This window comes from Glycine soja, chromosome 11 (assembly GCF_004193775.1).
Source record: "Glycine soja cultivar W05 chromosome 11, ASM419377v2, whole genome shotgun sequence".
Classification (NCBI taxonomy): domain Eukaryota; kingdom Viridiplantae; phylum Streptophyta; class Magnoliopsida; order Fabales; family Fabaceae; genus Glycine; species Glycine soja.
In genome coordinates this window covers 39,033,292-39,096,155 of record NC_041012.1, presented here as the reverse complement: position 1 = coordinate 39,096,155, position 62,864 = coordinate 39,033,292, and the positions used below count along the sequence as shown (strand labels likewise).

The window sequence follows — 62,864 nt, the reverse complement described above, 5'->3', positions numbered from 1 at the left end:
TAATAATGTAAAAATTTTGTAAAGATAATATTTAATATTTGACCATTTGTAAGGAAGCTTGATTTGGTGAAAGGTAAACCATTCTAAAACCAATACTATAACTAGCTGAAATTTTGAAAGTGGAAGCGATATATAGAAACGAAAGAGAGGAAAAGTTAATTTACTTGAGGACTATTTGGGATATAATATAGGTTTTCACCATCGATTGAGGATCATGAATATTGGTAAAGATTGTTGCATGATGCAAAGTACAAGGGAACCGTATGCAATATTATTGTGATTCAAAAGTTTAGATATTGTATTTTAGATACTAGTTGTATTTTTAAATAATTTAAATCACATAAATTACATAATTTTTGAGGTTTTATTTGAAGATTATTTATTAATTATGTTAAAAATACAAATTGAGTCAAACAATAGTTTTTAAGAGAGAAATGTATGAATATAAACAAATCTAGATTATGAATTTGTATGTAATTGTTTTTCCTAATTCCAATTATAATTAAGAATCTTTTGTTATCGATTAATCGCCGATTATCTCTTAATTTAATTGGAAGTCTATGATTAAGATCTGAAAATGTTCTTCTTCTTAAATTAATTCTCAATTGATAATTTATGATTTAACTTAGAGTTAAAGATAAACTATAGAGTGTAAAAAGAGAGATTCACGTCACCCAGTTTGACACACTTAAATAAATAACACCATATAACTCAATTAAAATAGAAAATTATAATACATAATATAAACTCTAAGAATTTAATCAATCATGATCACAATATAACCAAATAACATATACAAAATTACATTGAGAATAAAAGAGATAAAAAAATCCTTACATTAAGACCTTAATTGTCCTAAGTGCAGCTCTCTAGCTCAAAAGCCCTTATTGTGTGAAAATAAAATCAAAAGCCAACCTAAAATTGCCTCCAATTATCTATTTATACTAATGAAATTAAAACTGCGACATGGACTATACTGAAACAACATGTCTTATAGGTACACCAAGGGTCATGCTCTTTGAAAATGTTCAAAATTCTCCTTTTCTCCTCTCTTTTGACTCTTATCACTTTATCAACGTTTCTGCTCAACTGTTCAGGCTCAATATATATCCATAAGCTCTACTAACAAAATGAAATAAAAAACAATACAAAGTGGGATAAAAATTGGGATTCCAATACAATCAAATAATGATTTATACATAACAAGAATTGGAGATGTGAAAATATAAATGAAAAATCATTTTAAAGCAAAAATATATAAATACAAAATTAAACACGTGGGATAACATGTGAGATATAGTTGAAATTCTCGATGAGATCATTATTGAAATAAAAAATTCGTAGAGATTTTACTGAGGTGGTACGTGGGACTCAAAAAAGTGGTTAAGACCCCGGGAGAGAAATCCACTGTGGATGCCCTAAATGTGTGATCGGTTCATTTCTTGGGTCACAGCTGGGTGACATATTGACACGATCCCTTATTTGGCTAGGGCTGCATTATTGAGAGAAGCAGCAATGTTCCTTGTGTAAGATGTTATTGTCTCCATAATTAAAATAAAAAACTAATAATCAATAATTTCTTAAAATATTTTCTATTTTCATTTTTTATATCATATTCAGTTTCCTAATATTTATACAAAAAATGTAAAAATAGAAAATAAAATAAAATAATTAAAAACAATTATTCATTATTACCTGTACAAATTCTTTAAAATGGAAAATAAATTTAATAAAAAAGAGAAATATTTTCTCAAATCCTAGTACCCTTAAAATTTGAATGAGAAGAATAGGCTTTCTTTCTCATCTTCTACCTTTTCATACAACACTAGCATTCAGAGGAGTCCAAAGTCCAAAGAGATAAAACGAACCTAAAAGTCCATGCCTATGAGTCCATCTTCCAAGTTTATGGGCTACAAATTAATCAGAAATAAAAAAGACTTCTGCTATATCCACTCCAATTTTTTTACTATAGAATTTATTTTTTCTATTTTTTTTATTACCACAAATATCCTTTGTATCCATAGCATTGATACAAAATCTATTCTGAAAATATTTTTTCAGAAACAATTTTATTTTTACATTCTAAAAAGTATTTTCTAGAATACTATTTTGTGTTATGTAAAGTACTTTCTAGAACAATTTTGTTTTTCTTATTATTTTGGAAAAAAGTCTCTAGAATAATGTTTTGTATTCTAGAAAGTACTTTCTGAAATGTTAAGAAAGATATCCGAAAAATTCAAGCAAAACATTAGAACCATTAAAAATCTCATAAAAAATTGTACAATAGTGAAACCAATTGAACTCGAGACTGCATATAATTGATAATGAATTTTCAATTTGGTTGATTCTAAGAGGTGTTCCGTTACAACAATGATAGAGTAAGAGATTATAAAAGAGAGGAACAAAATGAGACCAGGGCCACAGATTGAAGATGATGGAGGGAGTAAAAGAGAGGATGGAGTGTGATGAAAGAGAAGAAAATGTGTTGTTACTATGAAAAAAGAGTGTTGTTGCTCTAAATAGGGGAGTAGTGTGACTAAGAGAATAAGTTTTGAGGGGAGAATTTATTTAAGTAATTTGATTTTAGAAAAGGGAAGGAGAGTGTACTAAGCAAAAAACGGAGGGGATATATCAATAGCCTTCAAAAAATAAGAAGATCCCTTTTGTTGGCCCAAATCAAACATATTTTTATGAGTATACTAATAATAAAATAACAAAGACAAATATTTTTTTTATTCTTAAAAAAATGATCAAAATTTATTTTTTGTGCTCACAGAAAAATAAGATATTTTCTTGGTTCTTCATTCTTTTTAATTTAAATTTTAAAATACAATATGTGAAGACTAATTAACTCCCACAAATTGCAAAAGAGAAATATATGGAAATATCACTGCTGACACCACCGTCTCCACACCATCATCAAATTCAAATCAACCAAGCCCAGATCTAAACCATACGGATCCTCTACCATAAGAAAAAAAATTGGAGAGTTTCCAATTCAAGAAAAAATTACAGCACATCCGTCGGCGACTTGGCAGAACAGTATCTCCGCTTCACTCCGATGCCCATCCTTTCCTCATCATGTGCCCCTGCGATGCAACCTTTACACCAATTCCAGCAAACTAATTCGTCAATTTAAGCATTGCAGCACTCAATCTGTCACAATTTGCTTCAAATTTTCATTTGAAACTTCACTTATCAAGTAAGCTTTCTAAGATGGTGCTGAAATTAAAAGTTGTTCCCATTATATATTTTTTGACCCATCCTTAAAAGATTTAACTTTTCACAAGGTAGGCTTATAGTCAATGATCGACCGTCCTTGTATCCTGTTTTTGATCGTTTTATAACAACATTTTTATAGTAGTGATTTCATTAACCCGCTCAAATTTAACTGCTAAACTTCTTCTGCAGATGGAATTTTGTTGGGTGCCCAAAATATCTCTTCACCAAAAGATCATTAAGCTTTAGTTTGATACTTGCGGAGAAATCAAAAAAGCATTTTTAGTCGAAGCATTGCTTTTAAAAAACCCAAAAAAATAAATTAGTGGGATATTGTTATGATGGTTGAAGTTTCGAGGAATACGATGAATTAGGGAAGATGGTTTTAAAATTTGAGACGACTTTTGTTGCAGTATGTTAGGGTTTTTAGCCCTAAAAAATAGTAAGGAGAGTAATAAAAAATTATACCAATGAGTGAATGATATATAAGAAATAGGTATGAGAATCAATTGGTTTAAACTAAAAATAATACATTATAATTTACGAGAACAAAAAATAAATAATTTTTTTACAATAACTAAATTTGAACTTTGATAATTTTACATGAATGAAAAAATATGTTTTAAATGTTTGTATCTCTCATTTTTAGCCGTGTGCATGCTTTAAATAACACATCAATAAGATTGAAGGTCTTTAGCTTATAAAAAATAATCATTAGACTTTTATTGTTATTGGGGAGGAGAGTACGTTAATGCAATTTGTGGGCTATCAAATCTGTATTGAGATATTCTGAATTGGTGTCTCGCTTAAAGGTTATTTTTATTTTTGAAAGTAGCGTCTTTGAAATTAAATAGCCTAACCTACTTAATTTATTTATTTTTTAAATGAAGAGAAATACCATTCGAGTTTGAGAAAGAGAGAAAGTAGGAAAGACATTGAATCTCGTCAATTCTATGCCTATGATGACTATGAGGGCAACTTGTTGTCCATTAATACTTACTTCTCGCTGTGGACTATGGAGGCTCTCATCATTGGTACGCATCGCATCTCAGAAGCTACTGTTGTAGTGAGTAGTTGATTATGATGTCATCTCATTCCTAAGTGTAAGTGTCACACTCAATGCTTATTATTATATATGATTTCTTTGTTCATGTTAGATTATTAGATACGCAAGTGGAGAAGGAGTTGGATCATGCATGTCTCTAAGCTTATGTAGAGTGTAGGGGTTACTTTGCATTTTGTAAACTCCTAAACCTTTACGCAATGAGTAACCTTTGGTTTTTTCTATTTCAATGGATCTAAGTTTTATTTGCTTGAAAATGGTGGGAAAAGGAGGCTAGGTTTAATGAGAAGATGAGATGTATGCAACTCATGACTTTTAAATGGACCAACCTGTCTTTTAACCCTAATAATATTATAAACGAGTAAATAATTGACTAGAAATTCATTTTTTTTTTTATGGCCAAAGCACTATTTTGGTAGTTTGAACCATGTTAGCCCAAACGTTATAACTCATAACCCAGACTTTACCCATCTACTTGTATATTTTATTTACTATAAAAATCATCAATCTTAATAATTATATCTAACTTGTTTAGGCTTCATTTAGGACTGTTATGCTAGTTGTTTTAGTATAGGCCCACTTTTTTTTAAAAAATAAAATAAAATTAGTATTTGTGCAGTTTGTTTAAAGACCATTTAATTCATAGGCTGATTATTTGCATGATAAGTCATACTAAAGCTTATATCAAATTACACTCACATGGTTTTGTGAGATAGCACATGATATCGATGATCTTATCTTTTTAACTCTTATATTAACCCCTATAAATTGTTTAAGTACAATAAAGAGTAACCATAAATGTAAAAGTATAAGATTGTCATGTGTGCAGATAATGAAGTTATAATTAAGGTTGCTTGATGGTTAAAGAAAAAAGGAAAGAGAGGGAGGGAATAAGGATTCAATTTTTTTCATTAATAAAAACTAACAAACTAATTATTAGTGTGAACTTGAGTATATTTATTTTAAAATTTAATGTGAAGCTTGAATATATGAACTTTAAATACACTTTGTACTCAATAATATATATATATATATATATATATTAACCAATGACTTTGAATTAAAAACGAACATTTTCCACCATTAAAAATGTTATCAATGCACTTTCATTCAGGATTTCTAAACTAATTTCTTATAAAAAAATTATTTATTTATTTTTTAACTAATAATTTTTTTTATATTTAGGATTTAGGAAATAAACTAGTAAGTTAAAAAAAAAAGGAAAAAAGAGTTAACATGTCATTGATTTAAGTAGAACTAGATTTAAATTTGTTAAGTAAAATTTTGAGTTTGTTTCTCTTGAATGAAAAAATATAATTGACAATAATGATTCTATTAAAAATAATCGATAAATTTTTCAACCTAAATTAATTATTAAAAAAATTGATATATATTTTACACCAATATAAATATAATGTATATGAAATGAAAGTAAAAAAAAAAAACGGAAACACATAAAAGGGTTGACTCATATCATATCATTCCTTATCCTATATGATGGGCTAGGTCTAATCTGCTGTACGGCCATTCTGTTTGGTAACCTTAGTATTCCAAACTATATATGTACAATATAAAATGGTTTGCTGTATATCCTTTTAAATCTTAATTATCTTCACTATGTCTTCCTTGAATTTGAAAAATTATTCTCCGAAAGCACAAGCAAAAGCACTCGATCGAAGACAACATATATACGTTATCTCATTAATTAATTACTTTATTCATAGTATTACACTGATGATCAGGATCATATCTACATAACACAATACCAAGTATATATGTATATGGACTCATACAACAAAACTTGAACTAGCAGTAATTTGTAAAACACACGTACATCTTCTAATATCTATATAATTATGCTACTAACTTATTAGGGTTCCAAACATGGCCCGTATTTCTTTTTCTATATTTGACATACTATATTACAAGATTAAGATAAACAGCCGATTATTTATGGTACTTTATGCCAATACCAACTTCCCAGATTCACATATTGAACGTTACGTTAATTGGGTATGAGCTTGAAAGGAGGCTTTGAAAGAGATGGGGATGGATCATATCGTCCATAATCTTTTGTGTTAGCCCTAAGAAGCCTCTCATGGATGGTTCTTACTTCTTCCTTATTCAGTGGTTTCCTTGGTGTTCCCTAGCAAATTGACAAAACATGAATATATATAGCAGCTGAGTGTAAACTTCTAATAAATTGAGATGCTAAAGAGATGGAAAATTAAAATTAGAAATTTATACCTTCTTCCAATTTTGATTATGAGAATGTGAGAAATAAAAGTAGTTCATTTTAATTATCTATGTGAGTTTAATTTTTATACATCGTTAATAATTAATTAGTGTAAAAAAAATTATACTATAAACAAATTAAAAATTATATATAACTTTTAAGATAATTATTGTAAAAATAAATAAATTTTATCATATATTACAGTTTATAATCATATGATAGTGTAATTTTTTTTATACTATATATTTACTCTATCTATATATGTTTATTTGTACAGTGAAGATCGGTTACTCTCATTTTTTTCATGTTTTCGAAATCTAATATGCTCCATACACACAAGAAAAATAACAAAAGGACACTAAATATATAAGAAGAAAAAGAAGAGGGAAATTAACACAGGGCATGCGCTGTTTTATGAGCTCTTTTTCAAATAGGAAGGTAGTAGATGGGTAGTACATGAGTTCTGCACCATTTTGTTAGGTACAACTACAATGGTGAGAGAGAGAGAGAGAGAGAGAGAGAGAGAGTACAGTGTAGTTAGATACATAAAGAGCATAACATGATGTTCAAGTTGCAAGCCGTATATTCACGATTATTTAATAAGTTAAATTAACATATACTTTTGAAGAGGGGTGATGATCAAAAGGGGTAACTTTGTTCTTTCAAACTGGTTCATATATGTGAACCAAACTAATTGAGGAAATGCTTAAATGAAAGTATATATGAAGCCAAATAAATATATCACGATTACTTGGTCATGCATGCATACCTCTTCGATTGCATTCACATCTTTAGCGAAGTTCTTGATAGAGTTGGATCGTACTCTACCTGCATATGCATTGAGCACAGATCAAGGTAAAGTTATGTTAATGTCATTCAAAAATTTAAAAGCTTATAGTTTTCATATTATATGTGTGTGAATACAGTATAATGATATAATAATAATGACAAATTAAATTTCAAAGAATAAAGTTGTGTCCAGAGTTAATCACATGCCTTGCACTTAGTCTTAGAGGCTTGAAGTAAAATAAGATACAGAATCATAACCCCAAACCTCTGAGAATCTTCGATAGATATACACATTAATTAATTTAATTTCCACACATCAAAGTTAACATGAGCCAAACAATATCATTGTTATTGATGATATTAAACTTAGTATAATATGAAACACTGGGAAACTATTTATATATCGATTTATGTTCATATTTGCACTCAAATCATTTTATTTTTAGCCATGCTATCTCTGACAACATGTGATGAGTGACCAAAGGCTGCAACTAGAAGACCTAAAAAGACACACCTGCAAAGGAAGTTGATAAAAGTGATCCAGAAATGAGGAGAAAGAGGAGGGTGAACTTCTTGAGAAGCATGAGAGTACCCATAATGATTTGTGCAACAACTTGATAATATTTTCTACGTTTAAGTTACACAAAAACTATGGTGGTGTTTCCTATCTATATTGCAAGGAACAATAAATTCCCCCACAGAGGAAGCTTTTGAAGAAAAAATTGAAGTTGACAGTTTTATTTTGTAAGAAAGAGCGTTTGCATCCCTTTATTATATAAATATTCAAACACAAAAGGTGTATGCAGACCACTTTGCTTTTGTTGGGGCACTAAGTCTAAGAAGTTAGTGGAGTGTGACATATATTAATTAGGATAATAGTTGAAATTAGACCTTAGTGGAAATTATTATATACCCCTACAAACAATCAAATTTTCTAGCGTACCAAACTTTTATTTGTCACCATATTTTGGACCCTCCTTTTGAACTTAAAATAGTTTAAAAGCAACTTGGAAATACAATTTTAATATGATTGAAATAGATTTTTTAAAATTATACCCATAAGCTTTACAACAAATCAAATTTTCTAGCATACCGAACTTTTTATTTGGGATCTATATTCCCCCCCTCTTCTAAGAATTAATAGTGTATGCATTGATAACATAATTTTTCTACATACTATTATCTATTTACGAATCTTCTAAATCTATTAACATTTACAACAATAATAGATGACTTTTTTTTTATTAATTCACAGCGTAAAATATTTTGCAGTACATAAAATTAAATTCTTTTTCTAAACTTAAAAATACAATAAAAGCAAATTGAAAATTCAAATTTTACTTGATTGAAAAAACTATTTGGCTTTATAAGAAGTACTTCTTCCTAACAGGCGAAGGGAAAAAACTATTTGGCTTTATCCCACAAAGTTTTATTTATGGAATTATAAGAAGTACTTCATCTCATAAAAAGTAGTAATCAGATTATCTATTTGTATATCAATAGAATGAGATTGTTGGATATTATAGAAGAGACTAGTCTTTTACAATAACCTGATAAATATTGTTGGATATTAGTGTTTGACAGTTAAAGTTGTAAGAAAATTGTCCATCCTAACAGGCGACTGAAATGCAATCCAGAAAGTTATTTGACATATTTAGATGATTAGTGTTTTTTTATATGTAAAAAAATATATAAATCAATGCAAAAAAGAAGAAGGTCATTTTGTTGAGACAACAAATTAGTGGCCTATATGAAATCGGCCTTGTCCACTTTTTACAATTTGGCTTGTACCGGCCCATTTTGATAATTTTATTAATCATATTTTAAATAAAATTGTCTCTAAAAGAAGATATAGAGAAAATGAATGTAAGCGAAAAAAAAACAAAGAAAAATATTAATTTACACACTCCTATTTGAGAACAATACACATGAATTACTGATTTTAACAGAAAATCGTGACCAAAAAACCTAACATAGCTAATAATTAACTTTATCTACTTACTGAATCTCATTAGTCCTGTCTTAAAATTTTCTCATGACGCCTGTCTGAAAAATAATAATATTAGTAATCAATAAGCCGATTGATGATTGACATGATCAATATTAATCATAATCTTTAACATAATGTATTTGGCATTATGAATTTGATCTCATCCAGTAGGCAATGTTTTATAAGCTCAAATTTTAAAGAGGCTGAAATGGAAAGTTAGAAAGCATGCGCGCGTAGGGACTAAAAGGACATCAATCCAAAGTTTGTGAGCACAAAAAGTGATATTAGGTTAGCATAAAATAGTATTCTAAATTGTAGTGCTTCCAGTTATCCTTAATGACAAGGACAATGCACCAAATAACAATGAAAGGACATTGGTGGAGAATAAAGATGAGCACTGTAGTATTTTAAATACTCTTATCTTTTCTACCTCTTTTCTTAAAGTGGTTTTAGGACGTTCATGAGCTCCCCTAATTAAGTCAAGCATTATCTTCTCAGAAGATTCTTCTCCACCTCTCTTAGAGATTAATAATTGGTCAACTCAGAAGGACTACTTGGAAGAACACATCACCTAAACTTGGACAAGAGAGAGCTGTGTGATGGAACAACCCAAGATGGGATGGAAAATAAATTAGTTATATAAAATTAATTAGGATGAAATTAAATCTTTAATTATTTAAAATTTTAATACACAAAAATGGATTTTTATTCTGCCTATCGAAGTGAAAATATTATTAATTATATAGGAAGTTTCTAAATAGAAACATCGCTTCAATTAATATAGTGTGTTAAAATAAAATAAAAGTTAAATTAAGATTATAACAATATTCAAATATAGTTTATCTTTCTTATAATCTAAATGATTTTGTTGATGTAAAAATCTAATCTTAAGCACAATTGGTGCCAAAGATTAAATATACAAATCGTCAATCAAAAACAAAGTTTTTGCCATTTGTCAAGACCTAACACCTGGACCCATAAGAAAAATATCCTTACAAATCCCAGCCACTTGAATAGCCAACTATGGCTCGACCAGGGTTTTCAGAAGAATTATGGCTTATTTAAAATGTATGTTTTTTAGCACATCTATTTTTTTTTTATTGGAAATAATTTAGTTCATGGGTAAGATTATTATAAGTGAGAAAATTTTATTTTTAAGTAATTAATGCAACTGTATATTCAAGAAAAGAATATGAAATTTCTGATTAAGTTAAAATAATTTCATATCAATTAATTTATTCATGTGCTTGGTGATATGTCTTTAATTTAATATAGTGTATCTTGATTCAAAATTTAAAATAACTAAATTTGAATTATCTAAACTTAAATGATAATTTTTAAAGTAAAATTAAATGCCTAGCTAACGTGTAAAATAAGACGCGTAAAATGAGGAAAAAACAATGCTCTTATTTAAAAGCGAGAATTTAATTTAATAATAAATGAATGAATTATACAAAAGATAGGTATAACTTAGTTGGTTGAATATAATGTGTAAATTGTTATGAACCTTAATACTTATCTTTGTAAAGACAAATATAAAAAAATAGTTAGAGTTATGATTTTAAAAATTTTCTTAACCTTTTTTCAAAAACCAAAGCTATCAACAAAATCTTAGGAATAATATTTCTAAGACATTATCTACAAAAAAAATCTCGAATACAAAGTATAAAATAAATTCTTAAATACTTTATTAAAATTTAACATTTATTTATCTTTGTCAAATCCATGAGACACAAATATAATGTGTTACTTTGATTACATATAAGTTATAATTTTTAATCTTTGTATTTATTTGTATCTAAATAAGATTATTGAAGATCATAATTGATTTTATGACTCAACAATCTTTGATTCTTACATATAAAAAAAGAAAATTAGATATTTAGGGTCCACATTTGTTGGTAGGAGGAATAAAGTAAATTACTTGTTTTGAGTATAAATCACAAGTACCTAGATCAAAGGTAATAATATTTAAGCAAGGTAGGATTATTATAGACGACTAGTTAAGGATACTTTTGTGAAAAAATAATTAATCCATGCACTCTATGTATAAATTATTTAGATTAAGGGTATTTTGTTGAAAAATAATTAATATAAGAGATATTTTAAAATGAACCTTATAATACAAGTATTAAAGTTACACTTTTAATTTGGACTTTATAATAAAGACAAGAAAGCGTTTTTTTTTTTAAAGTGAAAGAATGTATAAATACTGGTAAAAAAGATATTTAAAATATTTTATAATTTAAAAAGGAATAATGCAGTAATAAATATACTGAAAATAATAATGAAAAATTATTATGTAATTTGAGAGTAATATTATATATATTGATATTATCTTATTCACTCTAAATATATAACATGATAATATATGGGAAAAAGATAAATGGACACCCGCAATGGACACCCGCAGTACTATTAAACAGCTAATGAGAGAATAAAAAGAGAGAAAAAATATATATTAATTATAAGATTTATATATAATGCCATAGAAAGATAAATAAAGAAAAATAAGATATGATTATAGGGAGTTTAAAATAACATAATGTACAAATAATATTTCTCTAATATATAAACTGTGTAATAGATTTTTCAGTACCATGGATAGTCTAACAACTTATTATATTTTTTTTTTATCGTATTCTATTCTTATCCAATTCTTATGTTGTATCATATGTCATTAAATAAGTTTTTTTTATTTGTAAAAACATCATGCAAACTTAATTAAATAAGTCTTCAAAACACTTTTTTTCTTATAAGAGTGATGACTAAGATTTAAAATATAAGATTGGATTTAATGTAATTCCCCTATCAGTAATGTGAAGTTAACCAAGATTAATGGCTAATTCAGTATTTAGGAAAATAAATTTAATATTTATGTGCTATTGGTATAATTTTTTTTCTACATTAATATAAAATAGTTATTTTTAGAAAAAAAAAATAATTAATATAAAAGTTAACAAATTAACTTACCATGAATCTATAATTGGATTATAATGTAATTTTTTTCACCCTTTTAGTGCACTCTAATTAAAGTTTTAGAAATTTCGTTTTCGTTTCTCCTTTAATTGAAAACAAAATTTCCTTGTTTCTTTTCTCCCAGATACTTTATTAGCTGGCTTAATTATCTTTTTTGCATGCATCTTTGTATGATTGATATAGGTTTATTTAGGATGTAAATATGCGGATAATGCTTTGCCATTTCGGTACTCATCATTATAAACCATCCATTTATAATAGTAAAAGTATGGTCTTATAAATCTAGTCCTCTTCATTTTTTTATCTGTAAATCAAATCCGCTGATCAAGTGCATATTCCACATCATCTACATAAGAGCAAATTAAATTTCGACATTGATCTTATACTGATTAAATAGTTTAGATATTGTTAGGATTACTGCACTTTGGCATCACTATATGCAGCACTCAGAACCTTTAAATCTTTTCGAGTTTTGATTTTCCTTTTTATTGGTCTCAGTCATTTTATCCAATGGATCAGTTACCTAGCTAGTGGAGTGCTTCCATTACCATCCATCCAACTTGTTTAGTTGTTTTCTTTAAATGGGATTTTTTTTTTTTTTATATATCTCGGTGTGGTGTTGTTAATCATTTTTAACAGTGAACGTTTTATTGCCCCAAAAATAGACGGTAGTAGGAGAAATTCAATGGTGACACGTAAAAAGTTAGTTGCACTTTGGATCAATAGAATATGTATACGATTGATTGGTTTAGCATTTTTAAATGGGATGTTTTAGTTATTTTAATTTATTTTGTAGTCTGGTCGATCAAAACCCACTTTGCAACCTGTGTTAGAGCACCTCCATCGAGATCCTTGGTGTTTATCCAAAATATAGATGGTTGGAATTCATGGAGCATTTGTTAAATATTATGTTTTTTTATCCATAAAAATTAAACCATACAAGAAATTTACAATATTTATACATATAATTTAATCAATTGAGTTAAATCTCTTTAATATATTAGGTGCTTATTTAAACATTGATGCTAATACACTATAAGAAAATTATATATATATATATATATATATATATATATATATATATATATATTTGTGAATAAATATATACAAATTGTGAAAAATAATTCTATATTATTATTGAATCACAATTCACAAATTAAATTTGATTGACTTGTATAATATAAATAATGTTTGCATATATTAACATAGGCAAAATAATAGTACAAGAAAGCAATAAAAATATAAATTTTGGTTGGTTTTGTGAAACTTTGAAACAAAACAAGTGCTGGACGTACAAAATTTAAATAATGTTTTTGTGAGTTTATAACATAAACACAACTGTGAAAGAGATCAAAAACAGAATCTAAAAATGTTACAAGGTTAGATTCACTAAATATTTACTCGGTCTCTTCTTGCATAAACATGTCATATATATTCCATTTGCTTTCTGACGTTAAAAACCAAAAAAAAGTATTGTTAATCCTAATTCCTTAATTACGTAAAAAGAGTCTTATAACCTTCTCTATGTCTTGATTCCTCAACAACTTAATGAATGTGTTAGCTTTAAGCTTTAAAGATTATCAACAAATTCAACTCCATTTCCCACTGATGGAGCTTATTATTAGGTATATTACTTCAAATCTAGACTATAAAAGTGTTTTTCAATATTATTCATGTAAAAAATCATGCCATGTGTGACCAATTCACATAAGTTTAAGTGTAGAAGAAAGATATATACTAACAGAACACAAATACGCAGAATACATATATTAAACCATATAAAAGATACATGAAACAGAAATAATTACATCTAATTCTTTACAACTGAAGAACTGATGACCATGATCAGCTCCAAGTTACACATGGAAGGGCAAAGAACAAAAGAGAAAGGTTTTCTCGTAATAGAAAAGTACAGAGATTAAAAAATTATCCAGAACGGAATGAGGGAGAGTGCTTTTACAAAAGAGGATCAGGCCGATAAATACAAAAGCAAAATTTTTATTTTAATTCAGTCACATTCTGATTTAGTTGACTGATAGATTCTACTATTTCATGACATTTTTGCCTCAGCTGACCCTTTTTGAAGCTTCAGTACTTCTGATCCAGCTCCAAATTGTGTTCTTCATCTCCAATCTCTTTTTTTCTAAAAAAAATGGGATAAATTATTACAATATAACTAAGAAACTAAACAACTAGACTGAACTTTAATTAGTTATGAAATTAAAACAAATTGAGTTAAAACAACCCTCTAAATAAGGAAAAGAGAAAAAATATTTATTCAAAAATCACTTAAATTAAAATAAGTAATTACAGAAACTTAATAAACTTGCTAACAAGTTTACAGGTGCTTAAAATTACAGGCTAGTTTCCTGTACTTAAACGAATCTAACGAGTGGAAGAAGGATCAAGAATAGTCAAGCCGCGAAAAACGATGGCACTAACAAAGAAAAATTAATGTGCCGAAGAATAACGCTTGCCTTGTAGTCACAGTGCAAAGATTCTGTAATTGGTGAATTTATAACTTTGGCAAGTGAACATCCCCAACCATGCTAATCAGAGAAGACCCAACATAGCTAGTTTAGCTCCCCGTTATTTTTTTCAATAACACAACGCATGCCCTCCATTCCTCATTGCCTATCATATAGATATTCATAATTCCTATTTTCAACTAAATTTCAAGTCTCCACCCTCAACTCTCTTTATTATTTATAATTTTTTTTCAATCACTGTAATTAGATCACGAGATATCCCCCAAGTTAAGTTTTGGTCTCGTGAGCTGGTTATTATGAGATTAATTCTTAGTCTAGAATCATAGTTATATTTAATGTTTTTCGTTTCTCCCCAAGAATATATATTCTGTGAGAATCAAATTAATTTCTTTCCCACAAATTCAATGTCAACTGAGCTATATAAAAGCGGAACTGTTTTTAGCAGTGAAAAAAACATGGGGTTTTCAGTAGTTGCAAATATTGAAGCATCAGGTGGCAATTTGGATGTAACGGTAGAAGGGCCTTAACAACACCCTGCTAGTGCATTATTATACATGTTTGATCATGTTCATAATTAAAACCGGGATTTGGAAACCTACCAAGTGCCCTCATTGTGTTCTTCAACCACCACATCGTGGAAGCCAGCAAAATGCAAGAGGGATCGCCAATGATGGATGGTTCCTAGGAAATCATAACGGTAAATAATTACATTGAAAATTTAAACAATACTAGTAATAATTATGCTATGGTTTTAAGGAGATCATCAATGCATTGGCAGTCTCACAGTGAAAACAGCGATGGCTTCATACCACCGCCTCGTCACAGCCTGCAAAATGCAAGAATTAACTACCGTTTTTAAAAAGTGATTAATTAACTTGCTAGCAACATATATATCACAGAAGTCAGCTAGCTATCAAATTGGAGGAAGAAAATAGTGTAGCTGCATGTAGTCCTTTTTTTTAGTACACAATAATCTATAGCTGGCTGTATTATGCAAAGAGTATTTTTATATACTGAGTACAAAAATATTTTGCAAAAACTCACTAGTGAAAAAATTCTAATATTGAGCAAATGTTCAAAAACCAAAACCAAAAAACAAAATTTTAATATAGTTTTATATGACTAATTCCTTTAATTTTACGGAAAAATAAAACAAAACAGTTACAAATAAATGCAGTCTAAATTGTTGGAATAATGCCTCGCGCTTCATTCAAGGAAACATTTTTTTTTTTATCTCTAGAGACTCGGTGTGGCATGCCAATCCAAAGTTTCTAAGCATGTGACATGCCAATCTGAAGTTTCTATGCAGAATCCAATGCTAAGAATTGCTGATTTCTACTTGAAGAGGTATATGTTCGAGACGCTAGAAAGGAATCCACCTTGGATTCTATGCTAGGTCACAAATTTTTTTACTAGGTATTTAATGTTTGAAATGATATATTACGTTGACATCTAATTTTGAGGTCCTCCCATATACTTTTAGTCCAACGTCTAAGGATGTTGGACCAATGTTGGATCTTGACATTGTATTTATTGTAGATTTCTTTCTAACATTTCTAACACAGATCTTCTAGTGAAAATCAACAATTTCTGACATTGGATTCTACATAGGAACTCAAGATCAAAGTACCACACTTAGTCTCCAATTAAAAGATGCTACTTCCTTCCGTAAAGCCTGGGGCACCATTCTAGTACTTTAGACGCTATATTCATTTGTAAGTGTTTTCTTTATTTACTCATAAAATTTAAGGAATTCCTCAAAAAAAGTCATACTAATTTTTTTTTTCAAAATTTGGTTAATATTAAAAAATTGACTAGTGTGTCAAGAAATAATAATAATAATAATAATAATAATAATAATAATAATAATAATAATAATAATAGTAAAATGCATTTTTGTTCCTTAAACATTTGGTCAAAATTAATTTCTCTTTTATTTTTTAAAAAAATATTGGTTTTGGTCCCCTAATGCCATGTGACACACACGTCACATGTGGCAGCTATTAGGCACATGAGCAAAAATGTTAACAGAATTGGGATGAGAGATCATTAATTTCACCTATGCTTGTATAATTGATATATGTTTAATTGGGATATAAATGTGGATTGCTTTGCCATTTCCGCACTCATCATTATAAACCATCCAATCTATAATAGTAAATTGTGGTCTTTTAAATCAAAACCTCTTCAAGTGCATATTCCACATCATCTACATAAGAGCAAATTAAATTTCGACATTGATCTTATACTGATTAAATAGTTTAGATATTGTTAGGAGTACTAAACTTTGGCATCACTATATGCAGCACTCAGAACCTTCAAATCTTTTCGAGTTTTGATTTTCCTTTTTATTGGTGTCAGTCATTTCATCCAATGGATCAGTTACCTAGCTCTAGTGGAGTGCTTCCATTACCATTCATCAAGCATGACTCAACTTGTTTAGTTGTTTGCTTTAAATGGGAATTTTTATATATCTTGGTGTGGTGTTGTTAATCATTTTTAACGATGAACGTTTTATAATTGCCCCAAAAAATAGTCGGTAGTCGGAGAAATTCAACGGTGACAGGAAAAAGTATTTTGCACTTTGGATCAATAGAATTTGTATAATGATTGATTGATTTAGCATTTTCAAATGGGTTGTTTTAGTTTTTTAATTTACTTCGTAGTCTGGTCGATCCAAATCCATTTTGCCACCTTGTCCATGTTACAGTAAACTGTATCACTTTGGCACATTGAAATTTGTTTTAAATACTAAGTATATTAAATATGCTTAAATTACTAAATAGAATTTTTTATAATATATATAATATTAAAATGAGTGGAAATAATTATTATTAAGCTATATTTTTAATTTGAATAAAAACAGCGATTAATAAAATAAAAATTAATAATAAAGAAATAACCTAATTAATACAATTAATTATTTTTCACCTGTTTCAATTTATCAAAATAAAAAATCATTTTTTATTTCTTAATTATACTATCAGTGTATTTAAATTAAGTCAATTCAAATAATGAAATATTAAGCTTTATATTAGCCGTTTCTTACTGATATTTAATTATTTTTAATAATTTTTATAACTCTAGCTATTTGTCTAAATAATACTTTCAAATCTATTTTTGTTTTTCTTATTCTCTTCTTTTATTCATGTAGTTTTTTAATACGGCTCTTTAACACTTTTTAAATGAAAAAAAATAAATAATAGAGAAAAAAAATAAAAAAAATAACAAGTAAAAATAGAGATAAAAAGTATCATTTATACCAATAATATTATAAAAATTCAAAAAAATATCTTATATATATAAATTGAAAAAAGGTGAAAAATAATTAATTGTATTGATTAAGTTTTTTTTTCATTCTTTACTTATTTAATTAAAAGACATCTATATAAAGATGAGAACTACCTATACGTGGACAAAGTTAAAAATCCTATGAAACTTCATTAGTTTTTGGGATTGGTTTTAGACATTTTTTAGCAGGAAGGAAAAGATGGCCTCCTTCAAGGAGAGGGAAGGGGGCATACTACCACTCCAGAAGCTAGAATGTTCTAACCCTGTGACAAAACCTATAGGTCGAGAGACAATCTTAGGTAGAAGTTTCTATGAGGTGTAGGTCTCGCCAAAGATAATAGAGACATGCAAAAGGTTTCCTTGAGCCAAATGGAGATTGACTCTTGAGTGCAAAAGTAAAAGAGAGCTTGATTGCAAGATCCACCCATTGAGTAGGGACGAAAGTCGGTCTTATTGATCCAATAGTGTCAAGTGGAAGGATCATTGTTCAATGGATAAAAGTTAATCTATAGATAATAGGTTGATCTTCCCTAATAGCTCACATCAATGGGAAGGTTTGACACTTTGATGTTCCACTATTTGTCACTTGGGACTATAGTATGTTCCAAGGATTTGGTTATTGGCCCATTAAAGTGATAAGTGAATTGGGTTCATAACATCATAAAAATAGTTTGGTCCATATTTGGTGTAGGCGTTAGAGCATTAAAAGGACATTTATCTAATATGAGAGGCCAAGGAAGGACACACCTCTAGTGTGTCAGATATCATGCTCCTAGTAGGGATATTTAAGTGATAGTTTTTGTAGAAACCAAATGGTCCTATTGGTCGAATACCTAGTGACAAACTCCTATGTTCCTTTCATTATAATATTTTTGTACAAGTTCTTGGATAACAAGCCTAAGGGTACGTATGTTTTTTTCCTTTAAAATCAGTGAAGAGTTCTTATAAAATGGTACCAGTGGTACCTTAAAAAAATTACAGAAACATGTCCGCAATGGTTAATAAGTATTAGAATCCAATAATTAGATAATAATACCTTTTAACCATTGTCAAGAAAGTGAAGCATTGCCACATAAACTCCTACCCAGTAGCCAATAAAAGTGGTAAGCCCGCCCAAGTGCGTATGTAAATAGTCAACTATGAGTATTACAAAAATTAGACTAAAGAAATTACAAAACAGCTGCATACACTTCTATTTTTACAGAACGCAAGTCCAGCCTTTGCGCACATCATCACCCGCCGTTGTTGTCTTTGTTTTAATTTCTGATACAATTTCTAGGACAAACATACCATTGATCATATGAATAATCAAATGATATATGTCCAGATTTTTTAACCAAGTCTAAATGTGAAAGAGAGCTTCATGGATGTTACTTTGTTTATCAAACAGAGATCCCCTAAAGACTCTTCTAATTGACATAGGAATGAAAGAATTTTGAATTATCCAAAAACCACTTTACTCTAGACTTTTATTTGATGAGAGATTTGTTACAAGATAACATCCTCCAAAACTCTCCTTGTAGTTCCCTCTTCCTCACTACTTCATCCTCTTCCAAGCCACCTTCATCTTCTTTCAACTCAATCAAGTTCAATTGGTTTGAAATATGTGATTCTCTTTTTTCCAAGTTTCCAAAATGCTCCAAGTTCCACACTCTTAGATATTTTTTCAACTCTTTTAGCTTTTCTTTTAGTACAAGCTCCCCATCCTTCACATCTAATAGCCTTCCAAGACTCCACGTATTTTGAGAACTTTTTATCCGAGAACCAATAATCAAGGACCTTGAAAGATTTTGGTCCCCAATCAACACAATTATTCTTGACAAAAATTGGACAATGATCCGGTATATTCCTATCAAGAATGTATTGTGTACTTCCCGGCCACATTGTGAACCAATCTCTTGTTGTCATCATTCTATCAAGCTTGCTCCTTGCCCTTCCATTTGGGCGGTACCAAGTGAATTTCCTCCCTACACAAGGTGCATCTTCTAGTTCCATGTCTCTAATGAAAGCATTGAACTGATCCCTCTCAGCAACATTTTCATCTTCCCCCGCTACCCCTACTCTCTCATAAGCCCTCTTCACACAATTAAAATCTCCTATCAAACACCAACAAGTAATTGTGCTACTTGTTTTTTTCTCTCTTAACTCTTCCCACATTCTTCTCCTACCCTCAATGTCATTAGGAGCGTAAATATTGATTATAACAACATCCCTCTCCTTATCTTTCCACAACCCTTCTAGTCCTACATATCCTCTCCCTCCAAACTCATTTTTAAGTAGAAAATAATTTGAATCACACATACAAAGCAACCCTCCCGCATGGCCAATAGATGGTGAGGCTACCCACCCTACATCATTATCTCCCCATAAATAGTAACGTAAGGGTTTGCCATTTACCTCTTTTTTTTTTTTTCTTTTCTTCTCTTGGATGCATATGAATTGAACTTCTTCTTTTTGTATGATTTTTCGGATAAACTTTCCTCTTGCCGTCCCCCCTAGGCCTCTAACATTGAAAGAGACTAGCTTCATTGGTGCATCTTGCTTGACCCCTCCTTGTGCTTCTCCTGAGCTTGGATTGCTCCTTCTTGATCACTGTCTTTCCATATTATATATTGATTTTTCCTATCATTGTTTTTTCATTCCCTCCATATGACACTACCACTTTCTTCTCAACCTCCCAAACTTTCCCACCAACCTTGTTGTCATTCTTGACCCATACCAAAGGGTTGCAGTTTTTGATGCCATATGTTGATATTTCGCTGCTAAAATGTTCCTGTTGAATCTCCTTCGAGCCACTAAATTTTTCCTTTCAAGAATCATCTTCATCCAGCAATGGTTGTCCTCTGATAGGGCCTCTTGTAGCCTCTCTCCTAAGTAACCAAAACCTGTTTCCATTGCCAATACTTGCATCATCTTGAGGTGCAGGAGCAACAATAATAGAATTCTCCCTAGACCACCATCTGAGTTGTCTTTCTTGTTTTTCTAAACTTCTTTTCATCAGCCACTTCTTTCCCTCTATAGGCTTAGGTCGTTGAATCATTTGGGCATATGTTGGTACCCCCATCACCCTCTTTAGTTTCCCTCTCATCTCTCTCTTGGGGTTAAGGTCAGCCACCCCTGTAGTATTAACACAATTTTCACCCCAAGAATTTTAAGTTAATGTTCAAGTTGATTGCAAAGATAACACAGGACAGGTTAAAAGAAATGAGGAATTCAAACCTTGCATGACACCTTGGACAGCATCTAGTACTATGGAAATGACAAGCAAGGGTATCACTGAAGCAAACTCCTCTTTAATTTTAGCACTATCACTGAAAAGCTGAATCCAAGTGCCAAAGCAAAACAGAAACTAAGGAAGAAAGAGAGCTGCTCCCAATTCATTGGACACCCTTGTACTTTAAATTTAATTTTTAACTTTTCAGTACATGTACTAGAATGTTGTTTCAGAAGATATACAACAATGCAATGCAAGCAAAGGAGAAGAATGTGTTCAACCAACTAACCTTCCAGCCGCACCGAGACCAACAGGGACCATGCATGCAATCAAGGCTACGTATGTATTTGAGAGTGTAAAGAGTTTTTATATTTTGTTAATTTTTATAATAATATTAATTATTTTAAAATTTATGTTAATAATTATTTTATTTGATAGTGTAATTTTTTATACTACTAATACATAAAAATTAAATTCATTTTTTGTGTATTTTTTAGAAAGATAAATTATAATCAATGTACATTGTACAACATGAAACTGAGACATATTTACAGATGTTCTTCCATTCCATATGAACAAAATTTACATACAATTCTATAGGATGTGTTGTTGTCCAATTATAATTAAAGTTTTACTCCGGTAATGTGTAATTTTTTTTTTCCGCCTATTACCTAATAAAACTCTGATTTTCGTTGAAAAACTACACATACAACACTTTGATTATAGTTTGATTAGAAAATAGAAAATGCGTAACATAAAATTGTGTCACACATTGTAGGTGATTTTATAGAAGATTGCGATCATAAAATAAGTCACTAAATTGGTAATTTTTAAAACTTCCGATAGCATGAGTGACATACACGCACACATGCGAACGAAGCAAATCTATTGCAATCTAAATTTAAAAGAAGCTACAAACATGATAGCACGCATGCCCATTTAACTTTTTGGGTTGAAAACATCTTATAATTAAAATTTTACTGCAAAAATATTTTCCATTAACATATTTTTCTACAAAAATTAGTTAGAAACAAATCCATTCTAAGATATTTACTCGTTGGAGTGTTCTTCAAACAAAATCGGCAATATAATTTACAAAAATAGCTTTGGGAAAACTATGTCACTATATTTAATGCAACTTGAAGAATTTTATTATTTTTTATCAAATTACTATAGTTTATACTTCAACTATAAAATTATTTTTATAAGTATAAATTTTATGTCATTACTAAAAAAAATCTACATGGTAATATAAAAATGACACATTACTGTACATCCAATAATGCCATTCACATCCAGGTGTGAATTTGACTCTTTCAAAGTAAATAAGGATAAAATAAATTATCTCTATTATTGATGGAAAATTAACAATTAGTATTTCAACTCATTTGTAATTTATATATATGTACACATAATATCAACAATCAAGATTACTTATTTTGCCCTCTAAAATAAGTTCACTTCATACGAACTAGATCTCATATGTGTAGATATGGTAAAAAAAATGAAACGAAATCAATTATCAATAGATGATAATAATTAAATACAAGTGTGTGTAATTATGGCAGCTTAATCCAATCCATAAGTCCAAGTGAAATTACATACCATGCCTATTAACAGCACTGTAAGAAACAATGTTCAAAATCCACTGAGTCAGAAGGCCATAAGAATACCGCTCATGACAAACTGAACAAGATGACTATGATGAGGAAGCAGCATCTGATGTTTTGTCACTTTCCTTGCGTAGGCTGTTTTCTCTGTTATAAGCAGACTTAGCACCCTGAGAACCAAAATGAAATATTCTTAATTACAAGTAAACAAAATGTCACAGTTGATTAGTACAATCATATATATTAGTGATGCACCAACATCAGAAATCAAACACTTATTAGAAACATAGTGTTTGATGCACTAATATCAGAAATCAAACACTTACTTGAAAGATAGTTCCTAACTTTTTCAATGCTTTGGCTCGAGACTTCAGAACATCTTTGGAGGCACTTGGATCTTTAAGAACCTGAGAAAAATAACAAAGACATTTTCTTAAAACTTGTGATGTGATTAATTGATATTTCATAAATGTCATACTTTTCACCGTTTTACAATTAAGTGCTTCCATCACTTTTCCTTTACATAAAACTCTCAAAATTCTTATTTTATACTCAAATTGTTACATGTTTAAGATGAATTTGAAATAGAAAATAATCTATATAAGGTTTAGAAGTTAATAATTTGATGAAATGCCGAAGAATTTACAGGATGTGAGGTTACGCTTTCGAAGAGGAAAAAAATGAGACTTTTTTTATTTTAATTTTAGATGAAATAGAATGTTTTGATTGGTGGGTTTTAATTGAATGTGGGTTTAAAATAGTTTAAGGGGTTTAGTTTACGGATAGTTTCAGAAAAAAAATGAGAATTCAAGAGTTTTAGATAGGAAAAAAAAGTAACAATAGGGCTTGATTGTAGCAATTAAAAAAAAAGTAAATTACACTAACTACCCCTGGAGTTTTGTAAAATTACAAAAATATCCCCTGATTTTTCTACTTCTACACTATCCCCTTTAATTGATTGAAAAATATACACTGACATTCCCATATACATTAAACTAACCCCCTTAATTGTTTGAAAAACATTATACCGTGGTCCCCTGTAAGGGAGGTTACTGTAAATGTTAAAAAAACAGGAAGTGTTTGTGTAGTTTCACAAAATCTTAGGGGTAGTTAGTGTAATTAACTAAAATATTAAAGGACTTGATTGTCAAAATTAAAAAATTAGGGGATAAAATTCAAGCAAAAAAATGATAGGGGATGAAAATTGCAAATAGGCCATAATAGAGATAGAGGGGCAAAAAACTCCAATGAAGCCTAAAAGATACTAGCACAGTGATCCAAGTTGTTTCTAGAATTGAGGGTTAAAAAGATGAATTCTTCCAAGTAGGCCAAAAATTGCAAATTAACAAATGTCATGCACAGCAGGTAAGTAGGGGGAAAAACTTATATTTCTGAGTTATCAGCCAAGACTGTTATTTTTAAATGATAGAAAGTAAATACTGCAACTTACAGCTTGGCAAACACGTGACAGAGTTGATTCAATATCAATAACATTGATCTGCCATAGAGAATTAATCATGGCATCCTTCTTATCTTCAATAGCTTTGACTATGCTTTCTTCTTTGTTTTCTCCTTGGTTTAGCTTCTTGAGTTCTTCTTGTATTTGAATGAGGGACACAGCTCCTACAGAAATGGATAAGTTCCATTAGAACATCCCAAATTTGGGAAATGTCCATATCCTTTCAACTGATAGACAACACAAATATAACAATAAATAGTCTACAACCTGAGGCTGCTGTTACTTGTGATTTTATACGGTGTCCTTTGTCTCGCACCCACTCTGCCAAAAAGGGAACATTCATATACCGCATATCCTTTCCAAGTTCTCTTGCAGATTTTCGCGTGTAGATGTAACCAATTGTATGTAGCATGGCTTCTCCAAAAGCTGAAAATAATGCCAGAAATGAGTTAACAAAATTCCAGGGGAAGAAAAGAACTAGGAGTGAACAAACATAGTGTTCCTACATGAAATTAACAATAGCCCTGTCATCCTTTTAATGTGCAGCATGTTAATTGCTGTTAGAGATTAAAACTATAAGATGAAGATGAAGTGATAAACATATGATGAAATTCTGTTTGAAGTACATGGCGGAGGTTCTATAATGTAGAGAAATGGATCCTCTCATGTTGAATTTTCAAGTGTCATGTGAAAAATGTTTTGGCACAGTTGTTAGTTACAACTTAAATTTCTATTCTCTCTTATTCATGTTTTACTCAAGGTAGTATAGTCGTATGAGGCGAAACAATTTATTGGAGAGATAAAAATTCAGTTATCTACAATTTCAATAAGGGTACTTGTCATTTCATGAAAATAACGATGGTACATCGGGAAAAAAATTAAATCCCATTCCATGGAGCATATGGAATCATAACCCCCCATCTTTGGAATGAGAAATTCTAAGAGTAATACTCCAATGCTCGAAATTCAATCTAAGTTTGATAATGATTTCAAAATTGGGAGAGACTTGAACCTCCTGAAAGTCCAGGAGTGTTCATTTCATTGTCCTTGCCTTGTTCTTGATTCATAAACAACATTGAGGCCAGGATTGGGAATTAGGGTTCTTAATGAAAATTTATTCCTTGGGAGCTTAATCTGAACCAATTTCTATCAAGGGCGAGAACAAAACCATTTAAGTACTTCACTAAGCATCCCATACAAGTTGATGTGGGAGTGGAACTTGAACACCCCATACACTCAAGTCCCTATCAATTGAGTTTAGTACTCTAAGAGTACATAAGAATCTAGCCTCAATGGGATTTCACGCTCAATTTAAGATACTGTAGAATGAGGCCTAGATTAATGTCTTTTCCTACTAACAAGCATAGGATCACTCAATCGACAGTATAAGCATGGAATAGAATCACCATTCAAGCATAAATGTGGAACAGCTACTACGAGCTCAACACAACCTAATAACATTCCTAACAAAGTAAGAATCATAATAATCCAACTACAGAAAGCCAGGACTATTACAGACTAAGAATTTGGTAGCTTGATATGCTTACAAATTAGACAGTATTCGGACATTGTCCTTCAGTGGGAAATAATGTAATAACATATTAAAGCATTCTGCAAGATTCTAAATTTCACCAGAATGAATATGCGTTTTACTTTCATTGAATAATGCCATTTATATTTCAAAACTGAATAAACATAATTTGCACCTCTACAAAAATTTTGTTATACAAAACTACAAGTATATATTACTTCAATAAACCAGGTTAATTTATTGCAAGCCCTTTCTATACTAAAACCTCAAATAGTACTAAAAAATGGTCTCAGTTGATGGCTAGCTCTAGAATGCATGCTGACATACCTAGAGAATAAAATGACATTCTTGATAAAGAAAAGTTTCAGTAATTGAAACTTCTAAGTTCTGGAGTCACTATCACTAAATAATAAATAATTAAAATTACATGATAAACAGAGGGAATTTACCAGCTTTAGAAAGACTACGTGCTTCTGATTGTGCCCATGCTGTAAATTCATCTTCTCGATCATCAACAAATGGTTGCAGGCGATCTTTCAGAATTGTTGAAAGCTTCTGCTCCCTTTCCTTCTGCCATGCCTACGGTTAAATAACAAGAAAACAGCTTCAGCTACCAAAATATCAGGGGAGCCATAAAAAGGATTTGGGAAAACTGTCATAAAGAACTAGAAGAAACTGAATACTTTCATCTTTTCTTGAATTCTCTGCCTCAGAACTTCAGGATCCTGTGAGTCTTCCTCGATTTCTATAGATGATAAAGAAGCAAGTGCAAGTTTTCCAATATATTCTTCAAAATATTCACTTCCAAAAATCATTCCAAATACAGTTGTAGGGTCCATCATGGAATCTCTGAATAATAATAAAAAAGAATCAGTGTATTCTGCAGGTTTTCTCAATCCATGAAAACATTCTGCTACATTAGATTCATCTTGAAACATCTAAATAAAATAATGATATTAGCGAAATTCTCTTAAACAAAAAGCTTTAATTGGGTTGATTGGTTGATACTAATTTTGGGATTTATTATGTTATATATTAATTTTAGGGCTTTAATTTTACTTTTAGTTTTCTTGTAAATTAGCTAGGATTGTTTGTCTTTCCTTATTAAGATAATACATAGAATCAATCTGGATATTATGGTACCAGACTTGAAATCATGGGATGAAGACACTGTCCTCTTGTCTTTTTTCTGTCTTTCTAGTTCAATACAAAACAGCTTTATCAATGGCAGATAGAAGAAGGCCGAAATTCTGCCATATAAACACACCATCGTGCCTCATGGCGGGCCTCCCTTCACAAATTTTCTATGGCGGTTGGCAGAAAACCTGCCATGCCATTCCGCCATGGTGGGCGCCATAGCTGCTATTTAACAACACTGATACAAACAGAGTAGTTCATTCTCTCATCCATCAAATAAAATGATTTTTTAGCAGCAGCTAGTAAGATTCTATTTGTATTAGGTCTCCACTGTAATTTTGATACCTCAACATCGTGGAAAATACTCACAGGACTGGCAAACTTAGGTCAAATTATAGATTTTTATAAGCAACATCTCTGCAGCTCTAATTCTTGCTTGAATTGATTAATTTTGAGAGGAATTTCTTTTTTTTTTCTTCAAAAGCTTAGCAAAATTATGATTAAGGTATATTTTGTCAAAATAAGCTAACCCGAATACATACTAAATACCTCAAGGAGTTTCATTAAGATAGTTCCATTAGACCTGCTTTCTAACTTGCAACATGAAGAAACATAACCTATGAGGTTGGCAAGTACTACTAGCAATATAACAAAGACCATGCTAGGAACCTTCCTATGCTTGATCATGCGGGGAATGAGATATCAGATGGACGAAAAGGGTAAGTCTGAATTTTGGAGAGTGAAATTCGGATAGGTTGAGTATAAGAGAGAAGGAGGGGAGATAAAGGGGGCACAAAAAGGTTGAGTGTAGTTTTGGCCTTTTGGGCAGTGAGGAAGCAAGCCCTCTAAGTGTCTATAGTGTCTCTATCCTTTTCTTCTTGTTATTTCTTTTACTTCTTTTTACAGTAGCTTTTAACCCATTTTCTGGACTTGAATCACACCAATATTTGATCAGATTCAGAAAAATACAGAGTATATTCAGTGAATAATACATATTTTTAATTCCATTTTCAATCAGTAATAACTGAATATAGTGACAAGAAAAGGAAAAGTCAATGAAAGAGATTAAACAATTAGATCTGAAATTGCTTTCTGACAACAACCTACACAAGTTATCTTTGAATAGCAAAGGCAGCACTGCACCATTTGATGGAGCATGAATTTCTTGCACGCAATTATTAGCTAATTACTTTCAGTCGTGTAAGATCGTATAAACTTACTGTGGTACTCCCTCCTTTCCATGCTCATCATATGCTGCACGCTTCCCAGGATCACTTAAAACCTGGTAAGCCTCACCAAGTTTCTGGTAAAGATACCAGGCAACCAGACTTAGAAAAATATTTTGAGAAAAATAAAGCAAACTGAATAGAGGGAGGGATCCAAATGAATAAATTCTCCTATGATTTATACTGCCAAACATCTAACAGTAAGGACTAAGAAGGATGTAAATAACTTTGTTAATGAAATCTAGTAATAAATTAATAATGTAAAATTGCATGGTCTTATGAAGCCAACAAAATTCTTAATGATTACCTGAAAATTTTCTGCGGCCTTAGGATCCCCAGGATTTTTATCGGGGTGAACAATTCTAGCCTGCAAAGGGAAGAGAGAGAGATTAATAGTCATTAAAGTGACACAAAGGAGGAACTGTCAAGTTTAAGATTCAGTCAGGAAAAATAGAAAAGGTAAAAAACCAGCATTAATGTGGTCTTCTAAATATCCAATCTAAAAATATGTAGAAGAGAACCATTATTTCCTTTACTCTCTCCCACAAGCCACCCTATAATTTTTCTGTGTCACCAATTTGGTTAGCACATTCGTAGGCAGAACAAGATCATTAAACAACTTCAGGAGTTGACTCTTTGGGGCATATTGAACTCCAAATTTCACAAACAATTCAAAATAGAAAACATAAAAATAACCAAATCAGCTGAGATATCTGAATTGTGTAGCACCAATCTCAGAAAGGATACAAATTCAAACAACAAAGAAGCTGAAACCATATTTATGTAACTACCTAATTGTTTCCAAAACATAAATACATTGTATAACAAAATTCAACATTCCCTCAGATCAGATAATAATACAATAACATCCTCAAATCTGAGTTTCTGGTTGCACAAATCAGAAAAGTGAAGGGCATTCATTTCATTATTTATTACCTTGACATAATAAGCCTTCTTGATCTCTGCAGCAGATGCATCAAAATTGACACCTAATATGTCATAATATGCAGTGTCCTTCACCATTGCTTGTGACTTTCAAATAACAATTCACACCTCTAAAATTAAGCAAATTGAATAAATCCCAAAAGGGGGCAAAAAAAAAAACTAGTTAGATGCATGGTGTCAATAGAAATCACTTAACAACAAGAGAGTGAAAAACTCGTGAAAGAGTTTGCTGACACAGATTATGGAACCGACCCAGAAAGCGAAAATCGAAAAAGTTTCCAACTTGAAATTGAGAGAGTTAACAATTCGAAGGAATCTCAAATTTCAGGTGGATCCGTGCCACAGAGGAAATGGTGTCGTTTTCAAGAGACCACGTACTTGATGATCATGCTTTCTGATTTCTTTTTTCTTTTTCTTTCTAAGGATGAGACATGTGGATTCTAAATTCTAATAATAAAATGCCACGTTGGTGGAAGGAAATTAGGTACTCTTGCATTTCAATCTCAACAATTTCAATTCACTAGACATTCCTGAGTTTCAATATATAACATATTACCTAATTCATTAACATTAAAAAAATTATTAATTTAATTTATAATAATAAATTTATCTTTACTTTTTTTAAAATTATCTGTCATTAATATTTTTTATTTATAAATATATTTTATTTCCTTTTTTAATGAGAAATACTTCTAATCTAAAAATAATTAATACAAGAAATATTATAAATTATTTCTTATAAAAGAGAACAACTAATATCTTAAATTTTATAAAAAATAAGTACAATGTAAAAAATTAATAACATTGCAAATAAATTTATATCCGGTGTCTTAATTTTTAAAATAACAAATAATATTAATGTAAAGAAACTAATTAAGAACAATTTAATTTATTTAACTATGTAAATAAGTTCATAGTATGTAACCGAATAATAATTAAGAAATATTGACATAATATATATACCAGTTTTCTATTTTTTAATTTTTAAGTTTTGTAAAATTGTAGAATTATGCTCAATTTACCCATCTTTAAAATATAGTATATAAAATACTATAATATACATGTAAAATATTCAACATTACAACAAATGGATAGCAATTTTTTTTACAGGAAATAGACAATAAAGTAAATATACTTATATATCAATCAAAATCACAATCAAAATAATTTTAAAATTATTAGATACATGATAAAAAATATTTTAGAAAAAATATAAAAAGTGAAGCAAATTGAAGATTTTAAACAATTATAACAAAAGGTTACTCATTTTTTAGTTTTAGAATAATATTCAATTACTTATCATACAAATTTGGTGATGCATTCATGTCAAATATCTAGCATAATTATAAATGGAAGCATGATGAATTAATTGAGAAACTATGAGGAGTCTACAAGTTGTTAAATGGGGAGAAATAAGTAATTAAGTAGGAATAATAAGTAAAATTGAATTTGATTAATTATTATTAATAATTAAATAGAGTAACTAAGGTACTCATATTTAAATAATAGCTCAAAAGTTTTCAATTTTATATATATATATATATATATATATATATATATTTTCTTTAGATTTAAGAAGAAGAAAGAGTATGAAAGGATGACAGCAGAGGAAATTTTTTTATACAAATTGTTAAAGGTAAGTTGTATTTTAAAAAAATTTAATTTATATATATATTGACCCTTTCTATTGTTTTGAAGCAACATGCTTCTACTGATTCTTTTGTTTTGCCTCTTCGCCACCATGTGTTTGCTATATCTAGATATATAGTATTATTTTATATGAGAGGAGAAATCATTAACCAACTTTGTATGTTATAATCTGCAGGTTGATAATATTGGAACAAATGAAGCAAGACAAAATGAAGAAAATCTAGCCTCGCAGTGCAAGCATGACACTATTTTAATGAGGAAATTCGAATATACTGCAGATAGTGTGGTTGGATTGCCACTGAAATCAAATATATCACACCATGATTTGAAAGCACAGTATGAATTTGATGAAGATTTCTTTACTACATGGATGTCTTGGCCATTTGTAATGGCCTTACTAGCTAAGACAGCTTTAATGGGTTTGTGCCTCTGTGGTTCTAGTTGAGAAATGAAATTCTGTTCATTTTAATCATAATTACATGCTTTTAACTTGAAAGTTTTATATTCTTTGCAATATGAATTCAGCTAAATTTGTTTGGCTGCATTGTTCCCCTTGGATTATTAAAACAATTTCCTTGACAGATTTGGCTATCCATATGCAAGGAATATTTTAATTTTTATATTCAGTTACTATTTTGAATTATGAATAATGTTAACTTGGTATCGAAATGTTATTTGCTTGTATATACAAAAACATATAGGGTAGGTATAGTTCAACCATTTGATAGATATTAGTACTCATGTCTCCAATAAGATGTTATTGGGGCTTCTTTAGAGTTTAGGACATAATATACTGAAGTTATACTTAACCATTTTAACTTTTTACCTCAATGATGGAAAGCTTATCCTGTTTTCCATTTGTTAATAACAATATATTATTATTATTAATTTATTATTATCCTTGGTATATTTTTTCTCTCATTTTGTTACTCAACTTGTAATAATCTATTCTCTAGCTACGTGGCAGAGCAGGAAGACAGGGGGATCCGACCTCAATACGATTTATTGTCAGGTAGTAATAGTAGACTACTCACTACTGCTACTGTTATTACTGCTACATAGTTTTTAAACATGCGTGTGTATGTTTCTTTCTTAATTCTGATTGGTGAAATGAACCTGATTGAATGCCATCTTCACAGTAATTCTGTCTGTTACTTATTGTATTTTAATTTTCACAGGACATCTTCACTTTGTAAGCTTGTTAATAAAATATAGTACTTATGTTGTTAGAGTGGATTAGCTTCATGGCCCGCAAGATTGACTAGTCCTCCTCCTAGATGAACTGTCACACTCTGATAAAAAAAATGAAAATAACATGTCACACATGTCTTAGAAAATTATAGAATAATTAACTGTTGTCTTTCTAATTTTTTAGCACCCCAATCTGGTTCATCACAATGCTTTTTCTCCTGATTTACACTGATGGTAAGTGACTACATCTTATAATAATTCACCAAGCCAAATTATTTTAAGGATTATTAATTAAATGTATTACTATGATTACATTTTCGTGCATTATTTGTATATGGAGAGACTATGATACTCTTATTATTGGCAGGGGGATTTAATGACTTGTTTATGATCTCTGATGTTTATCATAATTGTAGAGATACAATGTATTTGTTCTAGAGACTTCAGTTATATTACTCTCTGGATTTTGATTTTTTTTTAAACGTTTAATTGGCTAGATCTTCAGCACATGCCGTCTAATTAATTTGATAAGTCATTGGTTACTTAAATACTATTTTATAAGGCAGAAGCAAGTGATTCTATATTGAGAAGCAATCTTTCATGACTAGTTTTTATATACATATTTTGTTCATCTTGTGCTTTTTCAGTCATGGATAGGGATTTTGAACACAAACACGATCAGAGTCTGGTGCACTCAGTGGAGGACAACGGAGTAGATTATCTTCTAGAAAGGGAGGGAAGCAACTGGGATGCGAATTTAAAATGAAAAGACATTCTTTCTCTAAGAGAACAACAAAGATTGGGGATGGTATGTAAATATAATCTCTTGAAATTTTAGACAGAATTTTTTAAATTTCTTAAGCATTTTTGTTTCATAGAGGTGCCCCTTAGAAAGTCTTCAACTCCTTTTCAGAGAAATTGTTGCTTTTTTTTCATTGTTAATCTTGTTTCATATCCTAACAAAAAATAGTGTTGGCAGTGCAATAGTGTTGATGTTGAAGAACACCTATACGGGCTTGCAAAAGATATATATGGGAATCACAGTTGTTACTTCCTCACAAGTAAGTTGATTATATATGTATATTGAAAAAAAAAAATACTGTCATGGTAAATTTAGTGAATCAAGAGTACTTCACTAATTAGTTGTTTTGATCTTGCCTCATTTCGTGTACACTTATTTAATTTCTTTAGTTCTATATATATAATATGCATGATATAATATTTTAGTAATAAATTTTGTCAAACTTTTTTAAATTTATATTTTCCTAACACATTTTTATTAATAGTTAAAATTTATCGAAAATTTCATCCAATTTTTTTATATTAAGAACTATAAAATTACATAAGTCTCACTTCTTGTATAATAATATTTATTTGCTATTTTATAAATTTTAATAAATTATAATTAAATTTCTAAAAATATAATTAACAATAAATAGTATATTAAAAAAAGTTATAAAAACAGTTTTATTGTATGCTTTCTCCCTTGCATATACTATTTTATTAAAAAAAGTTATACTATTTTAATAAATTATAAACATTTTTTCTTATTTTTCACCACATACGTGAAGACAAGAGCTGAATAGTTAAGCTTAGAAAATGACTGATGAATTTTCAGCCTCTCGAAGGTCTTCTATTATTTCAGCTTTGATATAACCTGAATTTTCAGTTTATTTTCAACTTGATGCTAAATTTTGATGTGTGTAGATTCGAGTAATTTCCCCGTGTTAAGAGAAATCAAGGAAGAAACCTCTGTTAATTTGGCATGCAAGGTAATTAGTCATGTGTTCAAAGCGAGTTGATACAAATTTACTTTTACATGTTTGGGTAAAATTGTGATGATGTCTGTTACTGGAAATTTGTCATAACTAAACAGTGACCCTTTTCAAGTACTCTATGTATATGATATGATATCTTTTTTTGTACTGGATTGTGGGCAATGGAGTTTTGGCAAGTGATTTAGTGGTAATGACATGCCAAGAACTGTAAAGTTATTGATTGGATAATTTTTTTTATTGATATTATCAAAAGCATCACTTGGGTAGCATCAGCAGTATATCAATTAAATTGAACCAAAATAGGTCAAACATAATATTCTATTATATAGACCACATCATACATTGATCAATGACGCAAAATTTCAATTTAATCATAGATCTCGAGTTTGGATTTTAGAGATGTAATTTCATCGAAAACTCAAAGGAAAAGTTGGCTGCCTATGTCTTGCAAGGCTCGACAAAATTGTTTTCCATGTCAGATATTTGTGGTTTAGACTAAAAAAAGTTAAAAATGAATGTTGAAAGAATAAGTTTACGATACAGAAAGTTTTCGATATTGAAAAATATAATAAATATAAAATCCAAGAATTAATTTATTTAGACACACATATTAAATTATTATATAATGTAAAAATTAATTTACTTCAATATTTATCCTCTCTGACAAAAATAAATATTAAGTAAGATTGAATTTTAATTTTATATTTTTTTATAATTTTCAATAATACATGCAGGATGTAATAAATTAAATTTTCCAATCCTATTCATTTATTTATTCTTTATAATAATCTAATATTTAAAATTTCCTAGAAATTGCATAACCTTCGAGGTTTTAATTATTCATTTATTAATTGTAATTAATAAAATTCATGTTTTTTGCGTGCAAAACATATAAATACTGTGAATGAAAAATATTAGATTAAGTTAATAGTAAAAATATAAAATAAAATTAGAAAATATTAATTAAGGATAGAAATTAGGTCAGAGGAGGGTGAGTCAGGCTCTAAGACCAAGTAGATGGATATAGTTGATGGGCAACAAGTGAATATTCTTGGAGGAATTCATAAATTCGTTTGACTTTGACTAGATTCTAAGCTAATTTGACCAAAACATGGAATTGCAATTTTTTTTGTTTTAGTATGTTTATATATTAAGTTGCATTTAATTTTTATTTTTTTTATTTCAAACTTTAAACTAAATTGATTTCTCTTTCCTTAAAAAAAATAATAGGATAAGTCAATTTGGTTTAATATCTCAATTAAATCACACCAAAATAGATAAAATCAAATAATAATTTCTATTCTATTTTATTCATATTTCCAAATTAAAGGTGAATGCTGAACAAATAGTTATGAATATTGAAATTCATGTTTGTTTCTTTAAATTCAGTTGATATGAACCTAAAATTTGATGGCTGCTCTAAATGTTAAAAATTAAAAAAATGGAAGAACAAAATCCAAAGATTTATTTCTTTACACATACCTATGATTGCATGATACAAAAAATATTTTCTTCATATTCTTATGGAATTACATAATTAAATTCTAGTTTTAAAATTGTATTCTTATGGAACAACAAAATCCAAAGTTTTATTTTTTTACACATACCCATGATATTACGTGATACAAGAATTATTTTCTTCATATTCTTATGGAATCAAATAATTAAATACTAATTTTAAAATTGTATTCTTATGGAAGAAAAAAATCCAAAGTTTTATTGTTTTACACATGCCTATGATATTACATAATCCAAAAATTATTCTCTATATATTGTTATGGAATTACATAATTAAATACTAATTTAAAAATCGCAAGATTTTAATTATATGTGTGTGGTAAGGGCATAATGAACTAGTACTGCATTTCAGGCCATACTCATTCATAAATGCCACAATCTCTAGAATCTTATAAAAAGGCATGCAGTAAGAATTCACAAGCAGTTACAATTCTAAATAATCTGAGAGGTTGTGTATTTAGTTTTGTGCATCTTAGTGATGGCAATGATTACACGTTATTGCTCTCTTGCTCTGGTTTTATTGTGGTGTTTATACAACATCTCATTCTTGAAGGCCAATGATGGTGGCTTTAGTGTGGAAATGATCCACCGCGACTCGTCAAGATCACCATTGTATCGTCCAACAGAAACTCCGTTCCAACGAGTTGCGAATGCTGTGCGTCGTTCGATCAACCGTGGGAATCATTTCAAGAAAGCTTTTGTGAGCACAGATTCAGCCGAATCGACTGTAGTAGCAAGTCAAGGTGAATACCTAATGAGATATTCAGTTGGAAGCCCACCATTCCAAGTATTGGGTATTGTTGACACAGGTAGTGACATTCTTTGGCTGCAATGTGAACCCTGTGAAGACTGTTACAAGCAAACCACTCCAATATTCGATCCTTCAAAATCGAAAACCTACAAAACCCTACCTTGCTCTTCTAATACGTGTGAATCTTTGCGTAATACCGCTTGCTCTTCGGACAATGTGTGTGAATATAGTATTGACTATGGTGATGGTTCACACTCAGATGGAGATCTTAGCGTGGAAACCCTAACTTTAGGGTCCACTGACGGTTCTTCTGTCCATTTTCCTAAAACCGTGATAGGATGCGGGCACAACAATGGGGGGACCTTTCAAGAGGAAGGCTCTGGCATAGTTGGCCTTGGAGGAGGACCCGTGTCTCTTATATCTCAATTGAGTTCTTCAATTGGTGGAAAATTTTCCTATTGTTTGGCACCAATATTTTCAGAATCTAACTCATCTAGCAAACTCAATTTTGGAGATGCTGCTGTGGTTTCTGGGCGTGGAACTGTCTCAACCCCTCTAGACCCATTAAATGGACAAGTATTTTATTTCCTAACCTTGGAAGCATTCAGTGTGGGAGACAATAGAATAGAGTTTTCAGGCTCCTCCTCTTCTGGATCTGGTAGTGGAGATGGAAACATTATAATTGACTCTGGTACAACACTCACGCTTTTGCCACAGGAAGATTACTTGAATTTGGAATCAGCAGTATCAGATGTAATTAAATTAGAGCGTGCTAGGGATCCAAGTAAACTCTTGAGCCTATGCTACAAAACTACATCAGATGAACTGGATTTACCAGTCATCACAGCACATTTTAAAGGTGCAGATGTTGAGTTGAATCCTATCAGCACCTTTGTTCCGGTGGAAAAGGGAGTAGTATGTTTTGCTTTCATTTCAAGTAAAATTGGTGCCATCTTTGGGAACTTGGCACAACAAAACCTCTTGGTTGGCTATGACCTCGTAAAGAAAACTGTCTCCTTTAAGCCCACAGATTGTACCAAGGGGTGATTGCCTATGGCCTCTTGTTTGGGTCCAATAAAATCAGACAACCCCCATTATCATTATTCATTCTATTCTCCCAATATTTAATAATTAACAATTAAATGTTTTTATTCTCTCAATTATTTAATAGTTTTTGTTTTAATTCCTATTCTAACCTTAATCCTACCTAAATTAATATGCTAACTAATAAAGATTTTAATCAACCTGAACTTAAAATCTGCACTAAAAAAATTCTACCTAAAGTCTTCATTTGCTATACATGTCACGAATCACGATAATACCCAGATATGCTTAAAAGCACTACCCTAAACTGTTTGTCATTTGGCATAATTTACCGCAAGAATTTGTCACCACACTAATCATTGTTTATTTTATTTTCAAATCAATAGCATTTTGATTGTGAACAATTACTCAATAATGTATCATTTATGTAGGCTTCAATAAAAAAATATTTCAATTAGCATTTTAAATGAAATTAAAGGAAATAATGTTTAATAATAAGAAAAGTTATCAAATTGAAGCGAATATATGATAAAATTAAAGTTTATGGTGTTTATTTGTAAAAGAGATAAAGTTTAGGGAGGCTTAGTGTTGGATAATATACAAAATTTTAAATTAGTATTTAATTATGTAATTGCATAGAAATATAAAGAAATTAATTTTTGGATTATGCAATATCACAGGCATGTGTAAAAAAAATAAAACTTTGGATTTTATTCTTCCGTAAGAATACAATTTTAAAATTAGTATTTGATTATTTAATTCTATAAAAATATGAAGAAAATATTTTTTGTATTACGTATCATGGGCATGTGTAAAAAAAATAAAACTTTGAATTTTGTTATTCCATAATAATACAATTTTAAAATTAGAATTGAACTATGTAATTCCATAAGAATATGAAGAAAATAGTTTTTGTCTTATGTAATCATAGGTATGTGTAAAGAAATAAATCTTTGGATTTTGTTCTTCCGTTTTTTTTAGTTTTGAACATTTAGAGCAGTCATCAAATTTTAGGTCCATATCAATTGAATTTAAAGAAAACAACATGAATTTTAAACTTTCAATATTGATAACGATTTGTTCAGCATTCACCTTTAATTTGGAAATATGAATAAAATAGAATATAAATTATTATTTAATTTTATCTATTTTAGTAGTGAGATAGTCAACCGAATATTTTTTTAAGGAAAGAGAAATCAATTTAGTTTAAAGTTTGAAATTAAAAAAATGTAACTTAATACATAAACATACTAATAATTTATCTCCTAATTTCTATTCTTTATTAAAATCATGAATAAAATACTATTGATTATTTAAAATTTAAATATACTTTTAAAAAAATCCTTGTTTTAAATTCTTAAGTTTCATGAAAGTCCTTTTAAATTTACAAAATAAAATTGATATTAGTATAATTCTAATATTATTTATAATTTTATTTTACGTTTACTATTAATTTAATCTAATCTTTTTTATTCATTGTATTTATATTTAATGGGAAAAACATGAATTTTATTTACTATATATAAATTGTTATATAAAATGAAAAAAAACAATTATATTGGAAATTTTAATTTATTACATCCTTCAAGTATTATTGAAAAGTATATTAAATATAAAATTCAATTGCAATCTTACTTAATCTTTATTTTGGTTTGAGAGGATAAATATTGAAGTAAAAAAAATTACAAAAGCTAATGACACTAATTTTTGGATCTTGTAATTCCATGTTTTGGTCAAATTAGCTTAGAATCTAGTCAAAGTCAAATGAATCTATGAGGTCTTCCAGGAATATTCACTTGTTGTCCATCAATTACATCCATCAACTTGATCTTAGATCGTGACTCACCCTCTTATGTCTTAATTTCTATCCTTAATTAATATTTTTTAATTTTATTTTATATGTTTACAATTAATTTAATCTAATATTTTTCATTCATTGTATTTATATTTTATGCACACAAAAAAACATGAATTTTATTAATTGCAATTAATTAAATGAATAATTAAAACCACAAAGGTTATGCAATTTCTAGGAAATTTTAAATATTAGATTATTATAAAGAATGAATAAATTAGTGAGATTGGAAATTTTAATTTATTACATCTTGCATGTATCATTGAAAAATATAGTAAATATAAAATTCAAATTCAATTTTTACTTAATATTTTTTTATGATAGGATAAATATTGAAGTAAATTAATTTTTGCATTATATAATAATTGAATATGTGTGTCTAAATAAATTAATTTTTGGATTTTATATTTTTTATATTTTTGAATATTGAAAACTTTCGGTATCCTAAACTTATTCTTTCAACATTCACCTTTAAGTTTTTTAGTCTAGATCACAAGTATCATGCATGAAAAACAATTCTATTGAGCCTTTCAAGACTATTACATATGATAAAATTTTTCCTCTAAATATTTAATGAAATTATATCTCTAAAACTTAAACCTAAGATCTCTAGTTAAACTTAAACTTTACATCATTGATCTACATGCTATGTCGTCTATATCAAGGGATATGTGTAAAGAATGGAAAATAAATATATTTAAAAATATGAATGAAATATAATAGAATACAATGTAATAACATATTATTTTTTTTTATCTATTTTGTGCAATTTAATTGATATACTCAATTAAATTTGACTCAACTCTTTTTAATTTAATTTATTTCATAAGAAAAGAAATACTAATTTATTTAAAAATTTAAAAAATATAAAAAATTAAGAATCAAAGGAATGGGGAGAATATATTCACTAGTGCAGAAAGACCATTCTACGATGGTCGAAATAAATTTTTTATAACGATTTTGAGTCATCTTGAAATGTAACATTGTGAAAAATCAAGATTTTTCACAATCGTTTAGAAAAAATCTTAAAAATGTGTTTTTCTATAATAGTTCTAAACTAAAAATCGTCTTAAAATTTTTTAAAAGAAAATAAGAAATATTGATAATTTTAAGATAATTCTTTCCAAAATAATCTTAAAAAATATACTTTTTAAAATAATTTTTTTAATAACCATCTTAGAATTTATTTTAAAAAAAAATTAATGAAAAAAGTTCTAATCGATTCGTTTAATTTACAAATTTAGCTTCAGTTAAGGAAATGCTTTTTTTCTCATTCTGCCTCCATATACATAAATGACTACCAATTATGCCAACATTCTGAAATAATAATTTAGAGATTTCAGAACCATAAAACTTTATTAAATTAAATATGTTACCATAACGCATGGACTGAAGCTTAGAAATGTTGATGTCAGCCAAAACATATAAATGAGAGAAGCATTTAAACGCATCAACTTGTATATATAGATAAGTGACATTAAAATGTGCCCATGAAATTACCCTACCCGATCCCAAGTCCAGTTAGATCCAACATTTGCAGACTCCAAGAATGCCTTGAATACATCTTTAACCTCCTAATAAGGAAATATGATGAATAATTAATGGCTAGGAACATAACACATACATAAAATATTGATATTCCACTTTCATACCATCTTATTTGCATAAACTAGGGGTTCTGGCTTAAGAGAATTTGTATCAACTCACTTTGAACATATGACTAATTACCTTGCAAGCCAAATTAACAGAAGTTTCTTCCTTGATTTCTCTTAACATGGGGAAATTACGCGAATCTACATACATCAAAATCTAGCATCAAGTTGAAAATAAACTGAAAATTCAGGTTATATCAAAGCTGAAATAATAGAAGACCTTTGTGAGGCTGAAAATTCATCTCATTTTCTAAGCTTAACTATTAAACTCTTGTCTTCATGTATGTGGTAAAAATAAGAAGAAATGTTTGTAATTTATTAAAATAGTATAACTTTTTTTAATAAAATAGTATATGCAACGGAGAAAGCATACAATAAAACAATTTTCATAACTTTTTAAATATATTATTTATTGTTAATTATATTTTTAGAAATTTAATTTTGAAATTTATAAAATCACAAAAAATATTACTATACAAGAAGTGAAACTTATGTAATTTTATAGTTCTTAATAAAAAAACAATTGGATGAAATTTTCAATAAATTTTAACTATTAATAAAAATGTGTTAGAAAAATATAAATTTAAAAAAGTTTGACAAAATTTGTTACTAACATATTATAACATATTAATATATATATATATATATATATATATATATATATATATATATATATATATATATATTATATAACACTAAAGAAATTAAATAAGTTTACAGTACTAGGAAGGAAATGAGACAATCAAGATCAAAACAACCAATTAGTGAAGTACTCTTAATTCACTAAATTTACCTCGACAGTATTTTTTTCCAATATACATATATAATCAACTTACTTGTGAGGAACTAACAACCGTGATTCCCATATCTTTTGCAAGCCCGTATAGGTGTTCTTCAAGATCCACACTAGTTGCACTACTGCATTATTTTTGTTAGAGTATGAAACAAGATTAACAATGAAAAACAAGCAACAATTTCTCTGAAAAGGAATTGAAGACTTTGTAAGGGGCATGCTGTATGCAACAAAAATATTTAAGAAATTTAAAAAATTCTGTCTAAAATTTCAAGACATTATATTTGCATACCATTCCCAAGCTTTGTTGTTTTCCCAGAGAAGTAATGTCTTCCCATTTTAAATTCGTATCCCAGTTGCTTCCCTCCCTTTGTAGAAGATAATATACTCCGTTGTCCTCCACCGAGTGCACCAGACTCGGATCGTGTTTGTGTTCAAAATTCCTATCCATGACTGAAAAAGCACAAGATGAACAAAATATGTATATAAAAACTAATCATGAAAGATTACTTCTCAATATAGAATCAGTTACTTCTGCCTTATAAAATTATAAAATTGTATTTAAGTAACCAAAGACTTATCAAATTAAGTAGATGACATGTGCTGAAGATCTGGCGAATTAAACGTTTAAAAAAAATTCAAAATCCAAAGAGAATATAACTAAAGTCTCTAGGACAAATACATTGTGTCTAAATAAATTAATATTTGGATTTTATATTTATTAAATTTTTAATATAAAAAACTTTCTATATCGGAAACTTATTCTTTCAACATTCACCTATACTAATTTATTTGAAAATTAAAAATTATATAAATTAAGTCTATATTAATATATAATATTTTATCTCTTAATTTGTATCATTAAATAATATTTTGGAAAAACTATTATGAATTGTTTGAAATTTAACTATATATTAAAACATTCTTGTTTCTAATATTCTTATATTTCATAAAATCATTTTAATGTTCAAAGTTAAAATTATAATTAATATAACTATAAAATATTTATCATTTAATTATATGTTACACATTAATTTAATCTAATTATGTTTCACTCATTGTATTTTTATTTTATGCATCAAATCTCAAGCATGAATTTTATATTCTGCAAATAGTTAAATGAATAGGTAAAATATAAAATGCTATACAATTTATCTTAAATTTTATATTATATAGAATGAACAAAATAGTGGGATTATTGGGGAAAAAAGTTTTTCTTGCATCTATTTAGGAGATGGGCTACAAGGTTAAATGGAGGGGTAATTAGAGCCCAATATTGAATTAAGATAATAAAAGACCACCTGTCACCCACCCCCATCCCACACATCACCAATTAGTGTACATCCCCCAAAAAAATGTAACTAGAAAATTAAATAACTATACTCCACCTTGTAGAGAAAAAAGCTTAGACAAGGAAGGGCTTAGAAATGGCTATTAAGGCCTAACAAATGGGTTGATCTCTTAACCTAAAACAATGGAATGTTGAATTAAATAATAGATTGATGCTAACGGATATAGTAGTACTTTTATTGGGTGTTAACTAAATTTGGGCCCAACGGAGTAACCCATGGGTGAGAAATTTATGAGAGAGACTAAATATAAAAAAGGAGATGGGTTGTTGGGAGCTCAATAAGTGGTTATGTTATGTAAATGCTAAGTCACACTCACCTAACTTTCACTTAAATTAGGAAATGTGAAGCAGGAGAGTGGCAGGAAAGGCATAGAGAGGTAGGGAAAAAGAAGAAGGATCCAAAGTCATGTTTAGCATATCGTAGGCAAATCCAAGGTTTAGTGCAACCCATTACAAGTTTTTTCCTACCCATAATTGTATTGATTCCTTCTACTTCACCCCTAGTATGTTTTTCTAATTCTGCCATGTATGTTTTGATTCATGTTCTTCATCTATGTTGTATAAGTATGTTGTGATAAGGTTTTTTTTTTTTTTTTTGTATTAATATATAACTAATGAGTTATGTGTTAAGGTTTTGTTGATGGTGAAGTCTAATAAATATATTTGTATATGAGTTGTATGATATATGTCAAAATGTTTATTAGAGTTCACCATCAACAAAACACCCATACAAACTTATTAGTCATACATTAATACAAAACCCTCTTTTTAAACCCTATCATAACATATATGACGCAGATGAAAAAGATGAATCAAAGCATGCATGGAAGAAAAGGAAAAACATGCAGGGGAAGAATTCAAAGGAAACAATACAATTAATGGGGTCGGAAAAACATGTTAGTGGCTGCACTCACCTTGGATTTGCCTAGGATTTGCTAAGCATGAGTTTGAATCCTTCTTTTTCCTTGCCTCAACACCCGTTGTCCTCTTCTCCTTTCATTTTTCCTTTGCTTCTCTTTAGGTCTCGAAAGTGAGTTGAGGGTGACCTAAGGTTTACCTAACTACTTAATCCCTTATTGGGCATCCAAAAACGCATTCCCTTTTTATTTAATTTGTTAATTAAATAATTTTCACTCATGGGTTTCCATGTTGGGCCAAATAAATGTCAGGTTTTTAATTGTCAGATTTTTGGAGAATTTTTATTTTTATTTGTTTATCGTGTGTAAAGTTCAAGTTCACATTAAATATTATTTTATCAATTACACGTTTATTCATTTTCTTGTCTTTAATTAATTTACACGTACATTTATTATGAAATGGAAAGAAAAAGGCGGGAAATAAAAACTCCACACATATTTTATTAGAATCAAGAAAATTTATTATATTTATCGGTTTCTAGAAAATAACCTTAAAAGACAAATCAAAAGAAAAAAATTAAAAGAAAATTAATATATAAACATACTAATAATTTATCTCCTAATTTACATTCTTTATTAAAATTATGAATAAAATATTATTAACTATTTAAAATTTACTATTTTTTTTTATAAAAAATCCTTAATTATTTTAAATTCTTACAATTTATAAAAGTAATTTGAAAGTTACAAAATGAAATTAATATTAATATAATTCTAAGATTATTTAAATTTATTTTTATTATACATTAATTAATTTAATCTAATATTTTTATTCATTGTGTTTATATATTATGAAAAAAACATGAATTTTATTTACTGCAAATGGATTCTTATATACAATGAAAAAAAGAATTGGATTATAAATTTTGATTTATTACATCCTTCATGTATATATTATTGAAAATGTAATAAATATAAAATTCAAATACAACCTTACTTAATCTTTGTTGTGGTTTGAGAGGATAAATTTGAAGTTAGAAAATTATGAAATATAATGGGATTAATTTTTTGGAATTTACAATTCTCTGTTATGTTCAAAATAGCTTAGAATCTAGTCAAAGGAATTAATAAGGTCCTCCAGTATCTTACCAAACGCAATAGTCTAATCAATATATTTAAGTCCATATCAGTTGGATTTGAAACTTTCCATATCGATAACCAACCTATTTTTTCAACATTCACCATTAATTTTAAAATATGAATAATATAGAATAGAACATATCAGTTAATTCTATCTATTTTTGGTGTTATTTAATTAATTCAGATACTCGATAAAATTTGACTTCTATTTTGTTGTTCTAAAGAATGAATATATATATATATATATATATATATATATATATATATATATATATATATATATAAATTTTTTAAAACTAAGACTAAAATAGAAAATTAAATGTAAATTAATATTATTTACATACATGCACACATAATTTATGAAGAAAAAAAACATGAAATTTATTTACTACAAATAGATTATTATTATATCCAATGAAAAAAAAAACAATTGGATTCAAAATTTTAATTTATTAGATCCTTCATGTATTATTGAAAAATGTAATAAATATAAAATTTAAATGTAATCTCACTTAATTTTTATTTTTGGTTTGAGAGGATAAATATTGAAGTAAAAAAAGTTATAAAAACTAATGACATTATAGCCCATTTCAGCGATTGCGGATTTTTATTTTTGGTTTTCAAATCCAATTTAAAAACAAAACATGTTTGGAAAAAATAGAGATAAAATGACTTTTAAATTATTTTTAAAACAATTTTACCCTTATTTCAAAATCAAGAATTATTTTTTTATGAATTTGATTTTTAGTTTAAAAAGTGACACTTTTGTTGTCCCACTACTATCATTGTGACACCATTTACCCCACATAAATCTATTTATACAAATACAACAAGTGAAATATAATATTTAAGATTTAAAAAAAAAATTCTTATAAAGTAAAAGACAATGCATGACTTTAATGTCTTTGTAGTCAACGCATAAATAGATAATAAAAAATAAAAATGTATTTGCTCTCCAAAGGCCATTTCAAATACATAACTAAAATTATTACAATTAAAATCATAAATTTAAAGAGAAAAATAAACATAGGTTTAATCCTGATGTCACAACCTATAAGAACATTACATATCATAAGAAAATATAAAATAAATTGATTTTAAATTAAAGTCTAAGTTCCTCCTCAAGATTTATCATCACTATGGTACTAAATCTCATCCTACAAATGACAATAAGCCCATACACAAACAACACAAAAAGATAAGGAAGTGAGATACATTTCACCACATATAACATATTGAGTATTTAAAACAAGTAAAAATAATATATCATCATACTAGCAAACATTTGTACCGTAGTCACACAATCATTTACATTCTCATATACATGCATGTTTTATGATACAAATTCCACCTAAGACTTTATATGCATGTGATGTCAATAAAAATACTTTTTTAAAAAAGCCCAAGAGAACATGCAATTGTCAGATTTTCACACCATGAAAAATCTGACAATTGCGACGGACTTCAGAGACGACGGAGCAGGTCTAAAAGGAGACCTTCTTCACGTTGGAGGGAACATGGCTATCTAACTTGACAACGTTTCGATCTGCATATTTGAGGACCCGCGTGCTCCTTGGCGAATGAGTAGAGGATGGCGCAACGCGTCAGAGCCTTTGGGAGAGACGTTTCGGATAGGGTTGGTGGAGGCGGAGAGTCTGCGGACCACCTTGTCTTTGAGGGCAAAGAAGAAACCCTACTTTTCCATTTTGAAGAATGAGAAAGAGAATTTAGAAAGTCAATAAGTCATGAGGCAATAAAAAATATAAAAAATGAAAGGTGCATTTAACATGGTTTTACTAAAACCGATTTTAAATATCTTATTCCAAGACGTTCTATATAGTCGTCCTAAAAATAGTGTTGTAGAAGAGTATTTATTTAGTAGTGTTCATTGAAATGAGACTATCAACAACACATCATGATTATCTTGTCTTACAAGGATATTCCAATTCATGAGATCGTCAGAGGTTCAAAATCAAATAACCTATAAGATTAAAATCATACTTCAACTCTTTCATGTTCTTTCTGGTTAATTCAACAACATCCCTCAAAAAGAATATAGTAAAAAAGAACCATATAAAAGTTTTAATATGATAATTAATGAATCAAAATCAAAACTGAAATTTTGAGATTTTGATGATATGAGCAATCTTTTCCCGTTTTCGCCATCTGTTTTCTTGCAATGTTGTTCAAGCAACAATTACCCCAAATTATAAGATCTGAAATGGATTTGGGCAGACCTCACGTCCAGTTTTTCAAAACCCAAGGTTTCCAAAGAGGGATGAGTTCCAAATTAAAAGCTCCTTTCATCGAGGCAATTTGTAGGAATCTGAGAGATTCGCCCCTTTTAGATTTGATGGGAAACTTCCATCAGCGGACAACTCAAGTTTGGAACAATTGTCTACCACTAAGTAATTAAACAATAGATCAAAGGAAGATATGCATGCATTAGAGCAATGATTCTAATTGAGAGCATGCCCCAATGAAATCATCTTTAGATTACTAACACTACGTTGAGATCAAGCAACTTGAGCCTAATTATTTGCAAAATCATTTGTGCCTATAATGGTAGAGTTTCATTATACATATAATCAGCAATATTCATAATTTGAATCTAATTTGCTAATTATTTACTAATTCAAAATTCACCAAAATTAATCTTTTATTGTTTTTCCTTTATATGTATTAACAATTAATAATTCACCAATGACGTTTGTATATAATATAATTTATAACAAATAATAATTCACCTATATATAGTTTATTTGCAAATAACCAAAGAAACACAATATAATTTTAGGAGAAAAAAAAACTAATCCTTCTATTGAGAGAGTAATAAAATGAACAATGATAATAAAAAAAAATTTGGAAACGTAATTCAGTCATTTTATTTGATCCAATAGTAAAACAAACAACAACCAATCACTCCTGGGTACAATCTGTGGGCTTAAAGGAGACTGTTTGCTCCATAAGGTCATAGCCAACCAAGAGGTTTAGCTGTGCCAAGTTCCCAAAGATGGAAACAACTTCACTTGAATGGAAAGCAAAACATACTACTCCCTCAGCCACTTGAACAAAGGTGCTGATAGGGTTCAACTCAACATCTGCACCTTTAAAATGTGCTGTGATCACTGGTACATCTAGTTGACCAGATGGTGTAGTTTGGTAGCATAGGCTCAAGAAATTACTTGGATCGCTAACACGATTTGCTTGAATTGCATCTGCTACTGCTGATTCCAAATTCGAGTAATCTTCTTGTGGCAAAAGAGTGAGTGTAGTACCAGAATCAATTATTATGTTTCCCTCTCCATTACTAGATCCAGAAGAAGAGGAGCCTCCAACAAACTCTATTCTTTTGTCTCCAACACTGAATGCTTCCAAGATTAGGTAGTAAAATACTTCTGATCCAGTTTTTGAGACTAGAGGGGTTGAGACAGTGCCAAGCCCCGAAACAACAGCGGCATCTCCAAAATTGAGTTTGCTAGACGAGTTAGATTGTGAAAACATTGGTGCCAAACAATAGGAAAATTTTCCACCAATTGAAGAACTCAATTGAGATATAAGAGACACGGGTCCTCCTCCAAGGCCAACTACGCCAGAGCCTTCCCCTTGAAAGGTTCCTTTATTGTTGTGCCCGCATCCTATCACGGTGTTAGGAAATTGGACAGAAGAACCATTGGTGGAACCTAAAGTTAGGGTTTCCACGCTAAGATCTCCTTGTGAGTGTGAACCATCACCATATTTAATAGTGTATTTACACCCAATTTTGTCCGAAGAGCAAGATGGAGTACTTATCACTGATTGACACATGTTGGAAGAGCAAGGTAGGGTTTTGTAGGTTTTTGATTTTGAAGGATCGAATATTGGAGTGGTTTGTTCGTAACAGTCTTCACAGCGTTGGCATTGCATCCAGGTAATGCCACTACCAGTGTCAACAACACCCAATATTTCGAATGGTGGGGTTCCAACTGAATAGCTCATTAGGTATTCTCCTTGACTTGCTTTTACAGTGGATTCGGCTGTGTTTGTGGAGGCAACAAAACTTTTTTTGTTGAAATGATTCGCACGGTTGATGGAACGACGCATGGCATTGGCAACTCGTTGGAACGGTGTTTCTGTGTGACGATACAGTGGTGATCTTGACGAGTCGCGGTGGATCATTTCCACACTAAAACCACTATTAAGGACCTTTGAGTTTGAGAAAGAGATATTAATGTAAAGACAAAGTAAAACAAGAGCAAGAGATGACGAAGAACGTGTCATCATTGCTGCCATTACTAAGATTGGCAACAAAAGTGAAAAAATTAACAACCTAGCTCTCGGATTACTTAGAATTGTGTAATTGCTACTAGTGCATTCTTGGTGGCTTTTTATAAGATTCTAGTGATTGTGGAATTATATGGAGGAAAAGATTTTGCAATGATTGAAATGAATGAGTATGGCCTGAAATGTAGTAATTTTTAATTTGTTTCATTACCACATATGATTATGATCTTTCTCAATAAAGCATTAGAATCTACAATTTTAAAATTCCATATTCGTATAAAGATTTTTGGTTAAAAATTCAAAAGCAAAAACACCCATTTATGGCACCCTTTTCAACATTAACTATGGCAATCAAAGGGTCATTCATGCTTGTCAATTGAGTTTATCACTAGTCTTAGGCCATTAACTCTTATTTCTTTCACAAATAAAAAAATTGGAACCTCATTCCTTTTCCTCTTGCACAAGGCCTTCAAGGGAGGAGAGGCCACCATTTTCTTCTTTTAAGCTCCATACTAGTGTTCTTGAGACTTCTTCTCTCAAAGTTTTGGTAAGAAGCTCTTAAACCTCTCTTTTCTTCTTATTTCTTCATCATTTTCGTCCAAAACTCTTATTTTTTGTTCCAAAATTTCTTTTTCATTCTTTGAAACTTGAGACTTCTAGATCTGAGTCCTTGTTCCTTTGAGAATTTTGTGTCATATGTTTTATTCAAGGTAAGGGAGGTCTTTCCACTTCTCGAACCCTAACCTTGTTATCTTTGGAAATTAGGCTTCATTGCAAGTTGTATTGACAATTAAAATTTAATATCTGCTCTCACGAATGAAACTGCCAAATATGGTGTTTTCTTTAAGTTTTAAGATTAAAACTGAGTTCTTTAGGTGTTAAAACTTAGGGCTAGTCTTAAATTTCACTTAAATCAGAGTTTTCTAGCAAAACTTATGAATAATACAAGTTTAAGAACATTTTGTACAATAAAATTTTGTCATAAAATTGAGCTGATTGTTATAGTTATATGGATTGTTAAAGTTTTAATCTCAAAAATGAGTTAGGTAGATGTGAAAATGTAGAGTAACATATAAGATTCATGAAAAACTGATTTTCGAAACATCGAGAACCCTGAAATTAAGTTTAGAAGTGGAACTTTGTAAAATTGAATGTCAAAGTAATTTTAGACACTAGACCGCTTAACATTGGAATTCATGCCTCTAGACAAAGTTGCCATAGAATTATTTATTTTGGAACTATTGATTTAATTGTTATATTATTGCTGAGATATATTGCAAAATCTGAAGACTAATGCATGCTCTGAAATTATGGTGATTTTATGTTGATAGAATTTCTGAGACATGTATATTATTTTATTATTATGGAATGGTAAGACTGACAGAGTGTGAATTCTGATAAATTATATTTGTGGCGTGCAAATTTACATTTTGATATATATATATATATATATATATATATATATATATATATATATATATATATATATATATATATATATATTATTTTATCTGTACGCGTTGTGGTTTGGGTTCGAGGATGTTCAACCTTTGACAAATTGTTTGTTATGATTGTTAGATGGTTGTAATCATAGTATTATGATGTCTGATTGTTTGTGTAACAAGTGATTTCTGCCACTTAAGGGGCCACGATTGGTACCTTGAAAGTAGTATATAAGCTTAAGCCTCGTCTCTCTTTCTTGTTTGTTTAGATATGTGTGGCACGAGGGTTACACACGTGATGCAGTAGTAGAAGTCAAGAGGATTGGAGAAAGAGTAAGAAATCAATGGTTCTATTTTCTTATGTGAGAAAGTGAGATTACATTGAGAAAGTGAATGATAAACAAAGATACATTGGGATATAGTGGGCGGAGAGGTTTGAAAACCTGGGGGAACTAGCAAGTGATGACTATCTGACATTTGGTGTGCTCATTTAGCACGGATGACTGTTAACGTTTTAATTATGTTGGGATTTACGTCGGCCAAGTGCAAATGAATCCCAATTGTAGTAATGAACCAAAGCTTAAGTCGTCTTCCAAGGGAATAGTGGAAGGATGAATATTCCAATTAAAACATTTTAGATAAAGACATTTTTGTGTTTTTATATTTTAAACTACCTAAAACTAAAACTAATCAAAACAAAAAATAAAATATATATTTTTCTAGAGAGATTAATGTGCTGAAAATTTAATGACAAATTAAAAGAAAGGGTAGAGTTATTTTTTACGCAATAACAATTGTAAACAAAAACAATAACATTGAGATGCTAAAATTGTACTTGGAATCCCCCTATTTGTTGCAATTCCTTACACTTCTACGTCATTATATCGTTCATCCTTAATTCACTAATGTATTTTATCCCTAATCCTTTGGATGATGAACCCTAAGTCACTTGTCTTGATTCTCAATCCCTTAGCCAACCAACACAAGTAATCAACATTATCGTTTGGAAATTAGTGAGGCTTAATCAAGATTATTTTATCCCTGGAGATAACCCCAATTAAGTATCCGATTCAGTTCAGGTTTTAACGAGATTCACCAAAATACACGTCAATCCCTGGAATCATCTATGAGGTGCACAAGTTCACAAAGCAATATTAAGTATAGAAGGTGAATAATGAACTCAAATAATATATTAATGCGAAAAAATTACATCAAATAGGATTCAATCTTTTTCTCTCCTAGCTAAGAATGAAACTAGCCACTCGTGAAATACAAAAAGAGAGAAGAGAAGAGGGTTTTTTAGTAAAGGGTGATGTGTAGTGGTGTATTTTATGTTGTTGTTTATACCTCTCTATTTATAGAATCATAGGTATGTTTAATAAATACAAATAATCTCCTTAATTTACAAAATAATATAATCTATACAAAGAGGAAATTATCTCTTCAGCTCATATAATTTGTTTTAATTGTTACAATTATCCTTCAATGAAAACAGTTATTATTTATTATTTTTAAATAATAACTGAAAATGGAAACAAAAGAAAACAGTTAAATTGAGATTATTAATTTTGATATGAAGTAAAACTGTAAAACAGTTAAAATTCATCATAATTATTAATTTTAATTTAATGGTTATTATTTGTTTAAACTGAGATTCTGTAATTTTTTATGAATTGAGGAGATACATTCCCTAAAATTTTGTATTGGTATATTAAGGCTTAACTTAAACAGAAAATTAAATCAATCAGATATTAAAAAAATGCAATCAAATTGCTCTAAAAATTTTAATATGATATTAAGATTTAATGAAAAAAATAATCATATCAATCTTATATTAAAAAGTGATATCTTATTGGTCTAAAAATTTATATTCGATATTAATATTTATCTCAAAATTTAAATCTGATATTAAGATTTAAAGAAAAAATAATTATATCAATCTAATATTAAAAAGGTGACATCTCATTGGTCTAAATTTTTTTTATCCTATTTAAGTTTTAATTTAATATTTATTGCAAACAAAAAATCGAATGAATCAGATATTAAAAAAATAAAATCAAATTGCTCTAAAAAAATTTAATCTGATATTAAGATTTAATATAAAAAAATAATCATATCAATCCAATATTAAAAAAAGAGATATCACATTTCTCTAAAAAGTTTAATATGATTTTCCTAAAAAAATGAATATGACATTAAAATTTAATGAAAAAATAATCATTAATATGATATTAAGAAAGGGTATATTCTTTTTTTGTCCATGAAATTTAAAAATATTATTTTTACTTCTTGAATTTTGTAAAATTATTCTTTTTAGTCTTTAACATAATAAATTAACATTTTGTTACATTTTTTTTTGTATTTTGTGATAGTTTTCAAATGTAAATTTAAGCAAGTAAAAATATAAATTAATTTAGACAGCTAAAAATTGTCACAAAATATCAATTTAATATGTTAAGGACTTATTAAAACCTCTTAACAAAAAACATCTTGGGAAAGTTACTTTTGATAAATTAGTTTCATCATTCACAACTCTTTTTAAATAAAAAAATCCTACAAATATGCCTGTAAATCATAAATTGTAATCAAATTTAAGTGAATGACATCTTGAATTGGTGGATTTGGTGATTCCATAAAAAAGATAATCTTATTGTCGTGTGTGACGAGAAAGACACTACACATAGTGACAATGAAGGTGAATGGAGAATCACATCCATATAGATCTATAATGAACAAAATCAATGAGTGTCTCATTACCTTTTGAAATTTAGAGTGTAAAAGGATTTTGAATGGGAAACTTTGGAGAGCTTAGATGAAGAGGACAAATTGATGTTGGAAGGAGGGAAAGCTAATGAGGTTAGATGCTGAAAGTTTTATCCTTTAAAAGAAGATTAAAGGTTCTAAGGAGAGAGAAGGAGTTGGAACAATTTGGAAATTAAAGATTTTTTTATTTTTCTTTTTAGGATAACTTTTAACTAACGGTATTTGAATATCATTAATGACATTAATTTCAATATAACGGAAGAATCATCTTGAATTAATTTTAAAAGATAAAATATCAAAAAAAACTTTTTAAAAGATAAATGACTAAAATAAGCCAAAAAAATTAAATAAAAATATTAAAAAATAATAATTAATATATTTAAAAATAAGTTATCAACAAGATAATGAGTACTTCATGCTGATACTGTAACGACTTAAAAAAATAGGCCTATATTTCTTACACACTCGTAAAAAAATAAGCCTATATTTCTTAACAAGATTTATTTTCAATGATTAATTTCTCACTGAACCATTTATTTTTTCTGAAGGAAAAATCTCGCAGGGAAAATATACCATCTTTATTTTTCTGAAGCCGGAGCACCATGAATGATGGCATCCCAATAAGTATCATCCCATTCATCTCTGTACTTTTCATTCATTTCAACAAAGTTCTTAAAGCACTGTTTAAGCATATTCTCTTTCCATTCTTCCAACGGAGGCAATCCAATTTCAGCCACTAGCCAGTGTTTATAGTCAGCCTGCAAAATAATTTTTAAATTCAGAAAATTAAAGGTACTTGCAGTACTTTCGTAGCTGTACCACACTGACTCCATTAAACTCAAGAAGGTCCAACTTTAATTTTATGATTTTTTTTACTTTAATTTCTATCTATTGTTAGTATAATTTTTTACATTAATAATCAATTAAAAATTATTATTGTATAATTTTTAAAATAATTATTTTTTTCTATATACTATTGTAGCTATGAGTACAGATATGACATGTAAAAATTGTATCCTGACAAAAAACAAAATGTATGTATATTTCACTGAGAAGGGTATAAACAAATTCTAGTTCCTTACATTGATTCATCCTAGTATAAGAGAGTTTTAAATAGTATATTTCACTGAGCAAGGGTATAAACAAATTCTAGTTCCTTACATTGATTCATCCTAGTATAAGAGAGTTTTAAATCTACCCATTGTGATTAATTTTCTGATACGTACTACTCCATGTGAACTGCAATATTTTATATGATATATATAACTATCAGGGTATTTTACAAACACTATATATTATGAGATTAATTTCTCGATCAGGTCTCATGATCAGTTATAAGTAAGACACCTTTTAATAATTATTATTTTTCTAGATTTTTAAATTTACCTTTTCTCTAAGAATATAGCTTGTTTAACAACAACTCAACCAATCAATAAGAAGTTTTTTTTAAAAAGACAATCAATACCTAATTTTTCAAGTTGGGCTATTTGAGCATCAATCCCAAAATTCAACATTGACCTGATAATATTGATTATCACGTGCCATAATCTTACTATAATATGTGATACTTATTATCCAATGGGATTATGACACATGACAGATAAAGTTATCCATTATTAGTCAATGTTTAATTTTGAGGCTGAGGATTCAAACAGTCATATAAAAAAAATGAACTTAAATTATAGACGGACCAATTTAGTGAGTTGAAATAAATAAGAAAATTATTTACAATTAAATCTTTTAATTTTAATGTTAATTTGGTAGCATAAGTTTAAAACCCATCTCTCGTTATAAATTATATTTTGTACTAAAACCTTATTGTTGTAAAATAAATGAACAAGCTAGTTTGATATATTACAATGCAGGTCTAACCAAGTCCAAATGTTGAATATCTGGTTAAAAGAAACAAAACTCAAAAGAAAATATTCAACAGGTTGTTTAGTTCGATTTTTTTTAATTAAAAAATTGTTACCTGAAGTGGATAAAGGGAATGAGTGTAACGCTTGGGCAACCCATTTTCCTCCATGAGTTGATAGTATTCTTTAACAGATTCCATCATTTCCTTTTCTGTAGGTAAAAGAACTTTACCAGACAAAACTTTTGCAACCCACTTGCATTGCAACTCAATTATTTGGTAGACTGAATTCTGGCCACATCAAGTTATATAATTCACTTTAATAATTACAACAAAATATCTCAACCTATAAATAAAAATAATAATAAATTTAATTTAATGAACTTTGCATGAAAATAATTTATTTATATGAATGACTATAAAATTAGTATAACTTTGTCACCCAAATTAAAAACTTGTGATATTAACCTTGAAGGTTAAACCAATGAAAGAGAGCCATGGAGACAATGCAGGAGGAAAGACGTGTTTGTATAGTGGCCCAACGCGATTATCATCAACGGTTACTAGTCCATTGGTTTCAAGGAAAGGAAAGTGGTACTTGTATCTGTCATATTAAAAAAGATAAGGTCTAAAAAAAATGTGTACACTGCACCAAATGAGAATAATATTTTCCTTATTATTGTTATAATTAAATAAAATATAAGGAAAAAAATGAAACTTTGTGATTGTACCCTGTACAGTGGATTATGGCATCTGCATAAACGGAGAATCCATCTTCAAAGGCAACCAAACCATCTTCAAATACACATTTGACCTGGCAAAAAGACAAGAGTGAGGATCAACAACATCTTCTCATGCATATTAATCTTGAAAAATTAACGAATATATATTGTGTGAAATGCATATAAAATACAGAAATTATTTAAATTACTTAGTGTGGATATGGGATACTTTTCTCAGGTATATCTCTTGATGTATCCATATAATTCTAGTTTAGAAAAATATTTTTTTAAAAAAAAAAACAGAAAAGAAAGAAAGTAGTCCTAGTGGTGTTACCAATTAAAGTTTTGACACAAAAGTCAAGTTAGTTAAGTAACTTTGGTCAGCTTTTAATAGTTTTGGTCCGTGACCCTGCATATTTGAATATAAAACTATTTTCTAATAAATTTGATATATGGAATTTTCACTATTCCTTCTTAAAATACTTTCTTCTCCATTCTTGAAATTCCAATTTCTGGTATCATAGAGCACATGTTCAAATCATTGTTTTCTGCTGCAAAAGATTCGTGAGTTCATGGAGGTAGAATCATCAGTTTCTCAATAGCTTCATCAACATAACAAGATCGTGATCATGACAGGCTCGAATGGAAATCTCATGGGCAATCTTCCAATTCTTGATGGAATGAATTGGGGAGAATGGCGGATTCAGATGCAAGTTGTATTTGGATTTCAAGATGTTCCTGAGGTTGTGGAATGTGAAATTGCAGAACTTGAAAAACAATCAAGTGATCTGCAGAAAGCCGCATGCAAAGATGCCAAGAAAAGTGATTGCAAGGCTTTATTTTTTATTCATCAAAGTGTGGACAAGGCAAATTTCCAGAAGATTGCTCATGCAAAGACAACAAAGGAGGCATGGTGCATCTTGAGAAAGGCATATTCAGGAGATGCAAAGTTAAAGAAGGTGAAATTACAGACTCTAAGGAGATAGTATGCGATGATTCAAATGGAACCAACTCAGAAGGTAGCTGATTATTTCACAAGAATTCTCAGCATTACCAATTTGATGAAGGGCTGTGGAGAGAAGCTTGATGATCAGATGATTATGGAGAAAATCTTGAGGTCACTTTCACCTCGGTTTGATTACATTGTGTGTGTCATAGAAGAATCCAAGAATCTTGAGGATTTGAAGATAGAGGAGCTGCAAGGTTCATTGGAAGCACACGAGCAAATGCTGAATGATAGAGACACAGAAAGATCCACGAACCAAGCTTTACAAGCTCATTCCTCAAAAGGCAAAGGAAGAGGGAAGTGGAGCACTGATAAAGGAAAGGGAAGTCACAAAACTCATAGCAAGAATTCTAAAGAAACTCAATCAGAAACTGGAGAATCTTCAGGACAACACAAGAATGGAGTGAAGAGTTGGAAGAAGGAGGGAAAGAAATTTGATAAAATAAAGATAAAGTGTTTCAATTGTAATAAGTATGGACACTTTGCCTTAGAATGTACTCACAAATAGAAAGAATGGAGGAACAAGGCTGGTGATGAGGCAAATTTGGCAGAAGGAGTTAATAGTGACTCTGAGCAGGTTTTGCTAAGGGTGACTGAGAAATCCGACAAAGGAGGATCAAAAGTTTGGTATTTGAACCTTGTACATACGGTGAAAATTTGTATTTTGTAATCTTTGTAGATGAGTTCACAAGAATGTTGTGGGTTTATCCAATCAAAAGGAAGAGTGAGCTATTTTTCATAAATTTAAGGCATATGCAGAAAAGCAAAGTGGAGCAACCTTGAAGATCTTGAGGATAGATGGGGGAGGATAATACACCTCTAAGGAATTCGAAGACTTTTGTGAAAGCAAAGGCATAGTACATGAAGTTACAACACCCTATACTCCTCAGCACAATGGTTTAGTTGAGAGAAGGAACAGAACTTTGCTAAACATGGTAAGGAGCATGCTAAAATTAAAGGGGCTATCAAAGGAACTTTGGGGGGAAGTAGTCACCACAACTGCTTATATACTCAATAGATCACCTACAAAGAAGTTAGAAGTGATCATACCAGAAGAAGCATGGACAGGAAAAAAGCCAAGGGTGAGTCACTTCAGAATTTTTGGCTCACCTTGTTGGAAACATGTCCCAGATGAGAAAAGAAAGAAACTGGATGACAAGAGCACTGAGATGATCATGGTTGGTTATCATCCCACTGGAGCATATAAACTGTATGATCCAATTGAGAAGAAAGTCACTTATAGCAGGGATGTGATTTTTGATGGAGAAAGCTTGTATGACTGGAATAAAACTAAGAAGGTTCAGTCAAAAGGCATGTCAGTGCTTGATGAACTTGGTGAAACCAGTGGAGAAGAGCAATTGGCAATAGCATAGGTGGGGCATCTCCTGCAGTAGCTTAAAGACCTCAAAGAGTATCAAAGCCTTCTACAAGGCTAAGTGATTTCGAGGTGTACACTGATGAAGCAATCACAAGTGAAGGAGAATTAGTTCACTTTGCTCTTCTAGCTGATGCAAAACCATTAGGATATGTGGAAGCACTGAAGGAAGAAGTATGGAAGAAGGCTATGCTGGAAGAACTGGCAACAATTGAAAGAAACGATACTTGGAAACTGGTCAGGCTGCCAAAAGGAAAGAAGCCTATCAGTTTGAAATGGGTGTTCAAGGTTAAAAGGAAACCTGATGGAACTATTGCAAAGCATAAAGCAAGACTAGTTGTAAGAGGTTTCATGTAGAGGGAAGGTCTTGATTATACTGAAGTGTTTGCTCCAGTTGCTAGAATTGAAACAGTCAGGATTGTAGTGGTCTTGGCTCATTCAAGAGGTTGGAATATGTGACAGTTGGATGTAAAATCAGCCTTCCTCAATGGATTACTTGAAGAAGAAGTCTATGTAACACAACCACATGAATTTGAGAACAAGGAAGGTAGAGACTTGGTGTTCAAACTGAATAAGACTTTGTATGGTCTTAAACAGACACCAAGAGCTTGGAACAAAAGAATTGATGGGTTCCTACTAAAATTGGTTTTGAGAAATTTAAGGTGGAGTATGGAGTGTATGTCAAGGAAGAGAATGGAGACATAATCATACTATGCCTATACGTGGATGACCTTTTAATCACAAGCAGTAATGAAGTTGTGATTCAAACTGTCAAGAAGCAGTTGCAATAGGAATTTGATATGACAGACCTGGGAGTCATGTCTTATTTCTTAGGAATTGAGTTCATTCACAAGAATGGAGGACTGGTGATGCATCAAAAGAGTATGCATAGGAAGTTCTTAAAAGATATAAGATGGAAGAATGCAACTTAGCTAAGAGTCCAGTTGAGTTTGAATTAAAGCTAAGTGTTGGTCTTGATGAAAAGCCAATGGATGCCACATTGTTCAAGCAAATGGTGGGAAGCTTGAGATATTTGTGCCATAGTAGGCTAGATATTGCTTATGGTGTGGGTCTGGTAAGCAGATATATGAATGATCTGAGGACTTCTCATATGGCTGCAACAAAGAATTTTGAAATATGTGAAGGGCACACTTGATTATGGCTTGTTATTCTCCAAAGCAAATCATAATCAAGGAATAAGGTTAATTGGTTTTTTTGATGCATACTGGAGTGGTGATGTAGAGGACAGCAAAATCATCACTGGATATGTCTTCAAATTACTTGGATCAACAATTTGCTGGAGTTCTAAGAAGCATGAAGATGTTGGACTTTCAACTTGTGAGTCAGGGTACATGGCTGCTGCCTCAGCAGCTTGTTAATCAGCCTGGTTGGAGTCACTTTTTGCAGAATTGAAGATTCAGCTTGATTCAGTTGTTCAACTTAACATGGACAACAAGTCTGCTATATGTCTTGCCAACAACCCAATTGCACATGGAAGAACAAAGCATATTGGAACAAAGTACCACTATCTCAGGGATCAAATGACGAAAGGAAGAATAAGTTTGGCTTATTGCAAGTCAAAAGAACAAGAAGCTAACATTCTAACCAAAGCACTTCATGGAGAGTAGTTTTACAAGTTCAGAGAAAAACTTGATGTAGTGAATTGCTTAAACTAGAATTAGGGAGGAATGTTGATGTATCCATATAATTTTAGTTTAGAAAAATAATAAAAAAACAGAAAAGAAAGAAAGTAGTCGTAGTGGTGTTACCAACTAAAGTTTTGACACAAAAGTTAAGTTAGTTAGGTAGCTTTGATCAGTTTTTAATAGTTTTGATCCGTGACCCCGCATGTCTAGATATAAAACTATTTTCTAATGAACTTAATATATGGAAGTTTCACTATTCTTTCTTAAAATATTCTCATCTTCATTCTTGAAATTTCAATAATCTCCTCCTAAAATCACGCCAAATTAACTCATTTACGTGAAAGTTAATATTTATTAATTTTGCAAAATGTGAAAAGAGAATATATAGGTACCTTAGGTAATGGTAACCAAACAAGGTTGAATAATATAGTGTGTTTAAGTCTTTGCATTGGATGAAAGTTTGGGAAATTCAGCAGGTATGTATGGCAGTTTCAGATCACATGCAAGTATTAATTTGCTTTTCAATTAATTATTAATTTGATTTTTAAATAATTCAATTTGGTTTTAATATTTTAAATGATTCTGTTTACTTCTCGAATTCTTAAAAATTTAAAAATTAAATTGATTCATTTGTAAGAATTTAAAAATCAAATTAAATTTTAAAAAAATAAAAATTAAACTGATTCATTTTAAAAACTTTAGGATTAAATTAAAATTTTAAAAAATCTAAAGATCAAATTAAATTATTTAAAATATTTTAGAGATCAAATTAATAATTAAATGTTACTTTTACTTGTTTAGAGTATGTTATTTTATATCATAAAATTGAGAATCAAAATCATAATCATATGCTTATGTTTAAGGATATAGTTATCTAATTTAAAGTAAATGATTAACTTTAATTCAAAAGATGCTAATAAGCTATATCAACAAAAACCTTATAAATATCTCCTAAAAAGAAAAAAAAAACCTTATACATACCGCTGTGCGAAACATTATTTTGCCATAATCTCCGAGCTTCATTCCCGCTAAATCTGGATTTAGTCTTGTTGCTACATGAACTTCCCTTGCTACTTGTGCTATTTCTCTTGAGATGTCAAATGCACTTGGTCCAAGACCAATTAAAATCACAACCTATTAAATTGAAATTAATTTACATGGAATTAATGTAATTAAATAATAATAAAAATGATATTAAAGTTAATTTTTTATAGCTGCTTTACCAATATATGAAATCTTATTTTTTTTAATCAAGAGGAATGATACCTAGGCATCTCATTATATCTTTATAAAAAAAAAACATCTCGTTATAAACATCCCACCGTCACCTATGATCATTTCTCTTTGTTTTTTCACTTTTTTTTTTTTTTTATCAAATCATAAATCTTATTATCCTTATATTTTTTATTCTCTTTTAAACTGTTGTCATGGGAGTTTAATTAGGATGTCCACTAAACTTTTTTCTTATCAATATAAGATTATAATATGGCAAATGCCAATAAGTACTTTAAGTGCACTAGTTAAGAAATTAAGAGTAAATTTTTTTTATTCAGAGACACAAAATTATAATTTACATGAGTTTTTTTAAGATTTACACATTACACTTGTTAACCATACCCATATAATAATAAACTATATTTTATTCTAGAACATGGTCAACAACGACGTAGACGATCATTCTGTGATATATAGATACTTAAAAACATGGAAATTTTATTCTTCTGTACCTGATTATGGAAAGGTTGAGGAACTCTGTAGTTATGCGAATGCATCTGGAACCCCCGCCACGTGTCAATCCCGGGTACCTCCGCAAGTTTGGGTTCCACAAAGTGCCCCGAACAAACCACAACCGCGTCGAACCCCTCCCGACTCACTGAGTCACCGTCTCGACTCGTTCTTGACTCAACCACCCACTCGTTTCCCTTTCTCTCTACTCTCACAACCTCCGTTTCAAACTGGGTCAACTCGTTAATCCCGAACTCGCCCGCGAACCCTTCCAGAAACCGCAGCACCTCCTCGTGACCCGGGAACGTTCTCGGGTCACCCGATTCGTTTTTTACAAACGGAAAGTCCGAGAAGCCCATGAGCTGGCGCGGGAGGTTGGTGCGCAGCGAGAGGTAGAGGCTACTGTGGACGGTTTCGCGGGTCGGGTCGATACCCAATGGGTCGGAATCTGTTTTTGGGTCGTAGGCCCACATGCCGCCCACGTGATTGGACTTTTCCAAAACGACGACGTTGTGGCCCTCGTGGCGGAGTTCGCGCGCGGCGGCGAGGCCCGAGACGCCGGCGCCGATCACCGCGACTTTCAGTGATCGATGCATTGAGAGAAATAGAGAGAGAGAGAGAGAGAAAGTTTGGTTTGAAGTTTTGTTTGGATTGGAAGGTTGGGTTTTGCGAAATGATTTTTAAAGCTTAAACGTTTTGAATGATCTTTTTATGCTTTGATTGACTTTGTCTTTATTTGTCTACGCAGAAATAACATAAATATGCTTTCAAATAATTTTTACTTTTTGAATGCAGTTTAACTTGGGTAAGGCAAATAAACCCGCAACCAGAGCTGTTATTCCAAACCTGCTCTCACTTAGGGGATAATATCCATTTTTATCCAATATGGATAAGGATATTTCTCAAATTGTTAAAGTGAATATAATTATTAAATTATACCCGTATCTGTACTTATTATTATTATTATTATTATTATTATTATATTATTTTATAATTTTTCACAACATATATACCTAATATATATATATATATATATAAAAGATTTTAATGTTATAATTTTTTAAAATACAAATCAATTAGTTTAATAATTAAATAACAAACTCAAAAATATACACTTAAAATTTTTAATTTTTTTAACTTTAATTTATTTTTTATTTATTGTATTTATATATTATTTGAACTAAAATTATGAAAAGGTATAGTGAGCTATTTGTGGGTATATTTAAACTCACAGAGAGATGAGTATTAAAATTCTAAATTAGTCTCTTTTATACTTGTATCCACCTCATCTTTTGCGGAGATGGGAAGG

The 62,864-nt window shown here is 29.7% G+C and overlaps 6 protein-coding genes and 1 long non-coding RNA gene across 8 annotated transcripts; 2 read left to right on the top strand and 5 right to left on the bottom strand.

The window, feature by feature from the left end:
• Window positions 1-5,969: 5,969 nt before the first annotated feature.
• Window positions 5,970-8,051, bottom strand: LOC114374536 (protein CASPARIAN STRIP INTEGRITY FACTOR 1-like). The gene is made up of 3 exons (XM_028332193.1): window positions 7,822-8,051; window positions 7,288-7,346; window positions 5,970-6,428 (listed from the first exon to the last, which is right to left on the bottom strand). Exons 1-3 carry the CDS (start codon window positions 7,901-7,903, stop codon window positions 6,288-6,290), a joined length of 282 nt encoding a protein of 93 aa, XP_028187994.1. The 5' UTR covers window positions 7,904-8,051; the 3' UTR covers window positions 5,970-6,287.
• A 10,952-nt stretch (window positions 8,052-19,003) lies between these two features.
• On the bottom strand, window positions 19,004-21,639 carry LOC114375950. Its single transcript, XM_028333825.1, has 2 exons — window positions 21,276-21,639; window positions 19,004-21,173 (listed from the first exon to the last, which is right to left on the bottom strand). Exon 2 carries the CDS (start codon window positions 20,583-20,585, stop codon window positions 19,635-19,637), a length of 951 nt encoding a protein of 316 aa, XP_028189626.1. The 5' UTR covers window positions 20,586-21,173; window positions 21,276-21,639; the 3' UTR covers window positions 19,004-19,634.
• Window positions 21,640-22,766: 1,127 nt separating this feature from the next.
• On the bottom strand, window positions 22,767-29,571 carry LOC114374139 (chaperone protein dnaJ 10-like). 2 transcript variants are annotated; one of them, XM_028331742.1, is made up of 10 exons: window positions 29,431-29,571; window positions 29,170-29,288; window positions 28,541-28,600; window positions 28,228-28,310; window positions 26,554-26,719; window positions 26,320-26,449; window positions 24,607-24,765; window positions 24,331-24,503; window positions 23,207-23,287; window positions 22,767-23,050 (listed from the first exon to the last, which is right to left on the bottom strand). In XM_028331742.1, the coding sequence occupies exons 2-10, from the start codon at window positions 29,254-29,256 to the stop codon at window positions 22,970-22,972; spliced, it is 1,020 nt and encodes a 339-aa protein (XP_028187543.1). In that variant the 5' UTR covers window positions 29,257-29,288; window positions 29,431-29,571; the 3' UTR covers window positions 22,767-22,969. The 2 variants fall into 2 exon arrangements, with proteins under 2 accessions (XP_028187543.1, XP_028187544.1); XM_028331743.1 differs by lacking the exon at window positions 29,431-29,571 and having other exon boundaries at window positions 29,170-29,424.
• Window positions 29,572-30,905: 1,334 nt separating this feature from the next.
• LOC114374120 lies at window positions 30,906-34,058 on the top strand. Its single transcript, XR_003658525.1, has 5 exons — window positions 30,906-31,247; window positions 31,785-31,840; window positions 32,667-32,827; window positions 32,999-33,080; window positions 33,727-34,058. It is a non-coding gene; the product is annotated as an uncharacterized LOC114374120 (long non-coding RNA).
• Window positions 34,059-35,793: 1,735 nt separating this feature from the next.
• LOC114373273 (aspartic proteinase CDR1-like) lies at window positions 35,794-37,178 on the top strand. Its single transcript, XM_028330774.1, has one exon. It carries the CDS (start codon window positions 35,794-35,796, stop codon window positions 37,111-37,113), a length of 1,320 nt encoding a protein of 439 aa, XP_028186575.1. The 3' UTR covers window positions 37,114-37,178.
• Window positions 37,179-47,677: 10,499 nt separating this feature from the next.
• Window positions 47,678-49,030, bottom strand: LOC114373272 (aspartic proteinase CDR1-like). The gene has a single exon (XM_028330773.1). It carries the CDS (start codon window positions 49,028-49,030, stop codon window positions 47,678-47,680), a length of 1,353 nt encoding a protein of 450 aa, XP_028186574.1.
• A 4,550-nt stretch (window positions 49,031-53,580) lies between these two features.
• Window positions 53,581-62,250, bottom strand: LOC114377627 (flavin-containing monooxygenase FMO GS-OX-like 3). Its single transcript, XM_028336236.1, has 6 exons — window positions 61,558-62,250; window positions 60,812-60,964; window positions 55,813-55,895; window positions 55,550-55,685; window positions 55,199-55,372; window positions 53,581-53,984 (listed from the first exon to the last, which is right to left on the bottom strand). Exons 1-6 carry the CDS (start codon window positions 62,149-62,151, stop codon window positions 53,805-53,807), a joined length of 1,320 nt encoding a protein of 439 aa, XP_028192037.1. The 5' UTR covers window positions 62,152-62,250; the 3' UTR covers window positions 53,581-53,804.
• Between the last annotated feature and the right edge of the window lie 614 nt (window positions 62,251-62,864).

Bases quoted from the DNA above. Each gene is read 5' to 3' on its own strand.
- LOC114374536 (XM_028332193.1), bottom strand. From the start codon at position 7,903: ATGGGTACTCTCATGCTTCTCAAGAAGTTCACCCTCCTCTTTCTCCTC. The intron at 7,347-7,821 runs GTGTGTCTTTTT...ATGCATATGCAG, and splicing joins TTTATCAACTTCCTTTGCAG to GTAGAGTACGATCCAACTCT. The intron at 6,429-7,287 runs GTATGCATGCAT...TCAATTTGCTAG, and splicing joins ATGTGAATGCAATCGAAGAG to GGAACACCAAGGAAACCACT.
- LOC114375950 (XM_028333825.1), bottom strand. From the start codon at position 20,585: ATGAAGCTAGTCTCTTTCAATGTTAGAGGCCTAGGGGGGACGGCAAGA.
- LOC114374139 (XM_028331742.1), bottom strand. From the start codon at position 29,256: ATGGTGAAGGACACTGCATATTATGACATATTAGGTGTCAATTTTGAT. The intron at 26,720-28,227 runs GTAAGTTTATAC...ATTATTATTCAG, and splicing joins GGAAAGGAGGGAGTACCACA to AGATTCCATGATGGACCCTA. The intron at 23,288-24,330 runs GTAAGTTGCAGT...TATTTTTCTCAG, and splicing joins TGTCACGTGTTTGCCAAGCT to GTTCTTAAAGATCCAAGTGC.
- LOC114373273 (XM_028330774.1), top strand. From the start codon at position 35,794: ATGGCAATGATTACACGTTATTGCTCTCTTGCTCTGGTTTTATTGTGG.
- LOC114373272 (XM_028330773.1), bottom strand. From the start codon at position 49,030: ATGGCAGCAATGATGACACGTTCTTCGTCATCTCTTGCTCTTGTTTTA.
- LOC114377627 (XM_028336236.1), bottom strand. From the start codon at position 62,151: ATGCATCGATCACTGAAAGTCGCGGTGATCGGCGCCGGCGTCTCGGGC. The intron at 55,896-60,811 runs GTATGTATAAGG...TCTTTTTGCCAG, and splicing joins AAATAATGTTTCGCACAGCG to GTCAAATGTGTATTTGAAGA. The intron at 55,373-55,549 runs GTTAATATCACA...TGATGTGGCCAG, and splicing joins TCATTGGTTTAACCTTCAAG to AATTCAGTCTACCAAATAAT.